Source organism: Periplaneta americana, chromosome 16, assembly GCF_040183065.1.
Source record: "Periplaneta americana isolate PAMFEO1 chromosome 16, P.americana_PAMFEO1_priV1, whole genome shotgun sequence".
NCBI lineage: Eukaryota > Metazoa > Arthropoda > Insecta > Blattodea > Blattidae > Periplaneta > Periplaneta americana.
In genome coordinates, this window is record NC_091132.1 from 65,602,237 (window position 1) to 65,674,325 (window position 72,089).

The window sequence follows — 72,089 nt, forward strand, 5'->3', positions numbered from 1 at the left end:
AAATAAATTCAATTTGTCATCTCGTTTTTCAATGTCTAAATCAATTGGAAGCTTATATCAAGATTGTTTATTTTACTCTCTAGATTATATCAAGGTCAATGACATTTCTTTCTCGGAAAAAATCAATACGTTCGCGTCTGCGCACATCTCACAATTTACGAGATATTGCACAAGGTCAGTTCCGCTCCCCAGTCAGATAAGAATAACATGAATACTTATGAATAATTTCAAGATAGAAATATGGTCGAGCATAAAAAGTCGTATGAAACTTGCCTATAATGGTAACTAAGACGCTCGTATGAAAATTATGAAACTCGCTTGCGCTCGTTTCATAAACATAACTCGCGTCTATAGGCTCGTTGCATAATGTACTATTATGCCATTCCAAATAAATTCCTTCATGATAACAGTATGTTCTACAATAACAAGACAGCAGCTCTGCCTGTGTACGATGACTTCCAGAAACTCTAGCGTTCTGTGGAAGTTGAGAGCATGGATGACCTGAAGATAGAGGAATATCTGGAGAAACAGGGAATCCGCTCCATTCAAGATCATGGACCCAAAAAGCCGATACCCCATAAGTAGACAGTGGATGCGGGATGACATCGTTGTATGTAGGTGCACATTTACTATATGTTACATTTTTTCTTTCAGACCATTGGCTCAACAGGTTTTAAACGTAAACAGACGACGTTAACATGCTACTGTATCTCCGTACAGTCAGAAGGAAAAGAAAGATCAAGTGCTGTAGGACATACCTCGTCATCATTGATGGAATTACTAGCGTTGCAGTAAACGACGATATATTCTCGTAAGTTGTCGAAGCTGAATCGTCTTCGCCTATCGCTTAAACAGTTCTCGTATCGAGAGAATTTCTGAAGAAAACCTCTAAAATGGGGATCACTCAATTTCTTTAGACGAATATTTGCACTGAGCATCATGTTGCACATGTCTTTGCAAAACGTTTCGTTTAGACCCGCACAACTAAATGATGATGATGATGATGATGATGATGATGATGGTTCCTCAGATTTCGTTTCAACGCATTTCCTGTACGATGCACTGTTGCAATGTTTCTCTATACCCAGAGTTGTTCTGGTTTTTATTTCAATTTGTTCGAATCCCGGTCGGGGCAAGTTACCTGGTTGAGGTTTTTTCCGGGCTTTTCCCTCAACCCAATACGAGCAAATGCTGGGTAACTTTCGGTGCTGGACCCCGGACTCATTTCACCGGCATTATCACCTTCATATCATTCAGACGCTAAATAACCTAGATGTTGATACAGCGTCGTAAAATAACCTAATAAAATATTTCAATTTTACATACATTACAGACGATGTTATCTTCGTTAATATACATAAAATGTCACTCCCATACTTCTTAATTGCATTTCGTATCTCTGAGCGAATTAAACGTTTTGCCGTCTACATTATGAATGGATCAGCACAACACTATTCAACGAGTACTAAATACTTGAGCAGGATAATACAACTGCACATATTGCGTTGCAATATGAACGGACCGGAGTTCCTTCGTTCTGTACGCTGCTGTACTCGCCAGGTACACAAGAGATTGACGACGCGGCACGTGCCTATACTCTGATACGAAACAACTTCATTTTTCCTTAAGTCATCCCGCATACATTATTCTGTCCACAAGCGTAAGAAACCGAACCAGCGCAAGACTCCGCGAGACAACGAGCACTTAGCTGACGTCCTGGAAACGTACGATGACAAGTGAAGATCGAAGAAGTGAGAGTGGGATTGATTATATATTATGACGTTGGTAGAGGAGACTGATGCTGTTGACTGAACATGAAGACTGGTAGACAATGCGGAACTACACAGTTTATGCATTGTGTGCGACTGAAATGATGAGGAAAGGATGTATGTTGTATCATGTATAATTGATGGAACTCATATTATATATTTCATATAATGACGTTGCTCAATGCTATAAAGTTTTATATGTAAAATTCTATTTATATAGTCTACTTACATATTGCAAACGAAATGACATTATTAAAAATAACTAGAATCATAACTTAGAAATATTAATATTGTTGTGTAAAACATGTTGAATATGAACTATCCTTCTTGTAAAGAAGTAAAATAGTCAATAATGAAGTAAAAAAAAATATGATTTTACTTCTTTTGGGTTTATTTTCCGATGTTCTCCAGAAATTCTTTTATATTGCTATCAACGTTGATTGATTTCATTGATAGTTCTCTACCAAAGGGCAGGTCTTTCACTGCAAAACCAACATTCTTCAATTTTTGCATTCTTCAATTTTGCCTTCCTCTTTGTCTCCGCATATATCTTAATGTCGTCTGGCTTGTTTGCTAAACGTCATGAATTCGATTCTTATTCTAATGTAATGTGAATCGTTCTTCAACAGGGTCAGATTTTATTATTAGAAATTCTAAATCTTTCTCCTCCGGTCTCCAGATGCATTAAAAATGCTAACTTGCGTGTATGTGATTTCGATCCATTCAATGTATAGGAGTATTAGATTATGACAATGTAAATTCCTTTTATATTTTTTGCAAACATTTTCAAAACAAACCGGTAGAATTACGTACTTTTACGTGGAATTGATTTGTGAGTGTTATTGTAGCTGATTCTTATAGGTTATTCTGTGTGTTTGTATAAATTGTCACTTAGGCCTATTATAAAGTAGAATTAGGATATTAATTTTAATTACTTAATTATGTGTCATGTTTAGTCAATATTTCGTTATATTTAAGTTCCTCAGTGTGTATGATAACGATTCTATACTCAAGTATTACCATTAATTTTACTACGTCTGCTATTCATATTGTTTCAATGTATATTTCAGTTGTGGTAGTGTGGAAGAGAAGGCCTCGTGGCCTTGACTCTATCAGAATAAATAAATAAAATAAAAAATAAAAATAAAAGTAATATTTTCTGCACATTTTAAATTTATTAGTATTGTTTGTTGTAAATTGACCATTGAAATCCATATTCTTCATTAGTGCTATTGTCACAGTTAATTTGTATCATTGTTGTTAATTTTGTTACTACCTATACAAATTTATTGTATCACTGTGCTGGACTTTTATTGGTCAATGGCTGTTATCTAGCGCATATATCAATAAATAAATAAATTTATTATTATTATTATTATTATTATTATTATTATTATTATTATTAACATTTTTATTGCATGTACGAAGTTTCTGCCCATGTTTCTTTTTTTTAATCAACTCTTTCTTTTAAAAAGGTAGACTTACTTTCTTTAATGATTTTTGTGGTCTATACCATGCCGTTTAAAGTAGATTATTTCGCTACCTTGTGTATGTAATATGTCATGCTATTTCGTATTACGCACAGTTGCTCAAAAAACTAGAGCGTTGCCTCTTCACGTCGGATACTCCGGTTCAAATCACGGAGAATTCAAGCGGATTTTGTGGTTGATGTTTAAACCCGATTTTCTCTCTCGGAATTTCATGTGCTCTAACTTGTCCGGAATTTCATCAATTTTACTGTTCTAATAGTAATAATAATCGTACTTGAAAAACGCATATCTTCCTCCCATGATACCACGAGCAACATCGAAGACCACAAAGCGCTAATTAATTTGATATAGTACGAGTAGTTGTTATGAATGAATGAATTCAAACTGTCTCTCATTAACAAAAATTAAATGTAGACCAATATGATACTTATGCATCTATATATGAACACCTTTTTGGATAAAGACAAGTTCCATTATATTCTAGTTAGTTGGTAGCTTCTCTTCTTACTTGTTGTACCGGAGTAGTTCTTTTCCCTATACGTCACGTGAAGTACACAGAGCTGCTGTAGGAGAAGTTTTCTCTGGTTGCTCCATTTTTCCTCCAGTTCTCTTTCTGTGATTGTCACATTACCTCGACAGCAATTCATCGACATTGAATACCCACTGCAGTTGAAGCGGGTCGATATACTGTAGCTACTGCTAATTAAAAGGGCCGTCCAATCTACGTACATATACATTGCAGGATAATACCATTGCACTGCTTTCAAGAAGCATGCCTGTACCTATCCACATATTGACACACGTACACGCACACACTATACCAGGCGTCGTCAACCGATCGCACAGTCGTGCTGGCTTGAGCTGCACAGTGCACAAGTCTACACATGAATCAGTTGCTGTGCAGGAGAGGGGAGGGGATGATAGTTGAAACCGGCTCAGTGGCGGTCTACCAATATAGTCATTCAAGCGTTGTCCGTATCCCTTGTACTCTTATAGCCATGTGTTTCTATTTGAAATATACGTAATAAAATTTTCCTATAACTTAAAGAATGTAAAACATGCAATCACTAATTTCTTCTGGCAAATTAGTAAACAAACAGAGCACATTAAATATGCTGAAATGAGCCAAATAATATACTGGGTTTAACGACCCATTTTGTTCATAAAGCTAGAAACAGTTTCTTCAATTTTATGTTTAACATAAATTAGTCCTTCTTTCAACAACCGTAAACTAAATTATAACATGAAAATAAAGGTCACAAATATGTACAACTGATAAAAATTAATAAGCTATATTCAATACTTATTCTCCATCAAACAACAGCCTAAGAGAATTGTTTTCCTGTACAGTATATTTAACAAACATTTTTCCTTTCTAGAAACCAGTAAATGCCAAATAAACTTATTAAACGTAGGCCTACTTTAAGATAAAGAATTGCAAAAATTAGTTACTTTTGTGCCGATACAGTTAGGGAAAGAATGAGCGTATTCCGAATCTCACCGGTGAGCAATCCGATGGCATCACGGTGTTCCGAATTCCACCGATGACGTCATTGATGCTCCACCGGTGTCGCACCGGTGCCATCAACTTGCAGAGGTGGTGGCAGGCTCCATCAGCCGCCGTCAGTGAATCTGATTGGTTCTTGTATAGGGCGGGAATTAGCAGACGAATGACATCGTGCACTGTTGTGTCATGGCGGTGTGTTCTGCTTTAGTTCTGCTGTATTGTTTGTAATGAGCACAACGTAAAAACAATATGTTAATGGCTTATGAGCGAACATGTCAACGGACCAGTTATTACTACCGGTTCAAGAAATAAGTTGTTTATAATCTCTTTTATTTGAACGAGATGGCAGTACGGAAATTTCGCAAAATTTTTTTAGCGTAGCACAGATAACCACTTACACGGTCGCCATGACAGCATCGATTCTTCCAGCAGTTTTGTTCCTTATTTTCGTTGCAACGTGACGTCATTGATGCCACCGGACCGGTGAGATTCGGAATACGCTGTATGTGTAATTTTTGGTTGATTATTATTATTATTATTATTATTATTATTATTATTATTATTATTATTATTATTATTATTATTATTATTATTATACACATTAGTTATTAGTAATTTTTGGATGAGAGTGGTTCGTTCTTCTCCCTTATATTTTTCATAACCATTTGAGTGATAGGACGAATAATATCGTTGTAGGTTGAAATTCCTTCCGTTATTCAGAACTTTACCACAAACCAAACACTCCCGACTTTTCAGCAAATAGAAATGACTCTTCCCATAATAACAAATTGAATGGCGTATATGACCTATCGGACATCCCTTCTTCTGACATTTCTGTTCCGTCACTGTGTACTACAGAGAACGAACTATGTCTGTGCTGCACTTAACTAGCGCCACGGTCAGTTGAGGACGCCTGCACTATACAAACGGTAACGGTAGTATAATATAATACAATCGCTGATAAGCTTTTCGAACACTTAAACATTGAGAATAGTAGCTTCAAAGACCAAGGTATTAATATAATAAGAGCCAGAGATAAAATCGACTGACTTACAAGGAAACTTGATTTCTGATCGACATCACTTCACAGGAGAAAATTTGATTAATAGAAATGTATTAAAAATTCATGGAAAATTTAGCTCCATAGGGGAGATGATATTAAGAGATAAACTACTGGAGCTACATGACAGCTGTGAGCAGTATGGAATGAAGATAAATGACAACAAGACGAATAGCATGGTCAGAGGAAGAAAAGTAAAGAAGGTAAATTTGCGAATTCTGAATGAGGCAGTAGAGCAAGTCAACAGCTTCAAATACTTGGGGTGTACTATAAGCAGTAACATGAGCTGCTGCCAGGAAGTCAAAAGGAGGATAGCAATGGCAAAAGAAGCTTTTAATAGAAAAACAGGCATATTCTGCGGACCTCTGGAAAAATAACTGAGGAAGAGACTGGTAAAGTGCTTTGTGCCGAGTGTGGCATTGTATAGGGTAGAAACATGGACATTACGACGAAATGAAGAGACACAAATAGACACATTTGAAATGTGGATATGGAGAAGAATGGAGCGTGTAAAGTAGACAGACAGAATAAGAAATGAAGCTGTGTTCGAAAGAGTGGGTGAAGAAAGAATGATGCTAAAACTGATCAGAAAGAGAAAAAGGAATTGGTTGGGTCACTGGCTGAAAAATGCACTGGAAGGAATGATGAACGGGAAAAGAGTTCGGGGCAGAAGAAAATATCAGATAATAGACGACATTAAGGTAAATGGATCATATGAGGAGACAAAGAGGAAAGCAGAAAATAGAAAAGACTGGAGAATGCTGGGTTTGCAGTGGAAGACCTGCCCTTGGGCAGAACAATATGAATGAATGAACATTTTATACAGAAAACAATGAGTTAATTTTTTGGACATGCAATTAATAAGTTTGCCCAATATTAAAAAATAGCTTTTTGATTATTTTTTTTGAAGATGTCAAAACAATTGCGGCAGTTATAGATGGATACTGAATCCGTTTTTAGACAGTTGAGTTCAACTGACTGAAATTTAATGTGCGTATACAGAATGAACCGTAAGCAATGTCATTAATTCCAAGGTGTTATTCTTTGAGATATTTCAAACAAGAAGTTTAATACAATTTTTCTCGCTTTTCCTTGCTTTTCAAGATAAAAATGGTTTTTATATTAAACATTTCATAGCGTGTTCTAGGAGAGCCACTTATTTAATTCCCGATATGTTAAATCAATTTAAGAGAGCAGTGTATTGTGATAATTATTAATTATTGAAAGAATTTTAGTTTTGCTCTGTAAGTGTGCAGACGTATAATTTTTCGTTCTGAAGAGGAATTTTAACATGTTACATTTGTTCGGATCTAATTTCTGTACATATAGAGAACAAAACTAAAATTCTTTGAATCATGTATTATCATTAGGGCTAAGAATTGCATGTCGTTACATTGTGCTTCATGCGCCTCTGACTTCAGGTACCGGTACGTAATTGCGTTGGGGTGGAGGATTTCAGTGTGTTTCGTTCAGCAGTGAACTTTAGTTAATCGGTTACATTACGACCGAATACTGCTATTCGTAACAGGCAACATTCAACGTCCTGTGAAGAAGAATAATAGCAAGATGCCGAGGACGAAATTTGTGACTTAATTTCAAATGAGGAAATTTGTAATAATGATACAGATTTTGAGATAAATAACGCTTGTGTAAAATATTTCAAACATTTCCCCATTGTTTCTGCAGAAGTGGAACGAACACTTGATTTCAGCTTATCTAAGGCAGCATTGGGATGACTCAAATTGGTTACATAACTGTCAGCATGGATTTCGGGGGGGGGGCTATTCATGTGAGAGTCAATTAGTAACGGTATGTCAGGATTTAGAAAACGGAATAGATTCCAATAGCCAAGTAGATACAGTGATTATTGACTTTTCACGCGCATTCGATGTAGTCCCACACGATATATTGTTGGTTTACCTGCAGACTTACTAAAGGCTTTACCAACAACCAAAAATGTATTTAAAAATAGGCTTAAGGACCTTACTAATAGACGGTAATTATACACAGTATTTAAAGGGTGTAAATGATATGTTGTTATTGAAGTGTTGTATCAGTGAAGAGTTATGTTGTGTCAGTGAAGTGTGTAGTGTCAGTGAAGTGTGCTGTGTAAGTGAAACGTGTTCCTGTCAGTGAAGCTTTATAGTTTATAGTGGCAGTGCATAGTATTTGAACAGTGAAATGTTTTTGAAGTGTTAGTGAAATCAGGATAGAATCAGTGAAATGTGTCGTAGTTCCATTGCAGTGAGTGAGTTGACAGCGAAATGAGTGTAATTTGAAAGGTACTTGTGCAGATATGAACATATCATACTCGTGAGTTTTAGTTCGATCTTAGTTTTAAGATACAAATTAGATTTATTTCAAATGTTATTTTAAGTGATCGTTTCATTTAATTTAGTATATTCCCTGTTGTTGTTGTTGTTGTTATTATTATTATTATTATTATTATTATTATTATGATTAATTATTGTTAGTATTAATTATTAGTATTATTATTAATTGTTTTTTTAATTAATAAGTTTATAATTGTCATTATTGAGTGTAATTAGTTACCACTGTCACCGGGTATATACCCACTGCAGTGTGAATAAATACATACATACAAGTTTAGATAAATAGCAACGGACAATCATTCTTCTATGAAAATTTTAAAATGTGGTTTGTTATTCACTGCAACAATATATGAAATGAAAAATTATGTAAAACGAAAACGTAATATACCATCATATTGACATAGTGAAATTAAAAGGCTGATGTTATATTAGGTGTATTTTCTACAGACAGAAAATAAAATGTCTTTAAAATAGTGCAATTTTTCTTAAAAAAAAAAAGAAAGATGTCTTTAAATTTTTCTTTAGCAGAAAGTTGTGTTTCGAAGTCAAAGGAGTGGCTTTCAACCATCCAAATGCTGAGGACTAACTTACCGTGATGATAATAATAATAATAATAATAATAATAATAATAATAATAATAATAATGATTTATTTTAGCTGGCAGAGTTAAGGCCGTAAGGCCTTCTCTTCCACTCAACCAGCAAAAAGTGTATATACATATGCATGAACTTACAAAGAATCCAACAATTTGATTTAGATGAGAGTTACATGTATACAAGGGTTATTTACAAATTAAACAACAAAATACTATGAACTATTAATTAAACACTGAAATAAACTGTGTAGCAGAATTAAACTAAAATACATAGAATGTTAATATATTTCAAATAATATTAGATAATAGAAAGAGATTATTACGAGACAATTAAAATACAGCACAATCAGGATGATGTCTAAAGAAAAAAGTAACAATGTAGTCAGTGATAGTTTAAATCAGTATGATTGGAGTGAAATGCTAATAAGGTTATCTTTTAAGCTGTTCTTAAAGGTGTTTATTATCTTGCAGCCCCTAATACTTTGTGACAAGGAATTCCATTGACGCGAGGTGGATATTGTAAAAGATGATGAATAACAAGATGTTCTATGAAGAGGTATACTTAGCGTGCCACAGATAAGTGATCTGGTATTTACGTCGTGGTTAGAGTATAGATAAGAGAAACGAGACGAAAGGTAATTTGGTGTTGAAGTGTGCAGAATTCGAAAGAGTAAAGACAAAGAGTGTAAAGTTCTACGTTCTTTAAGTCGGAGCCACGAGAGACTTGCGAAGGACGGTGATATGTGATCATACCGTCGGATGTTGCACACGTATCTGACGCACATATTCTGAGCTCGCTGTAACTTGACTGACAATTCAGAACTTAGGTCACTTAACAAAACGTCACAATAATCGAAGTGCGGCGTTACTAGGGTTTGCACTAGGGTAAGTTTTAGTTGCTGGGGCAAGAAGTTTCTCAAGCGACTCAAACAGTGAATGGAGGAACAGATTTTTTTATCGTTTCTTTAACTTGAAAATTCCAACTTAGATTATTATCAAAAAAGAAGCCGAGATTTTTTACGACAGATGAATAAGGGATTAGCGTGTTGTTCGATAAGCATGAGTTAAAACGAACGAAAGACACTGCGTTAACTCACCCCAACTCTGAGACGTACTCGAAATCAGAGGCGCACGAAGCGCACTGGTAGTATAACGGCATATATTTATCAGGCCTAATTATCAGAATAGAATGCTTTCTTAAAGAGAGACTTTGAAGTTTGAAAATGCATATTAAAAAAAAAGGAAGAAATCATTTATAGCTGATGTTAATTTAAAATGCGCGATTTTCAGTTGTTTTCTAACTAGAACTGAAATGTCATAAACAGAGCTATGCATGAAATTTAAATTTTTTAAGAGGATATAGATTTCGAAAATGTGCATTTTTTAAATTTGAATAACTAAAAAATCATTCATCTGATCATAATGAAACTTGTTTCCAAGACTATTTACAGCAAAGGGATGAAGTGTACAAATATTAAGTCTTTACCTTAAAAAGTGTAGAAAATATACATTTTATCCATCACCCTCTTTAAAGAGTACAATGAAAATTTCGTCTCCTCGGAAGAAAAGAAAGTGTTTCGTGAAAGAAAATGAAAGAGAACGAGTTGAAGGTTGAGGTATAAAAACAAAAGTTGCTGCCATACATCGGCGTGTTGAAGTAAACGCTAGATGTAGTCGAAAATTTTTTCGATTTGATTTAGCCTGCATTCGCGCGGCAGCAATAGCCATGAAGCGATTGCTGGTGAAGAATATCAATGTCTCTGCACCGAAGTTTCAGGGAACAGCACGAGAGTTTCAACGTAACTTTTCTTCGGGGGGATGAGACATGAAAGAAAATATCTTGTTTCTCATCTTCTTCTGCTCAGAAATGGATTTACCCACGGGCAGAGGCAACAAGTATTTCGGCAAGGGACGTTGGAATGAACAAATAGCGAAACTAAGTAATTTGCACCCCGCTATTGTGGACTCCAGAAATCCAACAGGTGGTTTGCTTGTGTGACTATTAAGAATGCTACGGCTTGCGTCGTGCATTGTCTTGAATTTATGTCTGCAGCAAAGGTGTGACGAAGTGAGAAAGATTCATAATGTGTTCTATTGTTTATCGTAGTTTCTCCTGTTGTAGGAAATGTTATATGTGGAAGTTTCATAGTGTAACTTACGTTGAAAGAAGAATTTTTATCACGTATTTCTTAGCGGAGCTTAACTTTTACCAAACAGTGAACTTACGTGTTCGTTTCTCGGTTTACTTCAAATAAAGATTGTAGTCACGTATTTAATTTCTTATTGTTGTTTCTGTTCATAAAACTTTAAAGTTATATTTTCTTTCACACTTACATATTTTGACGCACAGTTAGACAAATGGACAGGAATGTAGACTAGAGATCCATGTTCATATTTTAGCCAGTTGGAAGTGGAATTCGTGATGGACGATCATAATGTTTGAGAATATACATTCTCTCATTTTATAAAATAGAATTGTACTATTCATTTAAGGGAACCCGGTCCCTTCTATTTTAACCCATGTTAAATTAATTTTGAAATCGTCTTTTCTGATAATCTATTGGGATTGCAGTAGTAGAATTTTTACTGTTTATTCCTGTCACTTTTAGCGTTAATTTAACAGGTTTTTAGAAAACTGTGATTTAATCTCCAAGTTATGTAACATTTCTTTTCATATAATTCAAATTTGAATATCATATTTTCTATATTTTTAGGATTAAGACCTTTGTAAATTTAAATTTCATAAAATGTCCGTGTTAAGTCATGCACTAAGCTATAAAGACATAGTAACACTTGTGGCGGAAAAAGTCGCAGTTCCGGTTCTTCCGTTTTTCCCCATATTAGGCACCTACACATTCCGTTGCTATTTCTTCATTTCTTCATCGTTCCATAGCATTCCCCGATCGCCGGCTGGCGACGCACGGAGGGGGCTGACCTACGGGTTGCTTGCTCGAAACCTGGCTACGTAGTAAACCTTAGTGTAGTCAGCCGATATGGGTTTGGGATTGCGCCTAGCTTTGAGGGTTAGCACAATAGATTGTAACAGGTCGCAGTGCTGGACCTTAGTGCTTTCTTCCCGTAAATTCAAATTCCATTGCAAGCTATGAAGATTGTTCTCTGAAATTCTGAAGTAACTCTGAAGGGTAGAAACTGAGAAAAGGTGTATTTTACACAGAAAATATAAGCTTACGGAAAATGACCTTCAGAATGTGTAGTACATCCCAATTGCACATGGCGAGTTGCTAGAAAAAAAAAACTCTTTAGAAACGAATGTTTAATATACCGTTGTGAAGAATAAATTTCAAGAAATATAATGTAGTAAAGAACCAAAAATGAATTTGTACACTATTTTGCAAGGTGATCTTTAAAATTATGGTATATGGCTTGTGGTGGATTATTACAAAAAATATAGAGGAACATGGGGCAGGACGGGGTAGTTAATGTTTGAATGTTTTTATTTGGTATCAAATAATGTAAATGTATGGGTTTTTTGACATATATACTTTTATTACACTGTAAACAAGTAAAAAAATATGCACTTCGAGTGAAATCCGGTCATTATAACCTTAAAATAAATTAGTTTTTCGAAATGTGTGTTTTGCCCCGTTCTGCCCCACGTATGGGGCAAAATGGGGTATCTATTTTTTTTAAATAATTAAATGGTAAAAGTGACAAAAATTATATACTGAAAGTGTGAATACTACAACATTTTACAAGTTTACTTGAGAAAAAGTCATTCGCAAAATACGCAAATGTGCGTGGCATCCTCGTCTTCACTGTCTACTCCTGCGCAACAATTGTGAGCCCATTTCAGACATGATACGCGTCTAATCCAACCTTCTTCTGACAAATAACAGAACGAACAACCCATTACAGGAGGTGAAATTTAATTAAATATGATGTGGAGCAGGACGTACTGCCCTGTTATGCCCCACCCCGTTTTGCCCCATAGTCACAATTTCTAAGTTATGAGGTATTGGCAGGAAAAATAACGCACGAAATTTAAGAAAGTTTCGGAATTAAAAGCCAGGTAAGGACTCTATAATATGACATTAAAATAGATTATCTAAATAAATCTCATTTCTACTTACGTGTGACAAGAGAACACTTTAAAGTTGCAAATGAATGATACAATATGATGCAGCAACCGAATAACATACAACAGATGCAAGGAATGGCAGTAAGTGTTGTGTGATGATATATTTACATGAGTTGACAAAGTTCTAAAAAAAAAAATTCGGTAGATTGCACTACTTGTTGGGAAGATAGAGGCTATACCCCGTCCTGCCCCCCTACCCCGTCCTGCCCCATATTCCCCTAGGTTAGTAACTCTTCAGAAGTGGATAGTGCATATTTCTCATATACTGTTTACAAGAGAAAATTTCAGAGAATATAATGAAGAAAAAACCCAAGAATGACCATTTTCACTTTTTTTCAAGGTCCCGATTCCCTTATTGTCATAATCCTAGTACTACTCGAACGAGGCGAATGGAGACGCGGGCGTAATTTTTGCAGGTGAGTAATAATGTGAATGTTATTTAATGAATTTATAATATATCCAGTACCATTGTTTTAAATAATTTAAATACTTAAACCTTCATAATATCTACGCTTATATTTATAACATTCAGGAGAGAGTAACTCATTCAATTTTAAAATATGACATATGTTTATATGAACTTTTTCATCAGAATGATGCCAGAAATCACACCCTAGAATATTGCACAGTCTTCGTGAATCACCCTGTATATTCGGAGTATCTTGGTAAGCCATATTTTAGTAATTGAAGTAAATAGAATGTATTTATTGTAAATAAATTGCCTTAGTAAGAACGACGTAAAATTTTGGTAGCATACTCATTCTCGTCACGTTGCTTCCATGTAGTTTCCTCTTAGCGACAGGTGTTTCAGAAAACTTGTACATAGCGTGTTATGACTGCATTATCGCCTATGCTCACCTCTTTCATCTTTATTCATTGTAATTTCCGTGAGGTAGAAACACTTTTACGCTCTTATCTTGTGAAACTTAGTGTATGCGATGTTATTGATTTCGTGTTACCGAGCTGCGATCCCCACACTTTCACTTGCCTTGTAGAAAATTTCATCACAGTAGAGAAACACGTGTTACGACACAGCCGCCAGTTTATCCCCCCATCCGATAGTGCTTACTCCCACCTTCCAATTACTTTAGTTAATATGATGTACAAGCAAGACGAAGACGATGGATATCGGAAGAAAAATAAAGAAGGTAAACTTGCGACTTCTAAATGAGGCAATGGAGAAAGTGAACGAATATATTCAAATACAATAAGTACAATAAGTTGTAACATGAGCTGCTGCCAGGAAATCAAAAGGAGGATAGCAATGGGTAAGGAAACTTTTAATAGAAAAAAGAGCATCTTCTGCGGACCTCTGGAAAAAGAGCTAAGGAGAAGATTAGTGAAATGTTTTGAGTTGAATGCGGCATTATATGGGACAGGAACATGGACATTACGACGAAATGAAGAGAAGCGACTAGAAGCATTTGAAATGTGAATATGGAGAAGAATGGAGCGTGTGAAATGTACAGACAGGATAAGAAACGAAGCTGTGTTGGAAAGACTGAGTGAAGAAAGAATGATGCTGAAACTGATCAGGAAGAGGAAAAGGAATTGGTTGATCACTGACTGAGAATAAATTGCCTACTGAAGGATGCACTGGAAGGAATGGCGAACTGGAGATAAGTTGGGGGCACATTTTTTTATTTCTGGGAAAACCTTGACAGTTACAGAAAAATATTATTTGACCTTTTCTTTCAGTTATTTATGCTCTACTACCACTATTGTTTGGCAGTTATATACCCTGTGTATAAGTTATGGGTGTAGACTAATGCAAGTGTGTATGTTGTATGTACAAAATGTATTATGCATTTTTATGAAGAGCCACAGTGACGACAAAGTTCATAGCTTCTTCCAAATCAAGTGTTTGGCCATAAAACTGTTCTTTGACTGCAGAATACGGCGGATAATCGCACTCACTCAGTGAGATCAGTAGCACGGTGTGCCAAGACTCCCAGTTCAGCACTCAATCAGATTTTGCGCATCATGCCGTCGATGTGGTGTTGCATTATCCTGTTGCAAAATGACACCGCAATGCAGAAGTTCTGGTTGTTTGGGGTATCGTGCAAACTTTACTTTATCACGTAAGAGGAAATAGTTATATGTATAGTCTATTCACTTTAGTAGCACTCAACACACAGCGGTCTAATACAAGTCTACTTCAGTTGCAGAATATAACATGCATGATTTTGAATGCACTCAGACTACGCCATGGAGCTTAAAGTGCATCCTTCGCGAATATGTTATACGACATTCTGTATTTTTACTCCCAATTTACCCATGTTTCATCATCAGTTAAGATGCGACATAAGAACGCATCAGTTTCTTATCTATTACAGCAGTGGTCGTCAGAACTCGCTGAAATGGCTAACGGGTAAGGAGTAGATTGTAATATGAACTGTCGTGCAGAAGGGAGAAGTAGAAAGCATACCCGTCAGCAGCCACGGATGCACGCTAGTGCCTCTCATATCCGCGGGTAAGAGACGCTAGCCCGAGGGTGCACTGTGCTAATGACCGCTGTATTACAGCAATGTTTTTCAACCAGGAGGGTCGTAGAGCGGAGTGACTGCAAACAAGATATGATATGATATGATATCGTCGCCTGAATGCAAGAACTAGGTAACTCGAAATTTGCGTTTTTTAGTTACCTCTTTTATAGCATAGCAAAAAGCGCACAAAATGTAATCCAGGATCTAAGTAACTGATCGAACGATACTAGTGACATCTATTTTCCAATATAACAAATAGGTAAAGGAAAACGAGACATATTCCTTAGTGCAATAAATAAGTAAATAGGCGATGTCACAAAATATGAAAAACCAAGCTACCTATTTCTTGCATTCAGGCGACGATATGATATGATTGATATGATATGATATGATATGATATGATATGATATATGATATGATATGATATGATATGATATGATATGATATGATATGATATGATATGATATGATATGATATGATATATATTATATTATATGATATGATATATGATATGATATGTGATATATATTATATTATATGATATGATATGATATGATATGATGTGATGTGACATATTATATTATATTATATGATATTATATTATATTATATTATATTATATTATATTATATTATATTATATTATATATGATGTGATATGTGGTGTGATATATGATATGATATGATATGATATATTTATTTCTACAGCTCTTATTTAGTAATAGGTCGCCACCATATACCTATATTCGTGCTCCCCATCACATTCTAATTACAACAATACGTTCAAACTTTCGACATGTGCAGTCATTTTATTTTACCTTTACTACTCCTATTACTGTAGTACATACCCTCAATTTGCTCGCTAACTTCTCACCTTGGAAACTTTCCCTTCCATCTAGCGAACACCTCACCACTTTTATTGTTTACTTATATTGAAGTACTTTCTATCGTCTAAAATTTCCCTAATTTGTAAACTAACTTTTACTATCATGATCATTCACTTTCATATCTAATTTGCAATCACTTGTACCTCTCTTCACTTCTGTCATCACTCTTATCCCCTATTTCTCCATTAGTCGCTGTATCACATGTTTATTTGTTCAGCAAACAAGATATATAAATATAAATATGTAAATTTTAAATTAGCGAGGTCAACATTTCAATACAAGCTTTTGAAAAAAAAGTGTTTAATATTATGGTCTGAATTGAAGCATTAAAAAGAAAGCGTGACATCTAGAACGAAAGAATTGAAAAGAATATTACAAATATCGTCCATTTACAAGCAAAACACAATACGTAAAAAACAAAATGTGACTTCTGAGAAAAAGGAGTATATAATATACATTATGTGCGTGTATAAACTTAAATTGGAAAATAAAATACACACAAAGAAAAAAAACTTACTAAAAATATTTTGAGGATAAAGTTTTGTCAGGAACATTCAAACACCTTTTTATCAGAAGTAATATTTTTGACTTATGTGTTCTGCTTGTAAACTGGCGATGTGTTTGTTGATTATACTTAATAATAAATATAGCAGTAAATTAGAGGGTCATTTGCAGAAGTTTTTCGCGGGACTCCCGTTTCCCTCTTTTATTTCACTAATATCTGTTCCACAATAAAACGGAAACGACAACGAGAACGGGAACGGAAAAATTGTTAAAATATATAGATTTAAATATGAGCATTCACAATTAACGAGAAGCTTGCCGGAGTCCGGGAACGGGAACGCAAAAGTTGGTGAATTTTTAACTTTGCCGTTCTCTGTTCTGATCACAGCCTACTAGATTCTTTCTGTTGTCATCGTAAATCTAATTTGGTCGTCGTATGTTTCGTAGCAAGGAGGCCGTACCATTTCTTCTTCGTCCACCGTTTCTAATTAACACAGAAATTATAATCACTTTCAGTATATTGATGATGTTGAACAGCAACCTCGTATGTCTAAATACTGTATACAGTTTTTCAAGAGAGCGAAGAACAACAATTGCAACATAGGACCTTGATGACAAAGAGTAAAGTCCTGATCACTATCTCTCTTCTTCGTGTACGTATGTAGATATATGGACATATTTTCGATCTCGTATCTAGAGGACACTAAAAACTCTTGAAGTTTGTCGACAAACAGTTGTTCCTTCCTTCTTGAGTTTCAAACTCAACGAGCTCAGGACCTAGACTTTTACAGATTGTTGCCATACGTTGATGTAGTGATGTCATTCTTGTTTGTCTCTTTCTTATTCTCCCCTTCTGTCACGGATTAGAATGTAAGTCTGTTCCACTCACACTTTAGCCATCACTTTCATTTCTTCTATTTGTCTTTTTAAGATACAGTGTGATAGATTAAAGTATATTTCGCTTTCAGTTGAGATTAAATACCTTTATACACTCAGGGCGATTCACGGATTTACCGCCAGTTACGGACCTTATTTCTGAAGACATTGTGAGCAAAAGACGTCAAATATATGTGTCCTAATCTCAGTATTTTCAGAGTTACACTAATTTAAAGTTGTTAGGAAAATACCTGTTTTTCTTTAGTTTTAAGAATATTACGAGTATTACAAAAAGATAATGAACGATTGAGAAATATCATTTCAGCCGAATATTGTTACATTAGTGGAAAACAAGAAGTTACAGCGATTAGTTAATCACTAAATATAGAAATGTTAAATAGTTTGCGTGTGGATTTATCAATCTTATCCTAATTATGTTAAGAGTGGTGATTGCTTTTACAACTTGAGTTTATGTACTAACCGCCACTGAAGCAAATTTTAGATTGAGAGCGATGCATGAACGTCAGTCGTGTCTAAAAGATTTGGAGTGAGGTTGACGTCATACTTTTCCCTTCAACTGAGTTTGGCATGGCTGCATTACTCACTTGTTTAGTCCCATAGTAAAATGGGACATGGCATGTTTATGTTGGTTAATGTAATCATATTTAAGTTTTCATCACATGATTAACTCCACATACATTAAGTAAAGTAATTTGTAGCCAATTATATGATTGAATGCTTCAATATGTGTACAATAACCTGTTTAAACATGTTGTAGGCCTATTCCATTTGACTAGGGATAAAGTTTCAAGTTAATAGGTTCCTGTACTGAATTTATATCACATAACGATCTTTATCACGTCATTTTCTGTTCGGATGACTTTTATAAACGTGGTTTATACCACAATCTCATGCAGGAGATACATAATAAATAATCATTACAGTGTTCTTTTTCGATAAAGAAGTGGTTTTAGGAATAAGCGAGGATGACATAGAAACAAATATTAATGAACATAATGACATAATACTGAGAATTTAAAAAAGAAATATGTCAGAAAGAACCAATACCCATAGAATAGAAGGGAATGTAATACAAAAGGAGAAAATTTTCAACGGTGTAAGATGTAAGATTCAAAAATAATAACGAGACACAACATTAAGATATAGACACAAAATTTCAACTTGTTTATGCCAAAATAAAATGCACATAACGAAGTGAATTAAGATCTACAGCTCTAATTACCATTGTCTGCGGCTCTTATGTAAGAGAAGAATAACTACTTGGACACTTCCTTCAAAAACCATGTGGAAAAACACCAAATATCTACGACTAAGTAAGTGAAAAATATAATCCAAGGGAACCAAGCATTTTAATTTTAGTACATAAAAATTACTACGTTTTTACTTTAATGAAATTACATTATGAGCTGTTATAAATACTTGTTTATTTACACAAAATCTTACATGGTCTTCATCTGTCTACAAAACTCGCTTTTAACAGTTGCAGCTATGGTAGTTTTATGAACTGGAATGCTGAGAAAAAGCGAATATACATATAAACTACAGTAAAAGATAATATACAACGATACAGTCTGGCTTTTATAAAGAATTCCGGAGGCCTACACATCGTTGTCATGATGATTTTAGCCAGAAGAAGTTGATAGTGTTGGACGTAAGTAAATACAACTTCCGCTTGTTTAACATACACATATTTTGGTTATTAATTCGCAGATACGTATTTTTTTTTCTTTAGACCTATTTCTGAATCTTAAAAACAGGCTAATATAAGTATCTGACTTCGAATCTAAATGAAATGCGTTATAATATGCTATAAAGACTGAAATGAGATCTATGCATTTATTCATAATATGGAATAATAATTTAAGTAAAACAATTTGTTTTTGGGCATTTTGTTCCTTATTGCTTCTTTTCTATAAAAGAAAAACACTCTTTGAATAGCCTCTGCTTATCCATATCAAGAGAATTACGTAGTTTTATAGTGGGAGCAAGAGAGTTTCCCCCCCCCCCCCAAATTCATCATCGGGATTGTGTTCCGATAAATATAAAATGATAATTTGAATACCTTATTTGTAATTTTTTTTTCGTCTAAAGACAAGTCATTTAGACTGCCTTATCTGAACTTTTCGAGGACGTTCCCTTGCAATTGCGCGCTAGTACGTATTACCAGCACGACGGTGCTTCATCGTACTTCTATCGCCTAGCACGTGCATATCTCACAGATATCTGCAGGCAGAGAGTAATTGGAAGGGGATGCCCAGTACCTTGACCTGCACGCTCCCCTGACCTCATCCTTCCCCATTTTTCCTATGGGGTTACGTGGAAGGCCATTGTGTACGCGACATTGGTAGAAACAGTAAATGAGCTTACTGAACGCATCTTTACAGCGTTCGATAGCATAAGAGGGGACCGTGGAATCTTCCACAGAGTAAGACAAAACATAGGTCATCGTTGCACGTTATGTGATAAAATTGGCGATCGTCACTGTGAACTTTATTGCAAATGTGAAAGTCATTAAAGTTCTTCACACTGCTTTGATGTTTTATTTTGTCTACTGAATGCGTAGAAAGTTCGCCACCACAAGAACAGGAAAATCAGCATCTCACAGTGCTGTAGATACTGCAATTCTCATTTACGGTGCTGGGTACCTAGTTGAAAAATCTTCACCATATACTCCCTCTACATCCCCACAAATTTTGAAAAAGTCATTCAGTTACGTCCTGTATAAGCACTATTCTGCACATAGGCCTACTTAAGTATACGATATATAGTCTCGAAATCCAGACTCTAGTTATCACTTGGAATAAATAAAGATAAACACAGTTAACAGTTCTAGAAGGAAAATAAATTTATAATTTATACCGTAAATCCATAGGAGATATGCTGAATTTGAAGATGAAAACGCTATCACTTGAGTTGAAATGGAGAGCGGTATTCTTCGTTACGAATCACCACGTAAACCAAGTCAGAATGTGAACTGAGGCAGCGACCCTACACTCAGAAAAAGAAACCTGGTTATTGGGATTCAGGTCTCTCGTGCCCGGAGCTCATCCCTTCACAGTTATGACAATCACTACACACTTCGGATCAATGGCTCGATTCTTTTCTTGTTTCTTATTGTGTCTGCGAAACTTGCGATTTCTCCCGGTTGTGTCCGACGCATGGGCATCATATTTCATGTTCTTCTACCATTACTCACGGGAATGTGACAGGTTGGCCACACTGCGACTCGGAACGTGATCCTACTTCCTTTGGACCTTGCAGACGGAGGCCCACTTTTCGTTTGTAGCAAATTACGTGATGTTGTAACGACGCCTTGGAGAGTCCCTCCATCGCTGAACGCCGAAGCACTACTAAACGGCTCCTCTCCGCGCGCTCTGGGCGATTTCTGCACCATCGGATCAGAATATTGTTTCCACACGAGCAGACATTTCGTGAATGTCCCTACTTCCATCCAAATCTCTCAGGAAATCATTAACGATGTGAACTCTGGATTTCCTGAATATTATTTCACTAGTTTGATTATGTGATTATACTTTTATCACAGATTTTTTTTACATGTATGTATTATATTTCATGTCAACCAACTACGTACAGTAGTGGCAAAAAAAAAAAACCGGACCGACCGCGACCCTTGTAACTGATTTCAGAGCCTTGTTCACTCCAAAGCACGATAGACTGGTAACTAAGACTTTCGTGGTTCGAATCCTGCCTGGGAAGGAAACTTTTTTTGTTCCTTATTCAAATTTATTCCCAATACTTTTCGATAGCTCGTAAAATTCATGTTCTGGGAATAATGAGTTAATTAAGTAGTAAAATATCGCTGCAATCAAAAAGTATTGGAAATAAATTTGAATAAGGAACAAAAAAAGTTTCCTTACCAGGCAGGATTCGAACCACGTAAGTCTTAGTTACCAGTCTATCGTGCTCTGGAGTGAACAAGGCTCTGAAATCAGCTACAAGGGTCGGTCCGTTTTTCTTTGCCACTACTGTACATTCGTGTAAAGTGAACTTCACAATTGCGCATACGGTGCCACAGTTACATTCGTTACATATACACTTTCTTGGAAAGACTCTATTATACCTAAATTTCATACTTATTACAATTTCTACCAAAAGTTTAAGGACTCCCATTCAAAATAGATGTTTCACTCCTGCCTTTATGTGAAACGCCCTGATTGTTATGCAGGGACAAAATGCCTTTGAAAAATTAAGTTTTTTTTACTGCAAATCCAAACTCTCTATCTTTCAAACTTTGGATTATATAAAAAAATTTACTGTTATGAAAACTTGTTGAAAAATTACATTTTTGTGGGAAGAAAACGAATTGCTCCAGAATGAATATACTAATTTTGGGATAGAGTACGATATTATCGCAAGTTATTCTTCCACATCCCATGTGTGACTTTCGACCCATTTTCACCTTTTTTTCAAGGAATAAATCTAACCTTTCCACACTTGTAACAAACTCCACAACTGCTTACTAAAAATGGAGGGAATAAGCTGATTGACAAGTTTTTGCCAACTTCCAATGTTATGATGTAAATGCCAGTGGCGGTCCCTGATCAATTTGCCGCGAATTTCAAACTCAAGAGAATTTTGGACTCCCAAATAAAGGTTATACTCACAAGACATAGAGAAACATTTCTATGAATTCATTTTGTGAAATATCTCATTTATTCAATTTCAAAAATTTGTTTTCAATTTTCAAATGTTATTTTTTTCTATAATTCATGAAAAGAAAATTAATAAAATAAACTGACAGTATTTCTTACAATATAAATGCATAGAAACATGCAGTTACCTCATAAGCACTTACACTAAAATTCATCCAGATTGATTAATATTTGGCATAAAAAAGTTGGTGTTGAATCATGAAAAAAAAACTTACGGAAAAATGGATTTGAAAGTAAAATGAATATTTATGTAATACATACCTATCAAAATTCTCCTGCTACATTCATCTAATAACTTCAGGAAGCAACTTTAGAATAAAAAGTTACTAGATCTGTAATCAGAAATTTGTAATAACGAATTCTTTGATGAAAAAATAACTGACAGCTCTTTAAATGCCACTCTTCTTTACAGACTTAATTTAAAAACAATATACTTTTAATCAGAATTTAAGTAAATCCATTTGAGATATGAAAATATACATTCTAAAAAAGTTAAATAGCCAATAAAAATTGTTTGGAAAATTTTCATGACTTTCAGTGTAGTCTTCCCTTAAAGGAGGAGAATTATATTAACAACATTGATATAAGTGGCCTTCATTTTACAGAAGAAGCAAGTATAATTTAATTTAATTTAATTTAAATAGCGTGTTAAGAGCTGTGCTATGAGAAGAATTATATTAACAACATAGATATATGTAGCCTCTTTCAGTCTTTAGAAACTAATTTAGCTTTGTATAATTATTATCAAAGTCCTGGGATAACGACAGAATAGATAAATCTTTCAGATATGCATTATGTATCATGCCCCTTTTTTACCCACATTCTTTAAGATGACACCATTAATAATCTCAGAAACCTTGAACATTTTTATATTACGATGAAAGAGTAGTGGAACGGAGAAAAATTCTCTCCGGCACCGAGATTTGAACCCGGGTTTTCAGCTCTACGTGCTGATGCTTTATCCACTAAGCCACACCGGATTCCCATCCCGGTGTCGGATCGAATCATCTCAGTTTAAGTTACACCTCTTGGGTTCCCTCTGGTGGCAGCCCTCTGCACTACGTCATAGATGTATATGAACGTAGGACTATAATGTCTATACATGTGCAGAGGTGCATTCGTTATAAGTGACTGGTTGGCCGGGATCCGACGGAATAAGCGCCGTCTTAAATCACAAGTGATTTATGCATATCATATATTATTTTAACGTACCGAAGTACATATGATGTTTCCATACAGATATTCTGCGCCATCGTACGATGAATTGAATTACCCGTACCTGAAAGACACACCACATCTTATTTACAATAACAGTATCAAATCTCGTTTCGCATTAAGACGTTTATCCACCCCTGATGCAGACGAAAGGAAGAGCTTATCAGCTCCGCGCATACAAGGATATAAAGACTTATTTGCATGCTTGTCGAGGAGGTTATAAAAACCATCCATATCCACAACCCTTTGTAATGAAGACAACTTATCTTAAATTAAATTTTCGAGCCCTCTTTTCAACCTCAAATGCCTCAAAGCGTAATGGATTGAAGAGGGAGAGATTGGATAATGTGTTAATAAAATATGATGATCTCTCCCCTCTTAGAGGATTTACTTCTCCATCAACCACATTTGAACTGAAAAACGTAGTTACTAAATACGTCTCCTTGTGCTGTGGCAGAAACAAATTTCATTGATTAACAGTGAAATTTCATTTAATGTTTACTTGAGTAATGAGCTCTGTTTGTATCTAGATTTTCAGTTTTATCACAAAGCGAAAGAATACAAGGTAGGAAACGTACAAATTAGGAATAGTATACAAAATGATTATCTTCCATTTTGTATTTATCCAATCAGAATGTAAACTCGTTTTCAAGTTATGAATATACAAAGTATAGGAATAAATAAATTTGACGCTGAAAATTCGAGTTCGAGATTTTCCAGCATCCCTCACACAGAAAAGTGGTTTTTGACACCCAGCTATCTATGTACTATAATTTATTCTAAACTAGTGTTTCGCAATCTGGGAAGTACAGCTACGCCAGCGTTTCTAGCGTGTGTACTAGATATATAGTGCCCAGTTTGTGTAGCTGAGAATGGTACCACTTTCTATACACATCACATCAGCCATTTGCCAACACAGTTGTCAGACTGACTGCGGCAAATGTAAAACACTCGCACTTAACGTTCCCATTACTTATTTCACACGCCAAAAACGGTGACGCGGACTATACTATCAACCAGAAGACGTTTTTGGTTTTCAGGAGAGATGCAAATTGTAGCTGTGACTAAGGGGGCATTCAGGTTTTATATTTTAATTAGGTATAGTCGCTAAACATTCTCGATCTTGTCCATTTTTTCAAGATGTTTTAAAAATCCGTTATCAGTAAGAATACCGTACCTATAATAAAGTGTTTTTAATTCCTATATGTTGTGTTTAAAACGTTCTCACTTGCTTTTCTTCTAAAAAACTTTCTCAGTACGAGGACTTTTTCTCCTCTCAGTCTCTCAATCCCCTTTTAACATGACTTTCGGTTAGTTCATAATTCTGTGGTGTTCGGGTAAAGGAGAAGAAGTCATTTTTTTGTGCAGAAGGAATTTTGTTCCCCAGATGAACACACAAGTTAAATTATGCAAGTGAGTGTGCAAAAAACAAAAGAATAGGCCTACTAGCAGTTTATCTATTTATTTATTTATTTAACCTGGTAGATATATGGACATCAGGCCTTTTCTTCCCCTCTACCAGGGGATTATAACTACAATATTAAGAATACAATAACAATTATGATTACAATTGATATTAAATATTAAGTTTATGTGTTCTATTTGTGTAGAAAATTATTTGCAATAAGGGTCCGTAGTTTAATTTTTATTTATCTCTGAACTCATTTTTATTACTTATCTCCCTTTAACCAAACAACACAGAATTATTCACGCGTAATAAATGAGCACGGAAATGGATTTAAAATCCTTGACAATGAACCCAATTTACTATGATCCCACAACCTTTTCTGTGTTGTAATTTGAAATAATGTAATATCAAATAAATGTTTTATTATATATTCGTCATTAACTTATCGTATAGTAAGTTATCAAAGAGTAGAACTCTTATTATTACATATTTTACAATTTGTATTAACGATTTCGTCGTCATCGCGACATCATTAGATACATGTAATTGCCAGTATATTAACCTCATTTGAAATACATTTGATTAAATAAGTAAAATGTGATGTTAACATAATATTGAAGGTAAATGCTAAAAGACTTAAAAAGTTAAAGTTAAAAAAACATTAAAAAATACATATTACTTACTAATGAAACAAACATTTTTATGTCGTATGTTCATAATTAAATCGTGCAATATGGTTGTATGAATTATTAATGTCATATATTTATATGTGAGTGAGAACTCGTTTACAATTTTTGCACTATGTGGTCAAATTTGCATTGTAAACGAGTTTTCACTCACATATAAATATGTAACATTAATAATTCATACAACACTATTGCAAGATTTAATTATGAACATAAAACATAAAAAAATGTTTGTTTCATTAGTGAGTGAAGGCTCGTAGTACGTCTTTTTTTAAATGTTTTTAACTTTTAACTTAATTTAAGTCTTTCAGCATTTACCTTCAATATTATGTTAACATCATATTCTACTTATTTAATCAAATGCCCTTCAAATGAGGTTAATATATTGACAATTACATGTATCTGATGATGTCGCGATGACGACCAAAACGTTAATACAAATTGTAACATATGTAATATAAGAGATCTACCCTTTGATACTATACGAAAAGTCAGTGACGGATATATAACAACAACAACAAAATGGCTTTTAAGGAACCCGCAGGTTCATTGCCGCCGTCACATAAGCCCGCCATCGGTCCCTATTCTGAGCAAGATTAATCCAATCTCTCTCATCATATCCCACCTCCCTCAAATCCATTTTAATATTGTCCTCCCATCTACGTCTGGGCCTCCCTAAAGATCTCTTTCTCTCCGGCCTTCCAATTAACACTCTATATGCATTCCTGGATTCGCGCATACTTGCTACATGCCCTGCCCATCTCAAACGTCTGCATTTAATGTTTCTAATTATGTCCGATGGAGAATACAATGCATGCAGTTCTGCGTTGTGTAACTTTCTCCATTCTCCTGTAATTTCATCCCTTTTAGCCCCAAATATTTTCCAAAGAACTTATTCTCAAACACCCTTAATCTCTGTTTCTCTCTCAAAGTGAGAGTCCAAGTTTCACATCCATACAGAACAACCGGTAATATAACTGTTTTATAAATTCTAACTTTCAGATTTTTTGACAGCAGACTAGATGACAAAAGCTTCTCAACCGAATAATAACACGCATGTCCCATATTTATTCTGCGTTTAATTTCCTCCCGAGTGTCATTTATATTTGTTATTGTTGCTCCAAGATATTTGAATTTTTTCACCTCTTCGAAGGATAAACTCCAATTTTTATATTTCCATTTCGTAGAATATTCTCATCACGAGACAGAATCATATACTTTGTCTTTTCGGGGTTTATTTCCAAACTTATCGCTTTACTTGCTTCAAGTAAAATTTCCGTGTTTTCCCTAATCGTTTGTGGATTTTCTCCTAACCTATTCACGTCATCCCCATAGACAAGCAGCTGATGTAACCCGTTCAATTCCAAAACCTCTGTGCTATCCTGAACTTCGCTAATGGCATATTCTAGAGCGAAGTTAAAAAGTAGAGGGATATATAAGCCTAGTAAAACATTTATTTGTCATCACTTAGAGACTTATCTGAACACTTTGAAAATGGATTAAAAGTTGAAATAATGTAATTTTTAGTAATGAAATTTAAGTTTTCCGCGGAAAAACGACTTGTGTGTATACTGCTTTTCGAGAGATTTCCGTACGGTGTGAACGGCTCCTAACCTTTCAGGGGGAAAAAAAACAGCTCATAAAATGTGGAAACTAATTTTTTTCCGTAAATTATAAAATACTAGTCAATATTGTAGTCATAGTAAATAGTTAAAGCTAGAGCGACTGAATTATTTCGATCGTGTAATAAGTCATCTGCGGGCCCTTTCATGTCACGGTTGCTGAATATTTGAGTTTAATATTTACAAGTTCATTCGCAGGGTCAACTACAAGTGTATGAAATATTTACAGGTGGTTTAGTAGGGAGATCCAAGTGAGCCGGTGGTAGAGATTGCAGCATTTATATCTCTCTCATACTGGTAATTGAGCATAATTAACACAAAAATTGAACAGACGAGTATCAAACGTAGGCTACCTACTTCCTCGTCAAAACAGCACCTAATAATTCTCTTTGGTCGAGTGTTACAAAGTTTTGTAAATAGACTTTCAGGGCCATATTCATAGATATTCTTAGCGCGGGCTTCTGGTGGATGATCAGCGAACTAACGTTTTTCGTATTCATAAACCAGTGTTAGCGATATGATATGATACGATATGATATGATATGATATGATATGATATGATATGATATGATATGATATGATATGATATATGATGTGATATGATATGATATGATATGATATGATATGATATGATATATGATATATGATATATGATATGATACGGTACGGTACGGTACGGTACGATACGATACGATACGATATATGATATGATATGATATGATATGATATGATATGATATATGATATGATATGATATGATATGATATGATATGATATGATATGATATGATATGATATATGATATGATATGATATGATATGATATGATATGATATGATATATGATATATGATATGATATGATATGATATGATATGATATGATATATGATATGATATGATATGATATGATATGATATATGATATGATACGGTACGGTACGGTACGATACGATACGATACGATACGATATATGATATGATATGATATGATATGATATATGATATGATATGATATGATATGATATGATATGATATGATATGATATGATATGATATGATATGATATGATATGATATATATGATATATGATATATGATATGATACGGTACGGTACGATACGATACGATACGATACGATACGATATATGATATGATATGATATGATATGATATGATATGATATGATATGATATGATATGATATGATATGATATATGACATGACATGACATGAATCCTGTACAAGTAATCAGTCGATAGCCGGGGCTAGTTTAACACGCTCGTAGCGCGGGTTAACGAAATGTTTATGCATAGCACCCATAAAGTTTCCAAGGTTTGTGACCGTAGACTAATTCGAAGTTCTATAATAGGCAGTAGTTTTCTATCCAGGAAATTTAACGAGATATTGTGTGAAATTTGTAAGAGTTCATCAAGACTTTATCCTGCAAACAACAGATTGAGTTAAAAAGAATCCTCTTACAGCGTCCTAGATATTATGTATTAATTAATTACACTATTACTAAACTAATTAACACGTAATATCTAGGACGTTGTACGGAGTATTACTACTGCTGCAATTTTCTTCGTCCTATTTTCTTCGTTAACAAGTAACTTACGAAACTTTCTCATTAATTTCAGAATTCTTCAGTAATATTTAATGCCTCCCTTTTTGAAATCTTAATATCAGTTCACTGCTGTTACAGAGTTGTTCACTGACACATATACAGGGTGGAAGTGAAATAACCTTGCATATTGAAAGGGACGATAGGGTACAGTGAAATGAATAGAAAACCTATATTACGTTTTGTGATTAAATACACGGTTAATGAAATTCCAGCAATCTGACAACATTGCCGCTAACGAATTTTCTTTCTTTTTTGAATCGGATATTTTCGCATGTTTTTCGTTATTTTTTTAATTCGTATCGAAAAAAAGTTTTTTATAATTGTCTGTTCTTCATTAAATAAAAATTGTCTTAGAAGGTTTTTATTAAAGTATCTATTTTAAGAAAATTTTAGCTATTCATTTACAGCTTCATCAATAAAATACATAAGAAATAGGTACCTATTATACATTATAGAGCTAAAAAATAAAAATTTACAGGATATTTCTTTTATCAGATGTTTAATTATATGAATTGTAGGTTGAAGGGTTTGAAATTTCTGAACTTTTCTAATTTTATTTTATTCTTTTGCAGGTAAGTGGAGAAGAGAGAAAATGTGCCTTTATAAGATAAGTAAAACATTATGATATGTCTGTCCTATATTTACCTTTACATTATACGCCATATCCGACTTATAGGTTTAACATTACACATATTTACAAATTTCGTTGCATTAGATTCCGCTTGGAAATACCAGTTATATATGATGATATATGTGCAAATTTACCAAAAATACGACAGCGTGGCGGTGGTGTGGCGCGCATGATGATATTGCGCAAAGAAGGTGATGTAAATGCGGACGCCTTAACTGAAAGCTTCTGTGTTCTTTCACTGGCGAAAGTAAAATTTGTGAAGTGTGTGCATTTTTCAATCTGCATTTTCGTCGTGAATGTATCCTTAGACATCGCGACATGTTTCTACGGTACGTGAGAATCGTTAAATGGGACAAATAGTTGCGAAAACTGAATAGTGTTACGCCGAAGCTTGGGAAGCATGATACACGGAAGGTGCCGAGGAAAAAGTGGAGCGAATTCGCACGATCTTCGCAAGAAGTCTGAGAAAGTCTATTCCACTCGCCTGAATAGGATTCGCACGATCTTCTTAAGACGTCCGAGGAAGTCAATTCGACTTATCTGGAGGTGATTCGCACGAACTTCGCAAGAAGTTCAAAGAAGTCAATTCGACTCGCATGGAGAGGATTCGCACAATCTTAGCAAGAAGTCAGAGGAAGTCAGTTCGACTTACCTGGAGATGATTCGCACGAACTTCGCAAGAAGTCCAAAGAAGTCAATTCGACTCGTATGGAGTGGATTCGCATGATCTTCGCAAGAAGTCAGAGGATGTCAATTCAACTTACCTGGAGGTGATTAGCACGAACTTCGCAATAAGTGAAAAGAAGTGAATTCGACTCGCCTGAAGAGGATTCGCACGATCTTCGCAAGAAGTCAAAGGAAGTAAATTGGACTTATCTGGAGGTGAATCGTACGAACTTCGCAAGAAATCAAAAGAAGTCAATTCGACTCGCCTGGAGAGGATTCGCACGATCTTCGCAAGAAGTCAGAGGAAGTCAATTCGACTTACCTGGAGGTGATTCGCACGACCTTCCCAAGAAGTTCAAAGAAGTCAATTCGACTCGCCTAGAGAGGATTCGCACGATTTTCGCAAGAAGTCAGAGGAAGTCAATTCGACTTATCTGGAGGTGATTCGCACGAACTTCGCAAAAAGTTCAAAGAAGTCAATTCGACTCGCATGGAGAGGATTCGCACGATCTTCGCAAGAAGTCAAAGGAAGTCAATTCGACTTATCTGGAGGTTATTCGCACGAACTTCACAAGAAGTTCAAAGAAGTCAATTCGACTTGCCTGGAGAGAATTCGCACGACATTGTATAAGTGAAACACACGGACACCATAAATCGCGTTACAAATGCACTCACAACTAAATTAAATTTAAAATTAAACTCAAACTATTTCTACCTTCATCAAGAACAAAATATCCACGAAAATAATAGCCATGACAGAACATCAATACTTGATGTAACACAATAGGCTTAACGAAGAGTCAACACTTCCAAACAAACGAACTGGTTACCATGTGCTCCTTGCGAAACAGTCGGCAACGTCGGCCTGCTATCATGGTCTCTGATTGGCTAGTTTGAGTGGTTACCATGGTGACGCTTTGAAGCCGCTGAACCAGTCTAGTATATACAGTCACGAAGCTTGAGTTCATGAGAGTATTAGGAACAATAGACTGTGCTGGTACTATTTCGCATTGTCTGTGATGAGGCGATAGTAGCGATCCTTGTGGTTATAGCAACTATCTGTGGATTCATAATCCCTACGCATTGAGCTTCGTGACTGTATATACTAGACTGTGTGGTTGAACTGTCAATACCTTTCTAGTTTTGTATAGACTGTAGTATAAATTAAAGTATTTGTGTAGACGTGTACTGCTAATAATGTGTTAATAGTGGCACCGGATACGACAGATGTGAGGTACACCATTACATGTAAAGAAGTGCTGTGACGTAAATATGTATCATATTGATTGTATTAAGATAATTTATCATCAAATATATTGGACCTTCGCGTTTTTTGGCATTAGCAATATGGACATTTTAGTTAGTGGACATGGTAGCTTTAGTCGTTAGTCATAGTTCAGTGTTGTAGTTATTAGTCATAGTTCAGTATTAGAGAAACGTATGCTTAAAGACGTATCTGAATCGAAAAAGGAATATGCTATCTGTATATAAATGGAAATTAATAAAAAAAAAGTGAAAGTTGGATACTTGGGTGCTATTCATAGACATTTCCCTAGCCCGCGCTACGAGCGTGCTCAACTAGCCCCGGCTATCGACTATCATATCATATCATATCATATCATATCATATCATATCATATCATATCATATCATATCATATATCATATCATATCATATCATATCATATATCAATCATATCATATCATATCATATCATATCATATCATATCATATATCATATCATATATCAATCATATCATATCATATCATATCATATCATATCATATCATATCATATCATATCATATCATATCATATCATATCATATCATATCATATCATATCATATCATATCATATCATATCATATATCGTATCGTATCATATATCACATATCATATCATATATCACATATCATATCATATCATATATCAATCATATCATATCATATCATACCATATATCGTATCGTATCGTATCATATATCACATATATCATATATCACATATCATATCATATCATATCATATATCACATATATCATATCATATATCACATATCATATCATATCATATATCACATATCATATCATATATCACATATCATATCATATCATATATCACATATCATATCACATATCATATCACATATCACATATCACATATCATATAGCTAACACTGTTTTATGAATACGAAAAACGTTAGTTCGCTGATCATCCACCGGAAGCCCGCGCTAAGAATGTCTATGAATACGGCCCTAAGGTACTAGGACCTGATACATCTGTGACGTAAACCACTCGGCTAGTTTCGCAGATGAGTACTGTAACTGACTCTCTATGTTCATAACCTGTTTCGGATTCTCTCGTTCATATCCTAAAATTTCGTGTTTCATTCATTCGTATTTAGTTCGCAACTGCCCTTGTTAGCTTGGCGGATGTGAGTTAGGCTTATTTTGAGATGAAGTGTTAGCGTCTTATTTATAAAGCAGATAAAGGTAGCTCCTGATAGCTTTACACTACGACTAGATTTTGTCAGATAACTCGCATTCCATTAATTTTAGTCGGAACTTTTCTTCTCTACCTCATAGAAAATAAGCTGCCCCTGACAATCTATGAATCGCTAATAAACAAAATTGATTGTTGGATAATATTTTATTAGTCCACAGAGGATAATTTACAACATTGTCTTCTCGTCATCTTAATTTCTGAAATACAATTGTGAAATTTCCAGTGTGTAATGTATTCTTATAGAAACGTTCTTGCCGGAAAGACAACATTGATATATGAAACCAGAATATTGCATACGGTTTTATGAGTTTGAATCGCTCAGAATAATCGTTCTATTGACGATATTTATCCTAGATTTACGAGCTGAATTTATTGATGCCGTCCAGAGCAGATGTTTAGAGGACATATACCGAGCAGAAAATGTCACTTTTAATGTTTATTTTATGGTTATTTCGTAATGTGGAAGAATATGAACTACCGGCATGTCTTTAAGTTATTTTTCACCGTTCCGAGTTTATATTGCCTTTCCATGTAAAAATCTTGACAGATAGACCTTAAAAGAGTGAAAGAGAAGCTTCTATGTAACTCCGGAGACTTAAATTAATGCACGGTTAGAAATTACGGTATGCTTTCTTCAAAATATTATGTTATATTTTAAGCTATTTTTATTGTTGATTTTACTGTATTTAATTTTCGTTTTTTTCTTCTTTTTTATTATTATTTTATTACATTTGTTGTATTCTTCCTTATGTTTTCTCTGTTAACTATTTGTACTCAGTTGCTTTTGTTCTACTCCAGTCTTTAGATCTTATTTTACTTTCTTTTTTTCTATTATGGTATTATTTTCATGTTGTTTAGTGTCGCTTTTGTTATGCTATTATTTTTTTTGTAATATGCTAGTATTCTGTTCTTTAATTTTTTGTTAAATTTCACTGCTTGTACCTATACTTCGTAACCTGGCAGAGTGTAAGGCAGCGGTGACCGAAACTCGAACTGCAGTAATTACATGCGACAGACAGTCTATGAAGTAAGGGGACGGAGGAAAGGCACTTGGCATGAAAACTACAACCAGTGGTGGTTCCTGTACTAACATCTTGATCAATCCCGCGGATAAAAATCTAAAGATTTCCTGGATCAGTAATGTCACTTCTGTCATCAAGAGCCAGTGAATAATATACGATTTTTCTTGCTTCTTTTTTAACTTCCTCTTGAATATAATCAGGAATTTTCTGAATTCCTCTCTCGATACTTGATCAAGAAATTCGTAGTTTTTCAAAATTAAAAACTTCTTATGAATAAGTTATTTAAGCTATTTTAATCATTACTCTTTTGTGAAATTCTAATCTATTAAAAGGCTTTAGAGCACGAGATATTTCAAACCACATTAAGTAGCTGACTTCCTTACATTTATTTATCTCATCTTTCTCTTCCTGGCTATGATTTAAGACTTATGTCAATTCCTGGCGTTTAACAGATCGTTAGCACATAATATTGAATCAGTTTTTCTATAGTATTATTAAATGAATGACTAATAAATAGTTACCCTCATCTAAAGATTAAGAACACTACAATTGACACAAAACCTAATAATTTTATCCTTCTAGGAAGAAGATCTAGAAATATTAATATTCATGCACGTACAGAAGAATTATATAAACACATACTTAATGGTCAATATTAATAATACTACTACTACTACTACTACTAATAATAATAATAATAATAATAATAATAATAATACATTATTCAGCGTGACAATGTTTCTATATACACCTAATTGAACCGTTGAGCAACGTAAACATATTAAATTTTCTCCGACAGAACAACAAGAAAGTTCTCCTCATTCTTTACGAAATCACCTCTTACTGCTTGTAGAGGCAGGGTTTGTAGAGCGACATAATACCGCCACTGCTTGCCTTCAGTACAGAAATGGACAGGAAATTCCTCGTACCCGTTTGAATGTCTGTGATTACACGATGTAATCACGACACCCGCTGGTGTAAGGGAGGGCCCTATGGCCTTAACTCTGCCACTATAAAAATAAATTATTACTATTATTATTATTATTATTATTATTATTATTATTATTATTATTAGGCCTATTATTATTATTGTTGTTGTTATTATTATTATTATTATTATTATTATTATTATTAAATGTAGAATCGAAGGAAAAGTCATAGTTGAAGTTTATGTCAGAATTGTAAGATTGAAAAGGAGTCACGTGATGTTATCCATAGCGTAAATATGAAATGAAACGTGTGATGAGCGTGGGCCATTTGTTGCATCGGAGCTCCACGTCAATGCAGATTTTGTGATTATATAGTATACAGTGACCACTAAATAGACCACGGTTGGCTGCTTGCCCTTGATAGTTTACATTAATTCAATTCCGATTTTGCCTGAATGGGCTGGCATTGCAGCGTCGTTAGCGAGCTGATACAAAATGATGGAGAGAGAGATGGCAGTACTAGAACGAGGTAAAAAGAGATTAATCATTTGTTGATGCGTCCACACGTTAATCCCAGCATGCTGTGCGGTAGCGAGTAATTAATGCCTATTTAATTATACCAAATAATTTATACGTTTAGGTTTTAACCAAGCTCTTATCCATGGACGTTTAATGGGAAGCGGCGTTTCTAACGACTGACCAATTTATGCTGGGGCACAATTTCTCATATTTAACGGAAGGATTATGTAAACTTTCCTTTTTTGTTTTATCATTGATTCCACTGCTTAATGCGTAATACCGGAATCGTGTGAATTATGTTTGTTAGTTTATGAGCTGGTACCTGTACATTGGAAAACAAAACAAAGAATTCCCGTAATCGAAAGTATTGAAATATCCACGAACGAACATAAATTTAATACTGACCACCATCATCACCAACGTAGCTGTCATCACATTCATGATTAACATTATTAATTTCACGACGATTACACCAATATCATAACTATCTTTATCACTGAAAATAGTAATATCAAAAATGTTGATAGTTTTCCGATAATTTAATTGAACTTATTAAAAACGAAATTAAATTAATTACTTATGGCTTTTAAGGAACACGCAGGTCCATCGCCGCCCTAACATAAGCCCGCCATCGGTTCCTATCTTGTGCAAGATTAATCCTGTCTCTATCATCATATCCATTTTAATATTATCCTTCCATCTACGTCTCTGCCTCTCCAAAGGTCTTTTTCCCTCCGGCCTCCCAACTAACACTCCATACGCATTTCTGGATTCGCCCATACGTGCAACCTGCCCTGCCCGTCTCTGCCCCTGCATATCGGTAAGGTATCATGTCACGAAAAGTTCACGTTTGAGTATTTTTGACAAAGTAGATATTATTCAACGCGTAGAAGGCGGCGCAAATGTTAAGGATATTTCTGGAGAATTTGAAGTAATGTTCGTTTTTTTTTGTTTTGTTTTTGTTTCTTTGTTTATTTATTTATTTGCTTACTTACTTATTCATTTATTTATTTACTTATTTATTTATTTACTTATTTACTTATTTAATTATTTACTTATTTACTTATTTATTTATTCTAGAAAATAAAATTATTTTGTATTAACATTGTATCAGATTCGCTTTTTATAATGAATTCACAACTCTTAAATACCATTCCCGTATAATAGATTTTTCACTATCCATAATATTCCTTGAATTTCTTGTTCTATAGTATCCGTCACGTAACTTGGCGGTTCGTCATGTAGTATTAACCAACCTCTTGCATTCACATCCTATTCCAACATTACGACCTTTGTCTTCAACCTGCTAACTTCACTGACGCAGCAACATTGCTGAACGTAGCTCTTTCTCTCTTGGCCCGACCGACCGCCAAGTTACGTGACGCGTACTGTAGTTTACAAAAAGTTTATTCTTGTCGATTGCAGGGGACTTGCTCCACGTGTTATATCTAAGTAGGTGAATTTTTTTTAGTTGGTTATTTAACGACGCTGTATCAACTACTAGGTTATTTAGCGTCGATGAGATTGGTGATAGCGAGATGATATTTGGCGAGATGAGACCGAGGATTCGCCATAGATTACCTTGCATTCACATTACGGTTGGGGAAAACCTCGGAAAAACCCAACCAGGTAATCAGCCCAAGCGGGGATCGAACCCGCGCCCGAACGCAACTTCAGTCCGGCAGGCAAGCGCCTTAACCGACTGAGCCACGCCGGTGGCAAGTAGGTGAACATTGACTTTCTACTAAATCGACGGAGCAGTGTAGTATTTCCAATCATTTGCTTAATACATTATTGCCGCTGACTGACAACGAGTTTTCTGTAGCTAGGTTTTCACTTTCATGAAGAACATCTGCAATTTGAATATTATTAATTCTTGATCTTCCCGAATTTATTTTATCGTGAAGTAAACGAGTTTCTTAGAACTTATTAATATAACGATAAGAAAGCATGGTTCAAGAACCGTCTATTAGGTTCATTTTTGTCCGAATTCTTCTTAATCCCACTGTGAAGTTTCTGCCACTCTTTTCATTGCACTAAACCATAGGCGGGCAAAATGTAAGGAGCAATTGATACAGCTTGCATGACAACAAAGTGACAATTTGAGGACAACGGTTGGTTTTATTTTTCGTTTGGGGGGGGGTTGCCTGATTTCACGGCGATCACAGAGTTTCTTATGTCTTGCAACACACATTTTGCACGCCTGTGCACTAAACCAATTATTGTTTGAAGTCACGTGGCTAATGAACTTTGTTAATTTTTCAAATCTTCATTATTGCGTTGTAAAAATCGAAGCATTTGTTTCAGCACGATATAGCCTAACTGCATCCATTCTTCACACAATCTATAGCCGCGTGCTCAATTTGTTCAGAAATTATATGAATTTAAACTGTGTTAGTTACTTTATAATAACTCTATATATTTTCATTAATATATCATACATATTTATATAATCACAAACTTTTTCTATATACTCGTATTTCGACTAATAAAACATTAAAAATGAGTGTGAGATAACTGTTAAGTTCTCTTCGGATGTTCAGGCTAACTACAAGAGCAAATTAAAAGTTAAAATATGAGGGTTATGCAATTTAAATCATTGCTTAAATGTGTATGGTGCCATTAAATGTTCTGTTTTCATGTGAAGAGTTCATTTAAAACATTTCAACCTCCATTTGAGGTTAAGGGTCTCGAAACTGAGGCTTTCTATTTGGAGTAGCTTGTAATTATCCTTCACATTCTGGTTCGCTTCGAGTTATAAAATTTTAATTGCTGAAACAGCAATTTACAAATAACCACAACTGTTATAGCCAACGTATTTCATTGTAAATTGCAACGATGTTTTTGTGAGAATTTCTATTAACTAGAAACCTGCTGCGTGCTATACAAAGTTTAAGTCCAACATCAACATTTGAACTATCGCGCGTGCTGAAATTAATTAATTTCACATTTTATGATGTTTTTATAATGTTTCATGTTATTTACCGAAAAAATTCCTCTGTTATTTTGAAAAGATTTATTTCTTATTTAGTAGATTAATTAGATAGGCCTACTGTTGCAACTGCAGTTAAATGTGTGGATTAGATAACGAGAAAATCAAGAAGCTTCTTTAGTACTTGGTTTTTATTTTAATACACTCTTACTTACACTTGCTAATCAGCATCAGAGATAGCAGTAATTCACAATTTTCCCCCATTAGAAAAGAATTCTCAGTTAAAAGCACAAGTTTCAAAATGCTTGAAAATGGTAGAATTGAGCTAAGACTGGGCACTTCTTATAATATATGATTATTTGTATGGGACAATTTTGTTGACTCTAGATTAGGAAAAAGGAGTGGCTCAAAGTAGCTACGTCCTTTAAAACAGTCTTTATCTACTAGAAATCCCATTCCGGTTTACCAAAATTGGAACTGAAAGTATTTAGTTCAAACCATTTTATTTTAGTGTACCTGCCCCCCAAGTGCCTTCATGGCATGTTACGGGGATACCTTTACCTTTTACCTTTTTACAAGATGGTATAGAGGCATGTGCACCACTTACCTGTATAAATTTAGAAATATTCAAAATTGTATTACTTCGTAACCTGAAATTCTGTCGTTCTTAAACATGCTGTAGTGATTTACGAAATTCTTCTACATCATAGGCCTCATGTCCTTAACTCTATCAGAATAAATAAATAAATAAATAAATAAATAAATGAATAAATGAATAAATAAATAAATAAATAAATAAATAAATACATTTTACAAATAAATGAATAAATACATTTTACAAATAAATAAATAAATTTTACAAATAAATAAATAAATTTTACAAATAAATAAATAAATAAATATTTATAAATAAATAAATAAATATTTATAAATAAATAAATAAATTTTACAAATAAAAATGCCTAATGAACTGTTAAGTTACTTGAATAAATAATAACTACTTCACTGTTAACATTATAAATGTTGGTGTTATGTTACCTGATTGGCTAGTTTCGATGTTGTTTGCATATTCGTTTAATCCTAGTCTAGAGTTGTGTACATGACAGCTTACATGACCTTTATGAAAATAAAAGTAAAAAAAAAAAAGGTTATATTTGCAGAAAGTAGCATGACGTAGATATGACGTAGCAACAATTTGAATCCTATTAAAAAAAAAAAAGTAAAGATACCCCCGTAACATGCTATGAAGTCACTTGGGGGGGCATGGAGGTAGAGCCTCATGCTTTCCATGATTTCGGAAATGGAATGAGGTGGTGTGGTCGGCACCACGCTCTGACCGCCTTTTACCCCCGGCAAAAACCCGGTACTCAATTGTATAGGAGGCTGAGTGAACCTCGGGGCCGTTCTGAAAGTTTGCCAACGAGAAAAAACCTGTGATCGAACCCCGGACCTTCCAGTCCGTAGCTAGCTGCTCTACCAACTGAGCTATCCGGCCACCCAATTTGAATATTATTATTATTATTATTATTATTATTATTATTATTATTATTATTATTATTACTATCGGAAAGGTGAGGATGACTATAGATTCAGTATCGAAGCTGGAGGGAAGAGAATATACTCGAGGGAGAATCGAATTCTGGACGTCGAGACCGCAACCAGTTGCTCTATCAGTAAGGCGTCGTAAGCCCGAGACATATGCAGCACACAAAGCGCCGCTCTAAGAGCTCGCACAGGTGCATTAACATTTCGCGACATGAGTGTAAAGTAACGCGCTTTCAGCCTGAAGGCAAGCCCGTGCCGAGACGTTAGATTACCAGCCTGAGTGCACTTCACCTGCTGTTATTACTCGTACTAGCGCCGCGTGCTGTAATGGCAGGGTTCTTAATTGAACAGTATACTATTTTAACTCTTATTCTTGATTTCGTGATATTTTCATACTTGCCTTTATATTCGTTCAGTGGTTCAATCCGGTATAGCGCAGTGAAGGTTAATTTACTTCCTAAAATACAGAGTGTAGGGTACAAATTGGTGTCAAATATTATGGGGATGTATTCCTAGAAACAAAACATTGAAACACTCTCATCTAAATTGTTATTAAAAGAGAAAAACCTCGACGACGGGGATCGAACCCGGGTCCTTGGTTCTACTTACCGAGCGCTCTAATCACTGAGCTACGCCGAAGTTAAATCCACAGCACCGGATCGAATCCCTCTCCTCTAGTGTTTTTCCCTTTGTGAGCTTTTTCTCCCCTAATAACAATATTGTTACCATAACAGATCAATTCTGTAGGATCAAAAATTAAGGCTGGTTCACAATAAACCGGGAATGGAAGCGGCATCGAGAACGAAAACGGAAATATTGTTAAAATAAATGTATTTAAATGTGAGCATTCACAATTAATTTTCACCTTCCCATTTCCGAGCTTCGGTAAGCTTCTTGTTAATTGTGACATTTAAATACATGTATTTTAACAATATTTCCGTTTTCGTTCTCTTTCTCGTTGTAATTCCCGTTCCCGTGCCCGGTTCATTGTGGATCAGCCATTAATCTTTACGTAGACTTTCATCTAAACATGCTCCTGAAAATATTTAATTTCTGAGTTAGTATGCAGTTTGTTTTTACATTAAGTCCTGAAGAGTCTTCTTCTTCTTCTTCTTCTTCTTCTTCTTCTTCTTCTTCTTCTTCTTCAGGCTCTACAACTCTCAGATGAAAGTTTTGGCCTTCTCATCAACTTTCGGGATCAACTTTCTTCCATTCCTTACTGCTTCCAACTATCTTTGTCCAGTTTTCCACCTTCATCAATTTCAAATCATTCAGGACATCATCCTCCCATATATTTTTTGGTCTACCCTGCTTTCTGTTAACTATTGGTTTCCATTTGTATATTTGTTTTTACCAGTCTATTATTCTCCATTCTATTTATATGACCAAACCATTCTAATCTTAGCGATTTTATATGATTTATTATGTTCCTATTCTTTATCAGCTCATTCAGTTCGCTGTTATATTTAATTCTCCATGTACCATCATTCATTTTAGTTGGACCAAACATTTTTCTTAGTATTGCTCTTTCAAAAATTAATAGTCTGTGTTTTATGGAGTTTTTAAGTACCCATGTTTCGCTGGCATAAGTTACTACAGGTCTTATTGTAGTACAGTATAGCTTAAATTTGGACTGTTTAGATATCAATTTACTTCTAAATAACTGCAGGTTGGCATGGTATGCTTTGTTTCCCATTACAATTCTTTCTCTTATTTCTTCCTCAATGGTGTTGTTATTAACAGTTGATCTGATATTTGAAACTTGGAACTTGTTCAATCATTATATCATTTATTTTAAAAAGTCCTGAAGAGTAGTTTACTCAAATTCTTAGAAGAGTCCATAAGATTTGTATCCCTTTCTTTGATTGTCGTCTTACATCTAACAAGATTCAGATATCGGCGGTTTCTTAGAAACGAATTGCACCACTTAACAGATGATGTACTTCTGGAAGTGTCCGCCGAGTTAGCTCTGTGGTAGCGCGTCTAGACTAGTCGGACCGGATTCTATTCCCGGGTTGATTTTCATGTAAAATTTCTACCTCGATTTGAGGAGAGATGGCGGTGCACAACTTCTAATCACTAAAATGTGCATCAATATGCCTGGGTTAAATCTCAAATCTCTCCGCAGTGCATATGAAGAGAACGCGTATGTCACTGTTGATAGTGATTCATTCGTCGGAGAGGGACGTTAAAACTGGCGTTACCCTTGATGCTGTTCTACAGGAGTAGGCTACGTGACGGCACCGGGTTTCCCCTTCTTCTTTCCTCACCTTCATCATTATTCTCACCTATTCCCTACACTACACCCTTATACGAACACTTAAAAATACATCACCCTAGTACACGACATAACTCTTTACAGATACATATCATGCATAGTCTGGCCCGCCAAAGTGGTGTCTAACTGGGTGGGCAATAGATACATATACACTTCTGAACGTTATCCGCTGAACGTGGCACCTACATGATAAAGCTCCAGTTGACTTGAATCTGAGAGTTCATTATCATTTGAATCGCCGTTTTCCGCAAAGATGGACTGGTTGAGAGAGATCCATTGAGTGGCCTGTCCAATCGCCAGATTTAAATCCAACGGAACACTTTAAATTTTAATTTTAGTTTATGCAACTTCTGTACCTAATATGAGTTTTTAGGCTTTCACGGTTACTGTGATCAGAATTAGGCTTTTAGATAATCTTCCGTGTCTTGGAACTTGACATTTCCAACGTTTCGGAACTACATATAGATTCCATCATCAGGGCAAAAGCTAAGACCGAAGAGGTCGCCTACTCTATTGATCTCATTACGACAGGTTGATCCGGACAACTGATTGTAGGGAAGTCTGTGGAAAATTTACTCTCATATTTTTGTGAATAAAGTTATACAATTTTCCAGTTGATTTTTTTAAGCATTTATTTTTCTTTTATAAATGAATTGTAAACTGGCATTGTTTGAAACACAAAGTAGGGAGTGAAATATGCATCTAAATTCTGATCCCTGTTTTTAATTTGTTTGTGAATGTGAGAGAACAAGATGTGAACGATGAAAATGAGAAAAGAATTAAACTATAAGAAGTAACAGTTGTCACAGTCATATTTTACGCACGTGACCAAATACTTTCCAGTGACTCATAGGGTGCGCTATGTCGGGCGACATGCGGCGTTTTTTAAATTAATTTAGAGTTACGAATGGTTGTCCCAATTAATGAAAAATATATATCACAATGAAGGGAGAGGCGAAAATAATTTCTAGATACTGCAATAAACATGTAAATAACTTGATACAAAAATTTCTGTACATTTATTTATATACATCGATAATACAATTCTCAATAGCAACAGGCAAGATAATTATGACTAAATTAATAATTTCATTGTGGTAATGATGTTATATCAAGATATTCTGGGAAAGCTATATTAGTAAATGTGTTACTAAGGTTCTACAAATGTACGGTAGGTCTACGTAAGGCGAAAAAATGGTATTTAATAATCCATTAGCTAGTGGCTTTATAAGAATGGATAAAATTAGAAAGGATGTCATCTGGAAATGATTATATCACTGGACAACAAATTTTGACTTTTTGTTTGCGACATGAATGAAACCTCACTCTTCTAAAGGATCACACTATGCTGAACACGAATATGACAACAAAAATGCTAGGTTGGTTCTGGTTTCAGAGTAATATTAAGAAAAATTCGATAGTCATTTTTTCTATGAAAATCTGTCTGATGTCTTGTAAAACATCGCATACCTTTTCTAAATGTGCTTTCTCTTTGCTTCCCTCTTGTAGTCGAGTTGAGGAGCATCCCTGATGACTGTCCAGCAGTAGTCAGCAAGCATTCTTGCACTCCACTTTCCCTGGTAACGTTTTTCCATTCATGATATTTGTTGGTGGTAACGTTCCCCATGTTGATCGCTTACTTCCCCACAACTTTCAGGAAAACAATTCAGATGGGAGTGTAAAAAGTGTAATTTAAGGGACATGTTGCATCCCATTTTGTGATAAGAAGACAGCAAATTCATACAAGGTCCTCATAGTTTTCAGCTCGTTAGTTTCCCAAAAAATAATTTACGACTTCCCTGAAAGAAATCCATGCCTCTTTCTCAACATCATTTAAAAGGTATTCAAATATCTCATCTTGGTGAAGTTGACGAATCTGTGGGCCAACAAAAACTCCTTCCTTTAACTTGGCCTCACTCATTTTAGGAAATTTTGAAACTAGGCATTTGAATGCCGGTCCATTTCGGTCCACCTTTTTAGCAAAGTTTTTGATGAGACCAAGTTTTATATGTATTGGAGGAATTGAAATGTTCTCAGATTCCACCAGAGGTTCATGTTTAATATTAATTTTTCCAGTTTCCATAGCTTGACTTAAAGGCCATTCCTTTTTAATGAAATGAGAAGCTCTATCTCTACTGTTCCATTCGCATATGTAGTGTAGCCTAGTTGGAGTCCAGTTAATATTGCAATTACTTTTAAGTCTGCACATATTTTCCATTGATAAGTGTTATAATGAATTGATTTAAGGAGTTTCAGGCTGTCATTTGATTCCTTCATATGCACTGAATAACCAATAGGAATTGACGGCAACTGATTGCCATTATGGAGTAATACAGCTTTGAGACTTAATTTTGAGGCATCTATAAACAACCGCCACTGATCAGAAATGTGATTAATGTTCAGAGCACTCAATAAGCCATTAACATCACTACAAAACTCTAAATCGCCTTCCACAGAAAAATATTTCTCAAGATGTTTCTGACGGTCACGAAAAAATGTCACTTTCACATTTTCGGCAAGATAGTTCCATTTTTGGAATCTGGAGGCTAACAGCTCTGCCTTGGCTTTAGAAAGTTCCAGGTCTCTCACTAAATCGTTTAGTTCATTTTGGCTAATTTTGTGATGTTCAGATTTAACATCAGGTACAAAGTCAGGATCTGTAGATGTGGATGGTTCTGGATCACAAGGATCTTCTTCCGAATCTATGGAATATGATTCAGGGGGTGTAGGAACAGGTAGCTCATCACTATGGGGTACAGGACGAGTAGCAGAATGTATGTTGGGATATACAATGGTCTTCTTTTTATAATTCGTCATTCCTCGGAGTGGTGGTACCATACAAAATAGACAGTCATCAGTGTGATTTCTTGGCTCCAACCAAATAACTGGAATGGCAAAAGGCATCGAAGGTCTCCTGTGATTCAACCAATCCAGAAGATTCGTGAAGCAAGTCTTACAACAGATATGTGGAGCCCAACTCTTATTTTGGTCTTCTAATTTTCAGAATTCACCAAACTAAAGATTGTAAGCTGTTTTTATAACAGGAGTGATATTTCTCCGCTGCACAGCAAACACCACTTCGCCGCAAATGTAACAAAAACTGTTAGGTCCATTTATGCACTTACGTGGCATTGTTAACAACACGTAAAATTTTATTATTATTTATTATTTATTTACTATTTACTATTATAAATTAATTTTACACTATGTCACAAATTTCTTTGTAGCATTTTAAGACGAAGTTAATAAATCACATCTGCACTCCGAAACACTTCTCAGGCACTGAGGAGATCTACTGTAAATGAATTCTTATTTTGTGTGTTTATCTTAGTCCCTTCCTCACAATAACAAACCTAAGATAAACCCAGCTCATCCTTCTAAGTGTGTTTATTCATCCCCTATATTCCTCTACATTCTTATCTAGTTACAACTTCCTGTCATAAGTATATGCCATACTATAAAAATACGAAGCAACCGGCAACTTTCAGTAACAGTTTCGTCATAAGGGGTGCCCAATTAATGAAAAATTGTATATACCACTCATGTCGCAATTATGCTGTTGACCAGTGTTACAAGACGATAATATCGTTAAGATAAAGAATTACATAGACGCCAATGGAAGCTGCATATAAGAATATTATTATAGGACTATTCAAAACGAATATACCCATTACAATATTAAAATAAAAATTATATTTACATCGACATGGTTGCACGGTTTTCGCCAGATGGTAGAAACATTTTCAAAATTTCGCATGTAACATGCTATTTCACTTTCAGAAACTTTTACTACTAGGATGATTCGCTTCCCACCTAGTTTTCTCACATAAAGCGACGATTTTTCCTAAACGTAAAAGTGGTAGTGACAATTTATTTAACTAGGGCATAGAAAACCACAACAAATCATAGAACATGAACGCAATTGATCAAAGATTCAAGTTTCCGGCGCCATTTCTCAGCGAATGGTGTATGGATCTTACTTCTTTGCAGAGAGGACAGTAATTGGGCTCCACTACCGTGGCATGTTACGAACTGTTACCGTCACAGCTATATGATGATTCCGATGACTTCATTTCTCACCAAGACGTTGGTCCACCAAACAGAGCTGAAGTAACAACATAAATGTTACTACTGTACTCTTTCCACTGAGGATAAATCGCAATATAGCCAACGCCAGTAGGGGAAGTTATCCCCACCCACATGAAATGTGTATTCGACACAACACTCGCCTATCACGTAGAGTGTCTGGTGAGCTAGTAGGGGAAAAGTGGAAGGGATCATGGGCGGAGCTTCTACGTTCGCTGTATTGCGAGTTGCCCAAATAGCTTATTGTAGGAAGACTTGAGAATGAATTTCACAAAGATGTTCATAAGTAGAGCCCTCATGTTTGGCAAAATGCCTTTTTTACTGGGTGGAAGTAAATCATTATTTGCAATGTGATTTGGAGTAAATCAAAGTGATGAGGCCAATTTTTATTTTGCCTATTTTTGCCTTTTTAGGTGTTTCTTACTAATAAATGCCTTTTTTTTTGTCATTTTAAAGCAATATTTCTTGATTATTTGCAATCTTCTAACTAATTGTAATGTAATGTGTATGAAATTTAAATATTTGAAACAATGACTAACTTGACTAACAATAGTAAATAAAAGTAATTTATTTCGGTGCTTAATCTGCTAATAATCGTGGTTTAATACTATGGGTGTAATATGAATAATGATCGACGATCCACAGTTACAAATATAATATTGTCATGTCTTCACGGTAGCAACAATCAGCTTTATAATTTTAAATATTAAGCTCGTTCTCATAGAAGTTGTCATGTAGCATTTCCAATGTTTGCTTTCATATTCTAAAATCTTACTGTTACAATTTTGTGCTACACGTGTTTATTATTGTAAGAGAAAGAAATTTGAGTGAGGAATAGTCAGTTATTGTCAGGTGACAGATAGTATAAGATCGGTTAGTTAGAATTCCTAAATTCAGTAAACCATTGAAAAGTAAACTTCATACTTACGTTAGTACCCATGTGTTTTCAACCGATGGAACAGTTTTGTTATGCAAGGTTTGTGAAAGGACAGTTAATCACGAAAAAAAGTATTTTATAAGTCAGCATGTATTGTGTCACCTACGAAGTAAATATGTGAGTTATGTTGATATAATTTAAATTTATTGCTAAAATATGTTATGCTTTTTTTTTAATTTATAATGCCTTTTTCAAAGCTTATTGTGCTTTTTTATGTTTTTATTGCATTTTTCCTGCCTATTTTAACTGTTATAAATGCCTAAACACCCGAGCTCTATTCATAAGTAAGCCGAGTTTCTAGTGAATATAGTATGACAATTTCAGCAGGTAAAACTGAAACGAAGGCGTTCCGAGGACTTAAACATCAAAAGATATTGAAATAAAATTAAATTTGAGGGGCAGTCAAATGAAAACGGGTGAGATGCCAAAAAGTATAATAGAACATGTATTACCTGAAAAGTAATCTCCAGAATTGTTTATACATTTATCCCACTGCGAGACAAGATCGATCCCATTCTTAAAAAAGCTTGTGGGAGGTCTACCGAACCAGTTTTGTTTACCCAGTTACACATGTCTTCGTCCGATGCAAAACGGAATCCACGAATGTCTTTCTTCAACTGCGTGGGGTGAGATCTGGGCTGTAGGAGGGGGGGAAGGATATCTGAGCATATTTAAGTAAACGGTAGTTTGAATTGTCCACTCATCTCATCTGAAATCCCTAGCTTTATGCAAAGGTTCTACGATTTTAGTGCTGTTACATACTGGAACTCTCTGTTTTGAAGGGGGGCGTAGGGGAGGGGATGAGGGTGTGGGATTATCGTATGCACATTTCCTGATAATTGCAGTCTCGGCCGTATACAGCGGGGTAGTGGTTTATTGTCAGACACTAATTACATCCTCTCAACTACATTGCATCTGCGTATAATTCCCTTAACATCACTGCAGCTGAAGTTCGTATGTTAACGAATCCTTGCTCCTGCTCGCATTATCCACAGCGTTAGCACAGACAGATGTGGGCGTGTCTTTATTGCCGCGTCTAGTATGGTTTCCTTCGTAATATGTAAAGACTATCTCATCATATAGCGTTACCTAGAAAGTAAAGTTGTGTGTTCGAATTGACCCTCAGAACTTAACCCGTTACACAGTAATTGGCACATTCCGTGTTCTGAAGCTTCCAGTGTGTAAGCGTATCATGTATCTCACCCACATACAAATACTCTTCCTTTCCTACACTTCACGGTATGGGAATTTTGCCCGTTCCGACTTCGAAGGTCTTTCCCAAATTTCATATACAGGGTGTTAAAAAGTATCCAATATTTTAGGAGGTGATAGTGTACATCAAAACAAGAAAAAAAGTCTGATAAACGTGGGTCCTAAAACACGTACTTTCTGAGATCTAAACACTTGTTCATAGGAGATGCTCAGTGTGACGTCCGTTTATGGCAATGCATTTTTCTGCTCTACAATACAGCAGGCTACTAAATAATCATACCGTAGTTGACACTCCTTGTATGGAATACCGATACGTCGCAAGGAATAGGGGAAATTAGGCCAATTCCGCAATATTAAGAAGTAAATCTCTCATGTTTTTATCAAAATGTTTATTGAAAAATATTATCAAGGTATGTAGACATGGACGAAATCTTTCATTACCAACTGAGATAAAGAGACCCATTAAAATGCAAATATATTTAGTTGTACATACATTACAGTTGAAAAAATTACAACTCATGTAATTCCGCAACAGTGCGGATAAATACGCAATAGGACTTGGCTAATTCCGAAGTAGTAAATAATTATGAAATACATTATGAAAGTAACATAAAAGGAACAATTTATATGTAACAATGCTCACTTTCTTCACAGCTGTGTAGAAAAACACGAAAAAACAGCCAACTTTCGATGTTTCACTGTATTGCCGACAGAGGTGTCGACCAATATCCTTATTTTTTTTCTGTAGCACTGTAGAGGGCATGCCTCCTGTTGACAGCCTCTCAAAACTTACGTTCATGCTATTGTAAAGCCGAAGTAAAATCATATATGCACTACTACGGAATTACCCGTAGGCTACTGCTAAATTAGCGGAGTTTCCCCTACTGAAAAGAAAATTTTGGTTGCGGATATGAGCAGGATTCAGCAGAGATGGTGTTGTAAATTTTCGTAATCAGCATGCGTGGGCTGATGAAAATTCCCATGCACTTGAAGACACAAGGCACCATCACCGATTCTCAATCAACGTATGGGCAGGCGTTCTTGGCGATAGGTTAAGGGCCATACGTGCTACCACAGAAATTAACTGGGGCTCGTTATCATGACTTTCTTATTATCGTATTGCCTACCTTGCTGGAGTATGTGCCATGTCAGCAAAGACTACAGATGTGGTTCATACATGATGGCATACCAGCACATTTTTTTCCGCAATGAGCGTGAACACCTGACGCTGATATTTCAGGACCGCTGGATTGATTGGGGAGGCCCCACATCTTGGCCTGCTCGTTCCTCAAATCTAAATCCCCTAGACTTTGGTTATCAAGAACAACCAGGTCAATTTCAAAGAGTGTGTGATTCCTTATGCCGAAGGGCAGAGGAATGCATTGCCATGAATGGACATCACATTGAGCACCTCCTATGAACAAATGTTCAGATCTCAGATAGTATGTGTTGTAGGACCCATGTTTATTAGACATTTTTTTTTCTTGTTTTGATGCATACTAGCATCTCCTAAAATATTGGATACTTTTTTTTTTAACATCCTATAGGGAAAACTCGGCTAATTCCGCAGTACGGGTAATTCCGCAGTAGTGCATATATGATTTCACTACGGCTTTACAATAGCGTGAACGTAAGTTTTGAGAGACTGTCAACAGGAGGCATGTCCTCTGCAGTGCTATAGAAAAAAATCAAGGACATTGGTCGGCAATACAGTGAAACATCGAAAGTGGCTGTTTTTCGTGTTTTGCTACACAGCTGTGAAGAAAGTGAGCATTGTTACATATAAATTGTTCCTTTTATGTAACTTTCATAATGTATTTCATAATTATTTACTACTGCGGAATTAGTTAAGTCCTATTGCGGATTTATCCGCACTGTTGCGGAATTACCCGAGTTCTTTTTCAACTGTAATGTATGCACAACTGAATATATTTGCATTTTAATAGGTCTCTATCTCATTTGTTAATGAAAGGTTTCGTCCATGTCTACATACCTTGATAATATTTTTCAATAAACATTATGATAAAAATATGACAGATTTACTTCTTAATATTGCAGAATTAGCTGAGTCTCCACTATTTGCTCAAATCTCGCTTATCCTTTGTTTTGTGGCGGAAATCTGTTTCAGACCATTTTATTTTACGATTTTCAGTAAATGTTCCTGTCATTTCGCACCGTATTATATGATTTTCGTGTTTACCCCTTCAGTGCTTGTGCCATAATTTGTGACACCAGTACTTTCTTCAACGTTGACCACAATACTCCTGCCGCAGCTATGGGTTTTGCAAGTGGGTCATGATATTGTCTATCTCCCTTCTTAAAATATTTATACATATTTTGAATGATTTTAGCCAACTGTGTATGTATGGCTTTACCGCGTCCATTCGGTAACACTCAGCGTTCATTTTCATTATCACTATCAATACTTTGAGACACACTCTTCACATGATAACAATTGGTTTACACTTCATCAGCGCAAAACTTTAGTTTCAACTCATATACGAAGAAAATAATACTGAATAGCGTCTTCTTCAAATAGAGTATTGCAACGGCGCTTGGTTTCTTGTAACTGTCGCGTACCGATACGCTTCACTGGTGCAGCCTATGCAGATACTTCCCCACTCCAATGGCTAAAACATCAGTGAATGAACAGTAGGTTGAAGACCAAAACTCTCTACACGAAAGCACTTTGCGCATCATACGCCTGCAGGAGGAATGGCAAATGTGGCCGCTTTTTTCCATTATCCGCCATGTTTGTAATCAAGCCCTGCCCCTGTCCATAAGACGTAATGGTGTTGTTTGCTAACAATGTCTGGTGTCGTAAACGATGTCGGGCGTGTTCTATAATCTATTTTCAGCGCGTGTTTTCTGTCGACGCCTCGGAAAGTATGTGCATCATTGATAGAGGGCGTCAACATGAGTGGGGGCTGCTTTGCTCTTCATTAACTACAATTGGTATCGATGTACACACAATCGCGCCCCTTCCCCTAATTAGCCTGAAGGGACGTGTTGATACGTACCTGTAGAATATTATCGTTCCCATAACCATCGCAGCCGGTGTGGGTCGTAAAACTCGAGGTACTGCACTACCAGCTCTCGCAAGGCCGCAGATATCATTTGCATCGCCTATAAAGATATTTTAACACGGAAAATTTTCGAGAAATCTACCATCCAGTCACTTCAGAAGTCTGTACAGAAGTCTGTCTATAACGAGGCTTTCGGAGCAGTGTGATAAAAGTCCAATTCGTAGTCATCTGGAGTTAACTTCTGGATTAATATTGTAATTCAATAACACTTTTTAGTGCAGCGGTCAGTCATCGTATGTGAACTTGTGAGTAGTGTTGCTTATTATTTTGGTGGTGATATTCCTCGTAATCTTGGAAAAAATGGTGATCAAGGCATTGTTATGTAAAAAACAAAGATGAATATTGTAGGGCAGCGGTGACCAAACTGTGTATCGTGATTACATCGTGAAATCAAAGACATTCATACTAGTAAAGGGAGTTTCCTGTACATTGCTTTCTGTCTCGCTCACGTACTCAAAGTAAGCAGTGTCGGTACCAGGTCGCTCTACAAACCCTCTGCCTCTACGAGCAGGAACAGAAGGTTTAATTTCCTCTCGACTATCATTTATATTTGTTACTGTTACTCCGAGGTATTTGAATTTTACCACCTCTTAAAAGGATAAATTTCCAATTTTTATATTTCCATTTCGTACAATATTCTCGTCACGAGACATAGTCAAAGGTTTCGTACAGAATGGGAAGAGGAATTTATTCGCTGTTCTGTCGAAGAAAGTGTAATATATTGCTTTGCTCAACGGTTCAATTAGTAGTAATATATACAAGCGACATTACAGAGCATTATGCTGAATACACAGGCATAATAGGTATTATTATTATTATTAGTATTATTATTATTATTACACAAACGGTTAGGGAAAACACGGAAATTTTACTTGAAGCAAGTAAAGCGATCGGTTTGGAAGTAAATCCCGAAAAGACAAAGTATATGATTATGTCTCGTGACGGGAATATTGTACGAAATGGAAATATAAATATTGGAGATTTATCCTTCGAAGAGGTGGAAAAATTCAAATATCTTGGAGCAACAGTAACAAATATAAATGACACTCGGGAGGAAATTAAACGCAGAATAAATATGGGAAATGCCTGTTATTATTCGGTTGAGAAGCTCTTATCATCCAGTCTGCTGTCCAAAAATCTGAAAGTTAGAATTTATAAAACAGTTATATTACCGGTTGTTCTATATGGCTGTGAAACTTGGACTCTCACTCTGAGAGAGGAACATAGGTTAAGGGTGTTTGAGAATAAGGTGCTTAGGAAAATATTTGGGGCTAAGCGGGATGAAGTTACAGGAGAATGGAGAAAGTTACACAACACAGAACTGCACGCATTGTATTCTTCACCTGACATAATTAGGAACTTGAAATCCAGACGTTTGAGATGGGCAGGGCATGTAGCACGTATGGGCGAATCCAGAAATGCATATAGAGTGTTAGTTGGGAGACCGGAGGGAAAAAGACCTTTAGGGAGGCCGAGACGTAGATGGGAGGATAATATTAAAATGGATTTGAGGGAGGTGGGGTATGATGATAGAGACTGGATTAATCTTGCACAGGATAGGGACCGCTGGCGGGCTTATGTGAGGGCGGCAATGAACCTTCGGGTTCCTTAAAAGCCATTTGTAAGTAAGTAAGTATTATTATTATTATTATTATTATTATTAATCAGCAAGTGTTACCACAATTCTTATATACGTGCCTCAATATATAGGTCTACATCTTCTTCTTACAAGCAAACATTTTGATGGGGGCAAATAAAAATGTTATTGTTTTTTTCACCATGTTAATAATGCCAAAAGAAGTGCTTATACAAATTTTGGCCACTCGACCGCAATTACGAGGGCCGTAAAAAATAAGTTCGCCAGGAGCCGTTAACAGAAAGAAAACACAATAATTTCATTAGAAATATTTATTGGAACAGACACAGCAATTTTTGAGCTATTTTTCAACATATTCCTCACCGGAATTGAGACATCTGTCATATCATGGGATCGACAGAGAGGTGCAGATGGCTGTCAAATGCTGGTTCCGATCCCAGGCGGCTGATTTCTGCGACACCAGGATACCAAAAATTGATCCCATGGTATGACGAATGTCTCAATTTCGGTGGGGAACAATCACGAAACAATTGCTGTATTTCTTTCAATAAATTTTTCCATGCAATTGTGCTTTTTTTCTGTAAATGACCCAAGGGAAAATCACTTTTTGGACGGCCTCGTAATTGCGGTCGAGTGGCCAAAATTTGTATAAGCACTTCTTTTCACATTATTAACATAGTACTACTACTACTACTACTACTACTACTACTACTACTACTACTACTACTACTACTACTACTTACTTACTCAATCACTCACTTACTTACTTACTTACTGGCTTTTAAGGAACCCGGGGATTCATTGCTGCACCCACATAAGCCCACCATCGATCCCCATCCTGAGCAAGATTAATCCATTCTCTATCATCATATCCCACCTCTCTCAAATCCATTTTAATATTATCTTCCCATCTACGTCTCGGCCTCCCAAAAGGTCTTTTTCCCTCCGGCTTCCCAACTAACACTCTATATGCATTTCTGGATTCGTACATGCCCTGTCCATCTCAAACGTCTGGATTTAATGTTCCTAATTATGTCGAGAGAAGAATACAATGCGTGCAGATCTGTGTTGTGTAACTTTCTCCATTCTCCTGTAACTTCATCCCTCTTAGCCCCAAATATTTTCCTAAGCACCATATTCTCAAACACCCTTAACCTATTTTCCTCTCTCAAAGTGAGAGTCCAAGTTTCACAACCATAAAGAACAACCGGTAATATAAATGTTTTGTAAATTCTAACTTTCAGATTTTTTGACAGCAGACTGGATGATAAAAGCTTCTCCGCCGAATAATAACAGGCATTTCTCATATTTATTCTGTGTTTAATTTCCTCTCGACTATCATTTATATTTGTTACTGTTACTCCGAGGTATTTGAATTTTACCACCTCTTAAAAGGATAAATTTCCAATTTTTATATTTTATATATTTTATATATATATATTTTATATGCCAAAAGAAGTGCTTATACAAATTTTGGCCACTCGACCGCAATTACGAGGGCCGTAAAAAATAAGTTCGCCAGGAGCCGTTAACAGAAAGAAAACACAATAATTTCATTAGAAATATTTATTGGAACAGACACAGCAATTTTTGAGCTATTTTTCAACATATTCCTCACCGGAATTGAAACATCTGTCATATCATGGGATCGACAGAGAGGTGCAGATGGCTGTCAAATGCTGGTTCCGATCCCAGGCGGCTGATTTCTGCGACACCAGGATACCAAAAATTGATCCCATGGTATGACGAATGTCTCAATTTCGGTGGGGAACAATCACGAAACAATTGCTGTATTTCTTTCAATAAATTTTTCCATGCAATTGTGCTTTTTTTCTGTAAATGACCCAAGGGAAAATCACTTTTTGGACGGCCTCGTAATTGCGGTCGAGTGGCCAAAATTTGTATAAGCACTTCTTTTCACATTATTAACATAGTAGAAGAAAAAAATTAAACTTTTTTATCTGCCCACATCAGAATGTTTGCTTGTTAGATCACGGTTAATCTCATGGTCTTTTAATCCCTCCATACAGGAAATAATATATGCAGGAGAGCGCATGTTTTTAAACGGTAATATTATCTATCTACTTCGCTCCAATAGATGACGCAATAGTAAGCACATTCCTTTCACGGTTAATCTCCTGGTTGGAGAACAGTCACAAGACGGAATGAAATAGTTTGTTCTGCAATAAACCGTTTGCGAAATATTTACAATTTTTATTCCAGCAATTCTACCGTACACGCTGTAGAGCGTATTAAAACAGAGTATTTTTCTGTTTTAGTTATCTGAGGTGATTGAAGCCCTAGAATATGAAAGTGCTGAAGTATTTTGTGTATGCTCTTGGTAACATATTCATTGAGAAATATGAAAGCACTTTGTCCCCTGACTCTCTCACCATTATCATTCCTCTTGGGCCGTTCTCCAAAGTTTCAAAATGTGTGTGTGTTTTTTTTTATGAATGAGAGAAACAGAAAGTTTGCGTAGGGAAAGAGAGTGCAGATGCAATCTCTGCGGAGGACGAGTTTGTTTGTTGACCTCTTGTTAAAATATTAGGATTCGCTCTCTGCTTCGCAGAGCGGGCACATGTTTCGCAGAGGGTATTCATCCAGGTACAGCTTCCGTCTCTCTCCCACGCCTGTAAATCAAAACACTGGCTTTCTACAATGACTCCTACGCAGTTGGACCTTTCTGAATGTGTGAATACGAATTAATTATCATTGTCATTTCTGTTGTTTTTGTTTTCGTGTTTGGTATATTGTTCTACAGTTTAGTGGATGGCAGGAATACCAGAATAGGTCCAGTCTGAAGTTGTTTTCATTTGTGTTTATCATGAATGAGACTCGTGGTTTTATTGTTTTATAAAATAAAGCCTTTAACACTAGACTAATACTAAAGAGAAATTCAAATAATGGTAGACCTTAAATGAAAGCAGCCGAGCTGATATTGTCTCTGAGATTGGACTATTCAGGCAATCTGTGACAGTGATATCTCATGATCAATCAGCGTCTCTGACTCATTATTATTATTATTATTATTATTATTATTATTATTATTATTATTACTACTACTACTACTACTACTACTACTACTACTACTACTAGTACTACTACTACTACTACTACTACTACTACTACTACTTACTTACTCAATCACTCACTTACTTACTTACTTACTGGCTTTTAAGGAACCCGGGGATTCATTGCTGCACCCACATAAGCCCACCATCGATCCCCATCCTGAGCAAGATTAATCCATTCTCTATCATCATATCCCACCTCTCTCAAATCCATTTTAATATTATCTTCCCATCTACGTCTCGGCCTCCCAAAAGGTCTTTTTCCCTCCGGCTTCCCAACTAACACTCTATATGCATTTCTGGATTCGTACATGCCCTGTCCATCTCAAACGTCTGGATTTAATGTTCCTAATTATGTCGAGTGAAGAATACAATGCGTGCAGATCTGTGTTGTGTAACTTTCTCCATTCTCCTGTAACTTCATCCCTCTTAGCCCCAAATATTTTCCTAAGCACCATATTCTCAAACACCCTTAACCTATTTTCCTCTCTCAAAGTGAGAGTCCAAGTTTCACAACCATAAAGAACAACCGGTAATATAAATGTTTTGTAAATTCTAACTTTCAGATTTTTTGACAGCAGACTGGATGATAAAAGCTTCTCCGCCGAATAATAACAGGCATTTCTCATATTTATTCTGTGTTTAATTTCCTCTCGACTATCATTTATATTTGTTACTGTTACTCCGAGGTATTTGAATTTTACCACCTCTTAAAAGGATAAATTTCCAATTTTTGTATTTCCATTTCGTACAATATTCTCGTCACGAGACATAGTCAAATTCTTTGTCTTTTCGGGATTTACTTCCAAACCTATCGCTTTACTTACTTCAAGTAAAATTATTATTATTATTATTATTATTATTATTATTATTATTATTATTATTATTACCTGTTGTTGAGCAGTGAGTAGAATTACTGTGTCATGGTTATTGCTTATGGTTCGTTTCAGGCAACCGTGATGTAACATACAAGTAATTAATAGACCTATTTCTTGCATTCAAAGTAGGGCGTAACTTTCTTTTTACTCTGTGTATGTATGTACTTTTTTTCTCGCATTTGAATGCTATAACGCCACTGTAAGATCCGTGGAATATAATAAATTAAATTGAAATAAATAGTTTGTAATCTTATCATGTCAGTATCTAATAATTGTAATTAACTTGGTTTTGTTACCCATTATTCAATAATTGACTGATAAGTAAAAATTGGAAGATTATTTTTATATTCACAACAAATGTAATGAAGTGACGGTTGAAAACGTGGAAACGTAATTTTTTTCTGTATGATGACGAAATTAAACAATGTCGGCTACAAAATTTTCGTTGTATAAAATTTATGAGACTTAACAGGCCGAAGTGATGAATTCATGACGAATGATACAGAACTCTGTGGAAATAAGCCAGAAAAGCCGTTGAAATGCGTACACTCCCTTAGCACAAAATGATAAGTGAAGTTATGAAGCCAATGTTTCAACCTTCGTCCGCTATTATCATTACACACATCTAGGGCCTCAGTCTTGAAAAAGAGTCTTTGAAGCTCTCAAGGACTCTCCATCGGTTTATCCTTCAACTCCATTCTCCTGTATTTGTTTGTCGTCGTGGCAAATTATCTTACTCCTGTGTGTGCATGTTTTGATCTGTCTCGGCACAGACGTCCTTATTTGTCTCTTCGCTTGAAGAGCTCCAGCGTTATCGAGGATCAACCAAATCGAATTTAGAAATTCGGGCGCATCAAGGAGCCAAGTCGTCAAACGTATAATGTCTGTAAGAGCCTTCTTGCACGCAGTTTGCTGTATTTTTCTGCTTTATTCCGCTTCGAAATCTCTAAATAACATTTTGGGACGAACAGACTTTCAGCAAGGACGTCTGGTGTTCGCAAGGAAATGAAACGTGATGGCCAACCTTACAGTTGTTTGAACCTCTTTTCAAGCGTGAATAAAGGGGATACGCCCGAATTATTGCCCACAGGATCTTCGTATGTTACGTTGTAGTGTATTCTTTACTAGGGGCTGAATAGATTTATGCTAATTTGGATAATAATACTTGTTGTAAAATAATGTAGAAGAGTGATTCTCAATAACCGGTCAGAGAAAAACGAATCAATTAATATCAATTTATTTATTGATAAAATTCAATTATTGGTATGTCTGAAAAAGATGCGTTAGGAATAAAACTGCGAGTTATATGTAGATTTATGTCTTATCCGTGGCAAAAGAAATTATGAAATGTTGAAAAACGAGTAGTTTGGACTTGATTGCTGCTGAAGAATAAGATTTCACAACATTTCGAAGATTGTTTCTAACTTTCTCTTTCTTGATCCTACAAATTCGATATATGAGTGGGTTATTTTCCTGTGATCTCCCGAAATATTTACTATAGAAGTGTTAAAAATTGAATCTTATTTTATGTTTAGGGATATGTGCAAAACGAGGACTTCACAAACTTCCATAGTCACAAAATAACATCATTTTTAACATGTGTGTTGTACTCTAAATTTGTAGGACTATTGCTACATGATCGTCTTTTCTTGGAATTTAGTGAAAACCCTGCTTTAAGAAGGACCTGGGATAAATTTGAAGGAAGGAAGAAACTGCACTTTCTCAATACAGTAACATGTTGCTAGACTGATGCTGGGTTGCAAGAAAACAGGCCTATAAATAATATATTCCTCCATTAGTTAGTGGATCTTTAAAGTTAGTGAATTGTCGTGTTGCAGAAGATGAATTTAACGGGCCACTAGTTATTGGATCGTTAACCAAGCATCTTTGGATTTCACGAGTGACGCAATAGGACGTGAATGAATAAAATATTAACATCGGCTGCTAGACTGATATAAGAAATTGCTTTTATTGTTGTCAAAATTTGCAATGAATATAGACTAATACGGACCAGAAAGAAAGCAGGAACAGAAGTTTCAGTGAGAAAAATAATTATGCCTATTTGTTATTAGAAATGCGCACGAGTGCATTAATTTTATAGAAAAAAAAAAAACAGACTACAGTGCACATAATCTCGTTGTCAGATGATGAACTAGAGTCTGAAATAAAGAAATAAATAATAACTTCGCTATTCGAAGAATGAATAAATAAATAAACAAATAAGTACCGGTAATCAAATTACCGTATATCGATAGCTAAGAAGAGATACCTCTATCTACAAAAATGGTCATTTAGTATAACTACGCTATTATTATTTAGAGTAGTAATGTCAAAGCAAGCGCATTTTTCTGACCTTGACGTCGTGCGCGGGCATCAAGCGCCAGGTATGGAAAGAGGAAGGGTTGTGTAAATGAATAAGCAGCCTGTTGGATTAAGAAAACAGTGGTGCACAAACTTCAGACGGAACGTGAAATTTTATGTCATTATTTTTATATGGCTTCTTTCTGTTTGATATTATCTATATTGCCTGTAAAACAAAAGTACTAACACCAATTTCTTAATATTGCAGTTGTGTTTTAAATGTTAATAACATAATAAAGAGTTAAAAAGGAATATTCACATAAATTCCGTAGTAGTACAACTATACTGACTTAATGGATGAAACACATCATTCATAAAGAAAATGATATCACAAAAAAAGAGATTGAGTATGACATGATAAGTTGGAAATGATATTGATGGTACCTTTAGCCCTATAAAAGTAATCAATGAACTAATCCAAGCAATATTACAATACAAAGCAAAGTTACCTAGGAGCTGTATATATTTTAATTGTAACTAATATTGCATAACAGAACTTTTATCGCATTCTGCTTTTAAGGTGATATTGGTGAGCAACTTCCTACCATCAGAATATTAAATTATTTTCTCGAAATGTGCTGAAGCTATAGAGCTGATAGAACATATGGGCAAGTATCTTTCGCTTATGATGTAACAATAGTTGCTTTGTTAATTCATTTCCTTACAAACAATTTCCGTGAGAATATTTTCAAAATTTTCAATACACTATCTTCAGTAATACTTATTTACGGTATATTAGATTTACGAAAACATTCTATAACTTACTTACTTACTTACAAATGGCTTTTAAGGAACCCGAAGGTTCATTGCCGCCCTCACATAAGCCCGCCATCGGTCCCTATCCTGTGCAAGATTAAGCCAGTCTCTATCATCATATCCCACCTCCCTCAAATCCATTTTAATATTATCCTCCCATCTACGTCTCGGCCTCCCTAAAGGTCTTTTTCCCTCCGGTCTCCCAACTAACACTCTATATGCATTTCTGGATTCGCCCATACGTACTACATGCCCTGCCCATCTCAAACGTCTGGATTTCAAGTTCCTAATTATGTCAGGTGAAGAATACAATGCGTGCAGTTCTGTGTTGTGTAACTTTCTCCATTCTCCTGTAACTTCATCCCGCTTAGCCCCAAATATTTTCCTAAGCACCTTATTCTCAAACACCCTTAACCTATGTTCCTCTCTCAGAGTGAGAGTCCAATTTTCACAGCCATATAGAAGAACCGGTAATATAACTGTTTTATAAATTCTAACTTTCAGATTTTTGGAGAGCAGACTGGATGATAAGAGCTTCTCAACCGAATAATAACACGCATTTCCCATATTTATTCTGCGTTTAATTTCCTCCCGAGTGTCATTTATATTTGTTACTGTTGCTCCAAGATATTTGAATTTTTCCACCTCTTCGAAGGATAAATCTCCAATATTTATATTTCCATTTCGTACAATATTCCCGTCACGAGACTAATCATATACTTTGTCTTTTCGGGATTTACTTCCAAACCGATCGCTTTACTTGCTTCAAGTAAAATTTCCGTGTTTTCCCTAACCGTTTGTGTATTTTCTCCTAACATATTCACGTCATCCGCATAGACAAGAAGCTGATGTAGCCCGTTCAATTTTCTATAAGAGTACTAAATAAATAGGCCTATATCTGAAAATTTCACTGTAAAAAAATGTTGAGAAAATATTAACTTTTGAAAAAAAAAATCAAACTTGTGAAAAATGAACATTAAAATTAAAACTTACATTCTTATAATGCACTTATACTTCTCAGGCAGATCTAAAAATTAACATGAGTACAGTTTTAATAAGTTCTCTTCCCTTTATCTATTGAATCAATGCTGACCATCCCTGAATATAGCTCGACCAAGCGGCATATACTACTTCTTTCGTCTGTCTCTTTCCTTTCCTCTGTAAATCGCTCAGGCTTGCTCCTATGGGCATCAAGTGACATGACTGATTTAGAGTAACTACATTATTATTGTGTTCACAACATTGGATAGTGTATTAATATTTTGTTCTCGAATAGAAGATCTTGCAAAGCAGAAACATATGTTAGAAGTTTGTCTATTTTGATAAAATAATTTCTAAAACAGACTTTTTTTATTTACGTGCAAATGTACAGATACGAGGTATCACCTTCTTAGCCATCGATATGCATTATTATTTTAATATCGTGTATATAGGCCTATTACACAAAATATCGCATGCTTGAATATCTTACAAGTAAGATTAAGATGAATCAAAATATAAACTACTCGCCAATACACAAAATGTACGTAAGATGGCTGTCTAACGGGGGAATAGCCCTAAATATTAGGCTAATATAGGAGGAAAATCAAATCTCTAAGAGCCACCGGGGTGGCTCAGTCGGTTAAGGCGCTTGCCTGCCGGCTGAAGTTGCGTTCGGGCGCGGGTTCGATCCCCGCTTGGGCTGATTACCTTGTTGGGTTTTTCCGAGGTTTTCCCCAACCGTAATGTGAATTTAAGGTAATCTATGGCGAATCCTCGGCCTCATCTCGCCATCTCGCCATCTCGCCAAATATCATCTCGCTATCACCAATCTCATAGACGCTAAATAACCTAGTAGTTGATACAGCGTCGTTAAATAACCAACTAAAATAAAAAATCTCTAAGTTAGTGAATCCTTTAATGGACCAGTAACACTAAAGATGTTTCTTGCAACCCGGCTTTCTGATAGCAGCTAATGAAGGAATAAATGCGTTCTTGCAACCCACCATGATTTTCATTTCTGGTGCAATTGTCCGGATTTCTGGATATTCGGGTCATGCTTATCTCCACTTAGTCCGGTTAATTAGAGTTCGACTGTAATTACTCAAAAATAATTGTAAACATTTTAAATGCCAACATAGCATTAAACGTCAAAAGTGAAATTGTTTGTATTTTTTCGATCACATATTTCTTGCGAGAAAATCGTTAAGGTATTTCGACAATCAAACCAGAGCACAGGACCGAATTCAGATTGATATTGCGCTATGTTTTGTAGAAACAACGTTGCATTGACGACATGAAAGATCTATGGCGGAGAGATAATAGGATGCTTCTCACTATGTAACGAGAGGATACATTAGGGTTTGCTTATTTATGATTACTTACATTAATGTCTGTAGAATTTGAGGAGATGAAATACTGAAAATGTTCTAAAAATGTTTGTTTCTGCCACTCCTGTGTGCAACATATATCCTGACGTTTTGTCGGCTCACGAGCATAAAAGGATTGGAAACAGTTGATGCAGAATGAATTAGAATGTAACAGTGCACTTTTTTTTTGCTTTGTATTACATATAATGAAAACATGAACACTTCTCATAATTTGTCCCAAATTTTAAAAATGGAACTGAGTTTAATAAAAAAATAAGGTGCATAATTGATAAACAGTGCATGTTTCGAGGATGTAGAGAAGTAATAAATGCAGTTCCATGAATTCATTCATCTCGAAGTATGAGATGTAGCCTATGTAGGTTATGAATATGAACGAGATGTAATAACTTAGTCCAAATTGATGCATAAATCTTGAATATTTATACTAATCACTTTAAACTCGTGACCAAGTTGTTCTCAATAAACTGGTGTCTGACAGGAATACCTTCGTATCCAAGTGTCACTGTATTATACCCAGTTTATGATGGTCAGTTATTAAAAACCGTCCCTTGAAATGACCTTCTTTGGATAAGAAGTAAAACCAAGATCACTTACGAAGAATTTACGACAAGTGGAAAACCTTCACTCAGGAAAAATTACATATTTTCTGTTCCTTGCTCAACAAAGTTGAAAGTTCCCTGCTTTGCGAAGAGATGATTCTGCAGGCTATTTTCCCCAGTGAGACTACATATGAATCTGCAGGTAAACTACCGCAAATACCTATGGCGGGAAAAACAAGAAAAATTTAAAATGAATGGGACGCAATAGGATTCGAGAAAGTAAAATGTGAAAGTGATATGAAAGGAGACGATCAATATTAATTGTTATATATTTTTATCCACTAATGTCATACCTTTGAATTATAAATTCGTTAATCTTCGATGCTACTTACCTATTAGAGTTCTACGAAATGTTTATTTGGCCATTATTCAGTCTATCATTCAATATGGTATAATTGTTTGGGGTGGAAGTAACAAAAATTAATCTTAGTCCGTTAAATTTACTACAAAAATGAATAATTAAAATTTGTTTGAAGAAACGTTTCGATTTATCCAACTAAATTAATTTATTCTGAATTTAATGTATTTAATATTGAACAAATTTATAAGTATACGCTGTTAAAATTTTATCATAAAAATCATAATAAGTTTGTATTACAGACACACAATTATGACACAAGACGAAATATTAATTCAACATTAGTAGAACCTAAATGTCTCAGATCTGCTGGTCTAAAGCATAGCATAAATTTTGGCCCTCGGTTGTACAATGCTTTAACTAAATTACACCCAGAACTTCTAACATGTAACCCACTAACATATAACAAGAAAATTAGAAACGTGTTAATATCTTCAATTTGATTAAATAAATTTATAGCCTATGTGTATGAATTAATCAACCTATATTATATTTGTATTCTATAATTTTGAAATATATATTAGTCCTGCTTTTCACGTGCGATATTATTCTTCTCTAGTATTAATATTATATTATATAATTCCATTGCCGCTCTAATTATATTTTAGTTCCTATTTTATTTTACTTATTTATTTTTATTATTATTATTATTATTATTATTATTATTATTTATTTTAATATTATATCTGAACTGCGACCGAGCACGAGCGCTGCTCATTCGGTCTCAAATTTTGTTAATACTACTGTATCTTTTTATATTGCTTGTATTATTTTATTTCTATTTCTCTTGTTTGTTTTGTAATTATATTCTTTATTCTGTATATTTAAATTTAAATAAAATAAATAAATAAAAAATAAATACATATTTTAACTCTTAAGATACTCTTTAACTTCATCATCTCCATTTACAGTTACTTCAAGGAATGGCCTTTCTTTAATTATTCTGTTTCATTGAAATGATAAAATTGACTTTTCCTACGAATAATTAATATTCGTCTTGTTTTAATGCAGAAAAAGTCAAAATACTATTCCCGATTTTAATATTTTTTTGTACAAAAGTGTTACTGAATCTTGTTGTGAAATGTGCACTTTGAAAGACAAATTGAAGTTAACAAAAGAGAAACATAGCCATCAGTCCCTATCTTTAGCAAAATTAATCCAGTCCCTACCATCATATCCCACCTCTCTCAAATCCATTTTAATGTTATCCTCCCATCTATGTCTCGGCCTCCCCAAAGATCTTCTTCTCTCCGGATCCCAACTAACTATATGCACTTCTGGATTCGCCCATACGTGCACATGCCCTGTCCATCTGAAACTCAGGACGATGGTAGCATTTACGGTACAAATATCCCATTCGTATCATCTTGAAACATTTATCCAACCAATTTTAAAGTGTAATACCTAGATTGGCAATACTGCTTCTTACGTACGCGGCAAAAGCCACCTCAGAGAAAAATACTTTGACACGTGAATTGTTGTATTAGTTATGAAATCATCACTAGGTGCAGAAGTAACCCCACGGAAGAAACATAAGCAACGAAAGGAGAAGAAACAGGATATAGTAAGAAAAATGGAGATTATAGAAGAGACACACTTCAGCCAAAACAGAGTATTTCTTCTTAAAACAACCATTGTCCATAGTTACCTGCATTTACACATGTATTTTTATCAGGCAATTTAAGTTATAGAATGTACTTCAGTTTTCAAAAGTTTCTACAACACCTTAAGAAATGACGTGATGAATTTCATACTTGAAGTGTAACAACATCCATGCCGGATAGTTTTTTGTTTCTCCTGAAAATTTATGTTTTTGGACTAAGATTTTTTTTCAAAGAAAAAGCAGAACCCCTTCAATTGTTTTTTACTTCTTCCAGTTTCGCCCACGTTCTCTTGCTTTGTACTCATAAATCATAATTATTACCATCTCACTTTCTCTGGATGACTGACATTTCTTTATATTCTTTGCTATCCTTAAATTTCATATTATAATATACTAATGGAGTTTCATCACATATCATTTCTGTCTAAGCTATTTAGTTTGTACACCTGCATATTTAATCTCTTTTCTACTTATTAACTTTATATTGTTAATCCTACCTCGAAGTAAAATGTGCAGGAATTAATATTTATTTCAACAGGAAAAAATTGTGTCCTTGAAATGTGAATAAATCTGAACTTTCCTCCCCGGTTATCGAACTCGAGTCCATTACATTTACCGTCATGAGAAGTGAACAAACAGATTTATCTTTCGGTAATGGTAGTTACGGATTTAAACGGATTAACTGTAACCGCAATAGAGAGCAGTAGAGATTTGTGCTGTGAATTTTGCCCAGCATTATGAAAATTGTATTCCCTTTCACTGCATTGAAGTGCTTGTGTACTGTCACAAATACTGGGTATAATTTCAAACCGCTAATCTGACACATGTAATGACCAGGCAAACCTTAGCAGCACCAGCCAATGTAGAGTGACCGAATGTACCGGACGCAGATGTTCAAAAAAGAGACTCGACAAAAATATCTAATCTCTTTATTAAGATTATTTTTTTTGATGTCGGATTGAGAATTTTTCAGTGAAATCATTCTTTCGAAATTTCAAATATTTGTCGCACAATTTCAGTTTTAATAGTCTCATTGACTCAGTATTGTCAGATATGGTTAAATTCCATCATGTTAGTAGATTTTGTTTGTGTTTTTTTTTTTCGGAGTTGTATACTGCTCAAAACTTTTCTGTAGTGATTCATATATGAAGAAGATGTATGTATGTATGTATGTATGTATGTATGTATGTATGTATGTATGTATGTATGTATGTATGTATGTATGTATTTTTTTTAATATTAGTTGAACGGCATGTCCCATTACAATAAAGGTAATACTACATGCCTTGCTACCTGTATGTTTGCAATATAACACATTATGTCTCGTTTCTGTCACTCTCTAGGCGTATGTAGATCTGTTATTCTGTTGTGAAAATTTGAGTCTTTCATTATATCTATTGCCTACTCTTATCTATCCTAGATTAAATTATCCTAAGTTTACTCGTCTAAATTTATAACATTGACATAATATGTATGTATGTATGTATGTATGTATGTATGTATGTATGTATGTATGTATGTATGTATGTATGTATGTATGTATGTATGTATGTATGTATGTATGTATGTATGTATGCATGCATGCATGTGTGTATGTGTATATGTGTGCATGTATGTATGTACGTACGTAGGTATGTACGTACAGTACGTATGTATTATGTAGGTAGGTATGTATGTATGTATTTTTTCCACATAAAATCCCTATTTTACGTGAGTATATTAGGGTTAACGTTTTCAATCAAGTAGAGATAATATAATATAATAGTACATTATGCAACGAGCCTATAATGGTAGTAATTAAGACGCGAGTATGTTTGTTTATGAAACGAGCGCAAGCGAGTTTCATAATATTCATACGAGCGTCTTAATTACCATTATAGGCAAGTTTCATATGACTTTTTATGCTCGACCATATTTCTAACTTGAAATTATTCATAAGTATTCATGTTATGGTTATGTAAGTGAGGAGCGGAACTGACCTGAATTGTGAGATGTGCGCAGACGTGAAAGTATTGATTTTTTCCGAGGCACGAATGTCATTGACCTTGATATAATCTACAGAATAACATGAACATTAGGCTTGATATATCCTGGAAATTGATTTAGAATTGAAAAACGAGATGGCAAATTGAATTTATTTGAATACTATTTATAATTAACGCTAGTTATTATAGTAACAGAATATAACCTTCTGCGACAGTATTGAATTTCCAGCCTTCGTGAATTTTCGCTAATTGTCTTTCGATTGCATATCCGAGAATAATCGATACTTGCGGTTTTATAATGGTACAATGGTGATTTCTCATTGGCTGAACAACTGAATTATAATGAATAGGTGTACTTTAATGAGGTGCATTAAAGGGCTACTACCAGGTGTATAATTACTACATTTCGGCATGGTCGATCATAAATACATTTTTAACATTTTTCATCTGTCGATGTTATGAATAAGAGGAATGTAAACTTAATTTTACGATAGTTACAACTAGCAACAAACACATGAGAAGTCTACATCAATCATAAAAGAAAGCGCTTAATTATACAAAATACACTAAAAATGATATCCGTAAGTACAAAACATAATAGAATAACAATAACATAGAATGTGGCATGAAATATTAGGCCTACATATAGCGTCCATAAGTCAAGAAATATTATTAAACATACTAGATCAATATGGACTATACAGACATAATCATACAAACAAATATTTCATACACAAGTAAATTTGTAATTTACACACACTCTTTTATAGCATAGCACAGATGGACATTTCACATTACTTTAGGTTTAAACTTTTTTAAATAATACACACAATACAAGAACAATATTGACACAATTTTCTATTGATGTGGTGAATAAAATTAATGAATACTTTGCGACAACAATTTCTACTGAAAATGTTGTACAGTGGTTTATTGTAGCTCATATTACATTTGTATTTAAAGACTACAATTGGGTATACACCCGGTGGCAGTGATATATAATATACCATAATAATATTACAATAAATATTAATAAAATTTACAATAATTGCAGGAATACAAAAAATAAAACGATATAATAAACGAAAATGTTATTCTAACTATAATTAAATTGATGCAATAAACCTAGGACTATAAATAAAAACTATGCTATAATAACGCCTACAATAAGCAAAAATAAACCTAACTTATAAGTACTGCTATTAAACCCAACTGTTATCAACTTAAGTAATTACATATCACCTTAATTTATTTACATATCAACTTAATTACATATCATCTTAATTAATTTCATATCAACTTAATTAATTACATGACACAACTTAGATAATTACTCTGCATATACAAGTACATTTTCAGTCTAATTTTCTCAACCTTTCCTGAAATGTATTGATTTTGAGAGGACTACCCTGAGAGATTGCCGCAGGTAAGCTGTTCCAGTCTATTATTGTGCGGTTAACAAAGGAAAATTTTGCCACGTCCGTTCTTTGTTTTCTGCATTTAAACTTCCTAATGTGATCAGCCCTGTCTAAGTATGATGGTGTCACTAATCTAGCATTGATGTCGGTCCATGCTTTGTGTCCAATTGTGCCTTAAACAATGCGGTCAGTGTGGTTTTTCGTCGCCTTGATTTGAGAAATTCCCACCCTAAGTCTTTCACTGTCTCTTCACCATGTCGCTTTCCCATTTCGACATATTTTGATCTCTGCGTTGGATCTTTTCTATTGAATCGATTTGTTTTGTCTGTACGGATCCCAACCTATTGCTCCATATTCCATAATTGGGCGAACGAAGGTTTTGTATGCTAATTCTTTTCTAATTCTATGCACGAATGTTTGAGAAGTCGGAGTTTTTTCTCCTTTATTACGTTTTCGGTACGGTACGTTTTAGAGAACTTGTGCATGTACCAGGAAAGGAATGGAATGAATTTTCGGGAGTGGGGACTGCGACCTTTCAAGATCTATTGCGATAACCTTCAAGCTAGGCACATTCCTAGATCCACACCGACTGACTACACTAAAATTCATTGCGTATCCAGGTTTCGAACAGGCAACCCTACTCGTGTCTTGAACAGATCATTCCGTGCGTCGTTAACCGGCGTCCAGGGAATGCTGTGGAATGATGACGAAATGGAGGAATGTAGCGGAATTATATAGCTACCAAATGTGGGGAAACGGGAGAACCTCGAGAAGAACCCCAACTGCGATCTTGTCTGCCACAAGTATCAATATGGATTTTTCAGTGAAAAATCTCAGGTCTGACTGGGACTCGAACTTGTATCGTCTGTGTGACAGGCTGAAGGTCTAACCTGTCAGCCACCCCAAGGGTTGCATGTACCAGAATTTGATTCATCGTACCTTGTACGAGATTTCGCTCATATCAATTGTAATTCACATACCTACAAGAATATTGCTTGAGGCAAAATTATATAGGTTTATTTTAAATTCATATTGAATAACAGAAATTGGAAATAGTCACCGATAACAATACCAAATAAACAAACATTCTGTGTATCTACAGTTCGACCCTAAATGAATAGCAGTCAATTTAATTTCGCGTTAGTCTGACAAGAAGACATTGATACATTAAAATCCAGTGGCGGCTGATTGGCTGAGGCAAGTGAGTCCGGACCTCAGTCGCTTGGCTTAATTGAACTCATATTTGTTTTTTTATACAACACATTAGCTATCTGAATGAAGCATATCGCACTGTTTAAGTATTCGAAATCTTTGTGATGAAAATAGACCTTTCTTGCAGTGAAATTTGTTCCTGAAACCTGAAAGGTTCTGGTCGGGTCTGGCGTATGCAGTTCGTATGTTTTCGCGGGATTTGAGGGTGCTCTTGGAAATATGTGACTGAGGCACATTTCTTCTGACCTCGTAGACTGACTGGTATTCATCTACCCATCAGCTTTCTCTTTTTCCAACCATGACTGGTCTCTTGTCAATGCCCTTATCAAGGATGGGATGGGTGAGAATAATAAAGTTGAAGAAACAGTGGTGGCTTGTCTTCCTAAATAAGGCATAAATAACATAATTCTCACTGTTAGTAGGCACGAGCCTACGTTGTTCTCTCCCATTTTCGCTCAATTTATGACTTCGCGAGGGAGTTGTATGGTACTATTGTAGGCCTACTTCACAACTAATACAGTGATGTGTGTGATCCAATGTTGTTATGTGTTTCCGAAAAATGGAAACCGAAACAGTAATGATAATGTAATTAATTCTTTGTTAGAGTATTCTTTCTCGAGAAGAAATAATATTGAAAGTAGTGAAGTTTTAATAAAAACAGACCTATGTGATCACTGACAATTTTTCAGACAATCTTAAAACGCGAGCTTTCAGTGCATCCTAGTGGAGACAGTATAAATTGTTAAGTGGTAGTGTGATGTAAAATAAACTTTTCTGTTGGCCGTACTTGTTGCTGTCGAGAAAAGAACGGTGTGGTCTACTGAGGGTTTCAGAGACCTTAAAAACGTTTCCATGGAAATTTCAACACTTGCTTCCTTAAACGAGCATGAAATACATTGTTTCATCAAATTGAAACAGTTATTGAAACAAACTCAGAGCATGGCAACTTTGAGTGAGTCACATTTTATTATTTTTCATTATTAGTAATAATAATAATAATAATAATAATAATAATAATAATAATAATAATAATTCTGTATAGGTGGTACTTAAACTATTTATATCACACCTCACCCGCCGATACTGGTTGTCACATGTTTGTTTGTGAATATTTCGGTAAAGGTATGTCGACAATAAGAGGACTCGTATCTTGAAATTCTGTTCCATGGGCCTCGAGTTTTCCGTAGAAAATAAAATACTGTACTCGCCAAACTTAGACGATCCCAGCTCACAGGAAAGAAGTCAAGAAGTCACATCAACATGCTTTCGATGTTTATGTTATGAAGCTGGCCGCGTCTGATAACTGAATTGCTTTATAATAGCGTTGCCAAACGTAAACGGCTTCAGCCCGAGTAGAGAGGTCAGCTTATCTTGCCGCAAGAGACAACTACTAACATATCTGTTAAAAAAAAAAAACATCGTTCTTGTGTCAGTCCAGCGACTGGGCTAATTCAGTCATAATGTGACAACCTGCATAACTAACAGGCACGCACCGTATGATTTATTATGTTTTGGGTAAGGCACGAGTCAGCAGAGTGGTGTGAGGTCGTCTAAGCTTAGCGAAAACAATACGTATATAAGATTTTTTAGTATACTAGACTCGCTCCCTGCGATGACTAATTGGTAAAATCTTCAGGTTGTCACGCAGGCGGTCCGGGCTCGAGATCCGGTCAGGCCAGTGATTTTTCATTGAAAAATCCATATTGACAGTTGTGGCGGAAAACGTCGGAGTTGAGGTTTTTCTCGGGGTTCTCCCGTTTCCCCATATTAGGCATCTACATCATTCTCTCAACATTTCTCCATTTCGTTATCATTCCGCAGTATTCCCCGAATGCCGGCTGGCGACGCACGGAGGTAACTGGCCTAGGGACGAGTGGGGTGGCTTGCTTGAAACCTGGGTACACAGCGAACCTTAGTGTAGTCAGCCGGTGTGGGCTATCAGGCAGTACAACTCACTTGACGATATGTATCAAAGGAAGAACATTTGTTGTATGCATCTGAAGTCTGATTAGTGTAATATGTAGCTAATCGACGATGTGTGCAATGGAGGAGGAAAGAAACCGGCCACCCTACTCCATTTTCTCCTAGCCTACTTGCCTCAAATAAGTGGTGCCTTCTTGGTATCACTTGTGACGTTCAGGCCTGACTTCGAACAGTTGACTAAACAATAACATTGACTATGAATTTACTGGTTTAGATAACATATTAGTAACATTATGATCTTCGGTATCACTTTCTACATACTGCTTACTATAACATTTATCGCTTTATGCGTAGTTTTCTCTTCTATAGCACTGTGTAATATGATTACTTCATTTCCATATGTTTCCACAATGGCTGGTGTTGTCCACCTTTTCCCCACTGCGTTCACAAATTCGTCCGACCATCTCCGATGCAGACCCCTCTTCCTCTCTTCCTTAGCCGGTTGTCCCACATTAGTTATGCGTACCGGTATATCCACCTTGCTATGTGCCTTCCTCCCATTTCAACTTAGCTGACTTGTTCGTGCCGCTACGCTCTTCATGCTCATTTTTCTTCAGATGTCTTCATTCTTCAGTTTATCCCTTAATCTGATGTATGATACATAATAGCACCATTTTATTGTTATGTCGATGATTGGTGAGAAGTACTGTATTTGAACCAGATAGTTTGTGGAAGTTCCATTATAATAACAATTCGTGTTTGACTTTAA